This window comes from Megalobrama amblycephala, linkage group LG18, assembly GCF_018812025.1.
Source record: "Megalobrama amblycephala isolate DHTTF-2021 linkage group LG18, ASM1881202v1, whole genome shotgun sequence".
Lineage (NCBI taxonomy): Eukaryota > Metazoa > Chordata > Actinopteri > Cypriniformes > Xenocyprididae > Megalobrama > Megalobrama amblycephala.
Window position 1 is genome coordinate 23,728,416 of NC_063061.1, and position 72,089 is coordinate 23,800,504.

The 72,089-nt window shown below is 37.4% G+C and overlaps 1 protein-coding gene across 5 annotated transcripts; it reads left to right on the plus strand.

Moving 5' to 3' along the window:
- The first annotated feature begins 567 nt into the window (after positions 1-567).
- Positions 568-45,144, plus strand: fgf10a (fibroblast growth factor 10a). 5 transcript variants are annotated; one of them, XM_048166714.1, is made up of 8 exons: positions 568-705; positions 5,426-5,498; positions 14,017-14,114; positions 27,568-27,677; positions 27,875-28,012; positions 28,172-29,408; positions 42,652-42,755; positions 44,210-45,144. In XM_048166714.1, the coding sequence occupies exons 6-8, from the start codon at positions 29,102-29,104 to the stop codon at positions 44,402-44,404; spliced, it is 606 nt and encodes a 201-aa protein (XP_048022671.1). In that variant the 5' UTR covers positions 568-705; positions 5,426-5,498; positions 14,017-14,114; positions 27,568-27,677; positions 27,875-28,012; positions 28,172-29,101; the 3' UTR covers positions 44,405-45,144. The 5 variants fall into 5 exon arrangements, with proteins under 5 accessions (XP_048022671.1, XP_048022672.1, XP_048022673.1 ...); XM_048166716.1 differs by lacking the exon at positions 568-705 and adding an exon at positions 1,380-1,452; XM_048166715.1 differs by lacking the exon at positions 14,017-14,114.
- The last annotated feature ends 26,945 nt before the right edge of the window (positions 45,145-72,089 follow it).

Genomic DNA, 72,089 nt, shown 5'->3' on the forward strand with positions numbered 1-72,089 from the left:
ATTTACAAAATGAACAAAGCTATAATGATGTTTCAAAGCAAAAACTTGATTTGTAAATATCCTACCACATATATAACATTTTTTATTTTTGTTAGTGGATATGCATTGCTAAGGACTTCATTTGGACAACTTTAAAGGCGATTTTCTTAATATTTTGATTTTTTTCCACCCTCAGATTCCAGATTTTCAAATAGTTGTATCTCGGCCAAATATTGTCCTATCCTAACAAACCATACATCAGTGAAAAGCTTACTTTTTCAGCTTTCAGATTATAAATCTCAAAAATTTCAAAATATTAACCCTTATGACTGTTTTTTTGGTCCAGGGTCACAAATAATGATCAATGATGCAAACTTCATCAAATATAAGACAAAATTAAATTCTTCTGTAAAACACCTCCACAGAAGAAAAGCTCAAGTCAGTGCAGTGTTGATCAGTTCAGTTCAATTACTGCGTAAAGCTCTTCAATTATGAAATGAGTTCAATTCAGCTGCAAGCAGCTCTAAGGAAGACATGATTTGTTCTCATTAGCGCAAATCAATAACATCACTGAATATTAAGTGTCTTTTAAACACCAACTAAGCAAGCCAAAGGCACCAGTGGCAAGGAGCCAAAACTCAATCAGGTGACAGATATGGAGAATAAAACCTTGCCAGAAACCAGGAAGCCAGTTCTTCTCTGGCATAATGAACAAAGTCTTCTCATGTGAGTGTGTATGATAACATTTAACATTTTTAAAACATATTTGTAATAAGTAGCCCTCCCACAATATTCTTGTACTGCTCTGATGCACTACATTACGCAGCGATCTGTGAGTTGTTAGGAAGACATTTTTTAAAAAGTTTACATTTAGGCTACATTTTTATGCTGTATTCCAGGTAGGTTTTTGAGCCCTTAAGTCACGACTTCAAATCACGACTTTGTAGCGTTCCAGGAAAGTCACGCCAAACTGCGTAAAAGTGTAAACAAACCAACACGGCGGACCGTACGGGGCTTATGCTCATTAACAATTATTTCTATCGCCAAAGGTGCTTACTTGCTTATTTGAGGGAAACGGAGGAGGAAACGGCGCATAAGGCAAGATAAGCTGTTATACCTTTTATTTTACCGCGCACTTGCATAAACACCGCATCCGTAGGGGCTGCCATTGTTGTTTCGCGGGTATGTGACGTCAGAACCCGTAACTGGGAGTACATCAATCTAATACGAGTTCACGGGTGGGAAGTCACGGCTTTGACTGCTGTTCCAGTGCACTTTCACTGGTAGAAGGTTGAAAAAAACACGGGTTAGGATTTGCCTGGAACGCGGCATTAGTCTGGTCTGCCTCAGCGCTCTTCAATGTCAAAGTGATTGAGATGGCCAATCAAATCAAAGTGGGCGGGGTTTACTGTTAACAAAACCAGAGCGTGAGTTCCAGCACGAAGCGTCAGTTTAACGTTGAAAGAGAGTGAGGTAAGTTGTAAATAGTGAAACATTTAATACATTCATACATAAAACATTCAACTATTTTGTGACAGAAATGTTAAACGACCAACAGTAACATCCAGTGATGCAAACTACTCGACTTTTTTCTCAAATATGTCCGTTTTGAACTGGAAATATGCAGGTACTTGATACATGCAGTAGAGTGCCTCAGGGATGACGCATTTTTGTAGGCAAAACCCGGAAGCGAGTTAGCATTTTAGGACTTCCGGTTCCAACGCCGTCAAGTCTATGGGTTTTTTGAATGGGTTTTTGCTAAATCGCCTGAAATAAGGTCTGTGGTTAACAAAGCCTCTAAATACGTTCACGTTTTAATCTATGAGATAAAACACACCAGTTATAACCCACATGTGATTTTTTAAAACTTTTACTGTGTCTTAAAATCGGCGGTTGCTAACAAATTGCTAAAAGGGACTACTTCCTTTGGCGGGGACTTTAGACGTCATCATTAAAAACGGGACATTTGGACAGCATTTCTCATGAAAATGTGGATGAGTATTCATAAAAGCACAGATCATAATCAGCGAGCATGTTTTTAAATAAAGTTGTTTTTTAAATACAGTTTGAGGACGCTTAGTGGTGACGACGTTGATCCGCAACCATGGTGTGCTGTAGTCCATTTATAGCCTACTGTTAGCCTTTTATATCTGACGACTTTATTTAGGCTTCAAAATATATAAATGTTGTGTTAACTTGTAAAGATTATCTTGTTAGACAAAACGTGTAAGTGTCATAACCCTTTGTTAAACACAGAGCTTATTTTCTGCGATTTTCCAAAAGTCTATGGGAAAAATGCATAGGCTTTCAACCGAGGGAACCAGTGCGCCACTAACTTCCGGGTTGGCCTACAAAAACGCGTCATCCCTGGGGCACTCTATTCTTAACTAAGTGTGACGAGACAAGATACGTTTAACCGCATACAAATAAAAGTGTGCAAATTTTAATGCAAATTAGTGCAAATATTATTTTCAAATAGTTCAAAATGATTATTTCTCAACCGAGAATTAGACCTAGAATTTCCTTCACTGTTCTATTTCTTTATGCTTTATGTTCAAGACATGGTTACGGCCTTCATTTTTATCTTGATTTTCTTCAAAGTTTTGTATATTACACAAAGAGCACACTAAGGACATAAAATGTTTGTCTAGTTATAAAATCTCTTGGAGCATTATTTAGGAACTTCCTGGAGCAGATATTCAGAGATTGATTAAAAATTGTCACTTAGCACCACATCATATAGCTGTCTTTTTACTCCCATGGCTTTTTTTCTCTGTAGCAGCCAAGTCTTGGTCATGTTTTTTCACTGCTACTAATTCAACATCTGAAGGCCTTTTTAGTTTTTATTAATTGAGGACTTCGAGCTCTTGACACTTTGACAGGGATCTGACAATGATTAGAGGAAAAAAAAATTAATGGTGCTTTTTAGCATGCAAGTATTTCAGTAACCTTCTCTGCAGACTAGAGCTCTATTACCTTTAATAATAGACCAAAATAAACATGTTATATAAACATTATAAATTTGTACAGTAAGCTCATTTTTCTTCATCATATTGCACATATCTCACTCAAGCTATTTTTATGGCCAATATAAAAATTATTTACTACTTAACTCAAATTTCAACATGAACGTCACTAAACCGATACACCTTTGCTGTCCTGCCAAATGTCAAGGCATGTTCTTGAGCTAGCAAATTTTGCCTTATTTGAGGGTATTTATTTATTTATTTTGTGAAGTCAAAGTATAAGTAATAAGGCTGGATCCATCACATTGCACCAGGCCCATGTGTTTCTCATGAGTGTGAGTGTGAGTTATTTTGAATCTGGAATCTCAGCTCTTTCAGCTGCAGTTTGCTTTGTCTTGCCTGCCTTTCATCCCTCACTGGAGTGATCCAGAGCAAATATCATTAACAGGTGCAGTAGTATCATTTTTAATCCATTTAGAGGATTGGAATTTAGAAGTTCTCATTTGTAACTTTAATTGCAGGTTGGTGCAAATTGACTCTTCATAGAGAAGGACAGAGAGAAAGAATGATTATGGGAGAATAGCAAGATGCTGGGAATGTGGGAGGGATGCAGGGGTCATTGAAGATGAAATACTGTACAGCAGATACTGAAAAGGAATTGAGCAATTGTTTGGATCATCTGGCAGTCACTGATTCTGAGATTCACTGAAGAATACTCAAAAACTGAAAAGAGCTTTATCAATGAATTAATTAAGTGGTGTGTTCACATGCTTCCAATTTATAAGGAAATCTGTGTGTTGAACACAGCTGTGAAACTTTATAAAAGAGATATATTTTTAAAATCAATGTTGGGACATAGTAGTAATTTCTCACTTGAAAATTGGGAATGTTGTTAATTTATTTTAGTAATTTAAAGGGATAGTTAACCCAAAAATGAAACATATAATATATTTTGAAAAATGTTTGTAACCTAACATGTATGGGTCACCAGTGACTTACGTAGTATTCCCAGATAGGAAGCAATGATCGAAATAATGTTAAATAAATGTTAATGTGTCAATGTTAGCTTCATTGACTCAATATCACTTTTGCACCCGCATCAATCAATGGTAATGGCATTGAATCAATGTTTGCACTCTCAGAAAATGTAACACAACTACAACTGATTTAAAGCAACACAGCCTGAAATCAACTGAAAATAAAAGAAGACAATAAATCTCTCAGGATCTCAGCAGAAGTTCTTTTTGAGAATTAAGAGAGGTTTAGATGTTGATGTTTTATTGAAAATGTTTGGTCACCATTTTGGTGGTCAGTGTTTCCTTTAGTTGGGCAGTTCGACTCTTGGCTTTTTGTGTGAGTTTGTGCTCTTTGTAACGGTGTTTACCAAAACACATAATTTGATGCAAAGAAACCAGAAACAAAATGATCGGGTGATATAGTTTTCATCATCATAAAGCAAAATCATTTACTAATCATACTCCTGACCAAAAGTGTAGGTAACATTCACCAACAATACTTTCTTGCTACAGATCAGACATTTTGAATCTTGACTATTAAAGTGCAAACATTTTTAAATCTTTAGACACACAGACATCAAGAATCAGCATATAAATTTCAACAATGGTGACATACTTCATGCCACAATGCATGCTGGGAGTCATGAGTTGTATACTATGGTGGCTCCAAGCATGCGTTGTGGCATGAAGGATGTCACCATTATTGAGATTTATATGCTGATTCTTGATCAGCATGATGTTGAACCAACATCACATTGTAACACTGATTCAATGCCATTACCATTGATTTTTTTGTTGAAATTTCAACATGTTTTCAACATGATATTGATTCAATGAGGTTAACGTTGACACATTAACATTGATTTAGCATTGTTTGGATCATTGCTTGTTATCTGGGTTTTTTTCCCCCTTACTATGGAAGTCAATGGTGCCAATGTTTGATAACAAACATTCTTCAAAATATATTACTTTGTAATATATATTGCTCTATATATTTATACAGACTTGGAACAACTTGAGGGTGAGTAAATGATGACAGGATTTTAATTTTTGGGTGAACTATCCCTTTAAAACATATTTTATTATATTTTTGGTAAATGCTGATTCGTTTTCTGTTCCACAAACTCAGGAGAACTGCATTGTTCGTTTCATACAATAGGCGACAGTGAAGATTTTATGTTTAATGCTTTTTAAAAATTGTATATTTTAATATTGAATCTTTACATGTTAAATGATTTTAGTTTTTTAATTTTAATGTTAAAAGTCTGTGATTTGAGAATGGTCCAAAGAGCATCTTCAGTAGAAGCAAGAACATCTGACCGTCTGTATAAAGGAGTTCCCATGATCAATGCCACAAGTGTAATTTAACTGGAAACTTTTTAATACCAATCATAATTTCTATGTTGCTTTGAATTATCGTTTCACCAAACATGAAATTGTCTATTCCCACACTGTTCCACACAGGTGTTGCTGAGTGTTCTTGAGCAGCCCTTGATTTTTTTGTAGGAAATCCCACATCCTGCTTCCCATAACAAAGGTAAGAACCCCTGATGTGTTCACAAGAGCACACAATAGATAACACATGCTTTGTAATCCACAACCATTTATTCATGTCACTGCTAATGTATTAAAAGGAATGTTCCTGGTTTAATACAAGTTCACTGACAGTATTTGTGGAGCAATGTTGATTGCCACATTTACAAGGCAAATTTTGAGATAAAAGGAATGAACTCAAAGCTGTCTGTTGCATGAGCACCAACATGTTAAAAGCACATGCGTTAACCACCGTACCACACTTATAAAAACCAGACTGGCAGAAGTGCAATATTTGACACTGCATTATATTTCAACATCACATTTGGCCTGTTGTTATTAGTAATTTCATTGGCAGTCTCTGCACCTTTGATTTATGAGTCCCTCTTTCACACATAAAAATTTTACATTTATTTACTTGGCAGGCACATTCTTACAAAAACAGTTTACAAAAAGTCCTGTTTATTACCTGTTAAATAAACCCAATTCTCACCGTTATAGTTGCTGGCTTTAAATTAATGTATTTAAGACTTTTTTTTCTTTCTTTTTTTAAGTCTTAAATATCCAGTGTGATTAAATATGATACCACACAGGAGATATAAACAGAGGGGATTATCAGGTCCATTGGACCGTTCTCATAATTGAACATGCGAGACACCGCAAAAAACACTCTAACGTCTGAGATCTTGTGCAGCTGAGACCGCAAGCAGAAATGGAGCTTGGATGTGATGTCTGTTGCAGAAACTCAAGAAGAAGAGAAGTAAAAGCAAGATGACTAATCTGTGGGCCTTGGATGTTTTTGTGCAAAGATAAATCAAGTGAAGCAACGTCAAGTCTCGTTAGTAAATGATGAATCAGGTCGAATATTTTGCAAATACAACCCAGAGCGGTTTCCTGGAAAGTCTTGACATCATTTACACAGCTGCTCATGTAAACGGATCATCCTGAGCCTTTATTACACTTGAGAGCCCTGCGGTGGAGTTTCCTACAAGTGGTCAGGCTTTACCTTAGGATCCGTCAGGGAGGTGAAGACCTCCCACTGGTGTCTGGGTAGAAACGGACCAAAGATAGACAGGACTAAATGTAAGGTGGTGTTTTAATGACATTTCTTAATGTTTTTAACTGCTATGTGTGTTTTTGTCATTAGAATTTAGACAAAGTTCGTTTTATTTTACTATTAGACGTCTTAAATTACACTGTGAGGTTTGCCCATTAGATCTTTCTCATTTGCAAAGTCTATTTGCTTAAGTCTAGAGGCATCTAGCATGTTGTCAAGTTGACAAAGAGAACTTTGATTAAAACAAGAATGTTTTTTGAGCGATCCCAGAGCTCATCCATGACTTATACCTTAACCTGACAACATATCTCTCTCAGAAAACTGATACTGATGACTCTTCTAACTCTTCCTGCATATTTCACACCCTTCCACTCCACAGCATTAGAGTCTCATGGTCACGACTGACTCGCACTAGCCACGGAACATTTTGACTGTCAAACATTTAAATACATTCTTAAGGAAGCAGTGAAGTGAACTGGATGACAGTGGGTACTACTGACGTCTCATCGGAGGTTATGGGAGGTGAGATAAGCCGAAGGGAAGAATACGGACTGAACACTTCAAAGCAGAACATGCCCACTATGTCATTGTAAATGGGTATATGGCCAAACTACTGGGGGGAAGAAGATAATGCTTCAAAAGTATTTGAAAGCTGGAGATAAAGATCTCATCAGTGCCCAATAAATAACCTTCTGCAGTGTCTGTTCACAGTAAGATGTCACCGATGTAGCTTGCAGCTTTGAAGCATTAAAACAAGAGAAGGGTATCACAGTTGACTTGGTTCAGATATCCACCCCTGGATTCACAGACAAGGCTTAAGCCTTGTCCCACATTAAAATGAGCTGTTTTAACTGAAAGCATCTTGCACTGACATATCCTAAAATAAGTTAGTGCCATTGTTTTGTCTCAAGATGCACACCAATGTTTTTTTTTTTCCTAAGGCACATTTATAAAAGCTACTTAAAGGTTTAGTTCACCCAAAAATGAAAATTATCCCATGATTTACTCACCCTCAAGCCATCCTAAGGTAGGTGTATATGACTATCGTCTTTCATATGAACACAATCGGAGATATATTTAAAAATAGCCTTGCTCCTCCAAGCTTTATAATGTTTGTGAATAAAGGCCTTCTGAAGTGAAGCGATGGGTTTTTATAAGACAAATATCCGTATTTAAACCTTTATTAACTATAATAACTGGCTTTCAGCTGATGGCCTTCAATCTGCGGCGGAAGAGCAACCTCTGACCTGACACAAGACACAATGACGAATGTGAAAACAAAACACCGGTCACGAATTATAAGTCTAAAACGAGAAATTGTAAAGAGAAATGTCGAAGGATTTTGATATAAGAGAAGAGGAGCTTGAGTTTGTTGCCCAGCCCTATTTGTTTGAACCACAAGAGGCATCTAAGCTTACGATACTTCTACTTCCTGTGTCATACACCGCGTCAGGAGTTACTGATTTTGCGCAAATCGACATGTGCAGTATGCATACAGTCATCCGGCCCCCCATTCACAATCATTACAAAGCTTGGATGTTTTTAAATATATCTTTGATTGTGTTCATCTGAAAGATGATAGTCATATACACCTAGGATCGTTTGGGGGTGAGTAAATCATGGGATGATTTTCATTTTTGTGTGAGCTATCCCTTTAAATGTCTTCACTGAACTAAGGCCTAATCCTGGCTTAATCTAAGCCATGTCTGTGAAACCAGGCCATAATGTCAGTAATTAATGACATTTCTTTGTTTTATTTTGCTTATTAGGGGCCAAGCACCGAAGGTGCGGAGGCACCTATTGTTATTGTTGGCGTTCTTTTTTTTTTTTTTTATTATTATTCTTCTTCTTCTTCTTCTTCTTCCGCTCTTGAAGTCTATGACAGCCCATAGAACCGCTTGCGGGAAAGTTATGAAATTTGGCACACAGTTAGAGGACAGTCTGAGCTATGTCCATAGCAAATTTGGAGTCTCTAACTCAATCCCTCTAGCGCCACCAGCTGTCCAAAGTTGCACTTATGTTTATGTTAATAACTTTTGAACCGTAAGGGCTAGAAACAAAATTCTTTTTTCCTCTGATTCCTTGGGTCAAGACGAATCGAATGCACCCTATGAAAAAAAACATACTTTTTCGAACTCCTCCTAGGCCGTTACTCCGATTTTCACGAAAATTGAACCAGATCATCTTCAGACTATGCCGACAAAAAGTTATGGAATTCAAGTTGATTCCTCAAACCGTTTTCGAAAAACACGCGAACGAATTGTACGTAGTGCTTGCGAAAATAGACATAAGGCTGTATCTCCGCAACGCTTTATCGTATTCAGACCAAACTTGGTACATGTCATCACATGCATGACCTGAGGCAACATGCAGCGTTTCGGCGCAGTGCCACCTAGTGGTGCGGAGATATGAAAATCTTCTGAACTTCCTGTTCAACAGCTGAACTTCCTGTCCGCCATATTGTTTTTCTTTAAAAACCTACTTTTTCGAACTCCTCCTAGACCGTTGCTCCGATTTTCACCAAAATCGAACCGTATCATCTTCAGACCATGCTGACAAAAAGTTATGGATTTCAAGTCGATAAGTCAAACCGTTTTCGTATACCAGAGCAACGAATTTGAGGCATGATGCAAAAATGACTCTTGAAGCTGTATCTCTGCAATGCTTTATCATATTCAGACCAAACTTGGTATGTGTCATCACAAGCATGACCTGAGGCATCATACAATGTTTCAGCACAGCGCCACCTACTGGAGTGGAGATATGAAAAATGGCTGTTTTTGCTTATAACTTCTGATGGGTTTGACCAAAATTCATAAATTTGGTATGGTTCATCAGGACAATGCCCTGAAGGAGCCTGAGAAGTTTCGGACCAGCACCACCTTGTGGTCAAAAGTTATAACAAAATTGACAAAAATGCTAATAACTTTTGATTATATCTACTGATTGTAATGAAACTGGTCTCAATAGATTCCTTGGGTCATGCTGAGAACATAGATATCAAATTTGCCATATTCAGCTGAACTTCCTGTCCGCCATATTGTTTTTCTTTAAAAACCTACTTTTTCAAACTCCTCCTAGACCTTTGCTCCGATTTTCACCAAAATTGAACCGTATCATCTTCAGACCATGCCGACAAAAAGTTATGGATTTCAAGTTGATAAGTCAAACCGTTTTCGTATACCGGAGCAAAGAATTTGAGAGATGATGCAAAAATTACTCTTGAAGCTGTATCTCTACAATGCTTTGACATATTCAGACCAAACTTGGTACGTGTCATCACAAGCATGACCTGAGGCATCATACAGTGTTTCGGCGCAGCGCCACCTACTGGAGTGGAGATATGAAAAATGGCTATTTTTGCTTATAACTTCTGATGGGTTTGACCAAAATTCATTAATTTGGTATGGGTCATCAGGACAATGCCCTGAAGCAGCCTGAGAAGTTTCGGACCAGCGCCACCTCGTGCTCAAAAGTTATAACAAACTTGACAAAAATGCTAATAACTTTTTTTTCTAATTGCTCACTGCTGCTGTTGGTCTGATGCTCACGGCCATGTTGGCTGGCTTCTTGTGCCGTTTTTGTGCTTGGCCCCGTAATTGCTGCTTGCAGCTATATTTTTCTTTGTTTTTTTCTTGAAAAGCTACATTAAAACCTGTTAATTAGTTGTTACTTTAGCAAATATTTCGAAAACTTACATTTGATTTCACGACTATACATGTACTTTAAGTACTAATAACGTTTTCTGTAATTAAGTAATATGTAAGTAATATGTGTATACAAGTGTATAAATATATAAATATAATATATATATATATATATATATATATATATATATATATATATATATATATATATATATATATATATATATATATATATATAATATGTATATATAACGAAAATATACAGTGGGTACGGAAAGTATTCAGACCCCCTTAAATTTTTCACTCTTTGTTAAATTGCAGCCATTTGCTAAAATTATTTAAGTAAATTTTTTTTCCTCATTAATGTACACACAGCACCCCATATTGACAGAAAAACACAGAATTGTTGACATTTTTGCAGATTTATTAAAAAAGAAAAACTGAAATATCACATTGTCCTAAGTATTCAGACCCTTTGCTCAGTATTTAGTAGAAGCACCCTTTTGATCTAATACAGCCATGAGTCTTTTTTTTTGGGGAAAGATGCAACAAGTTTTTCACACCTGGATTTGGGGATCCTCTGCCATTCCTCCTTGCAAATCCTCTCCAGTTCTGTCAGGTTGGATGGTAAACGTTGGTGGACAGCCATTTTTAGGTCTCTCCAGAGATGCTCAATTGGGTTTAAGTCAGGGCTCTGGCTGGGCCTTTCAAGAACAGTCACGGAGTTGTTGTGAAGCCACTCCTTCGTTATTTTAGCTGTGTGCTTAGGGTCATTGTCTTGTTGGAAGGGAAACCTTCGGCCCAGTCTGAGGTCCTGAGCACTCTGGAGAAGGTTTTCATCCAGGATATCCCTGTACTTGGCCGCATTTATCTTTCCCTCGATTGCAACCAGTCGTCCTGTCCCTGCAGCTGAAAAACACCCCCACAGCATGATGCTGCCACCACCATGCTTCACTGTTGGGACTGTATTGGACAGGTGATGAGCAGTGCCTGGTTTTCTCCACACATACCGCTTAGAATTAAGGCCAAAAAGTTCTATCTTGGTCTCATCAGACCAGAGAATCTTATTTCTCACCATCTTGGAGTCCTACAGGCGCTCTTTCATGTGTCTTGCACTGAGGAGAGGCTTCCGTCGGGCCACTCTGCCATAAAGCCTCAACTGGTGGAGGGCTGCAGTGATGGTTGACTTTCTACAACTTTCTCCCATCTCCCGAGTCCCGACTGCATCTCTGGAGCTCAGCCACAGTGATCTTTGGGTTCTTCTTTACCTCTCTCACCAAGGCTCTTCTCCTCTGATAGCTCAGTTTGGCCGGACGGCCAGCTCTAGGAAGGGTTCTGGTCGTCCCAAACATCTTCCATTTAAGGATTATGGAGGCCACTGTGCTCTTAGGAACCTTAAGTGCAGCAGAAATTTTTTGTAACCTTGGCCAGATCTGAGCCTTGCCACAATTCTGTCTCTGAGCTCTTCAGGCAGTTCCTTTGACCTCATGATTCTCATTTGCTCTGACATGCACTGTGAGCTGTAAGGTCTTATATAGACAGGTGTGTGGCTTTCCTAATCAAGTCCGAATCAGTATAATCAAACACAGCTGGACTCAAATGAAGGTGTAGAACCATCTCAAGGATGATCAGAAGAAATGGACAGCACCTGAGTTAAATATATGAGTGTCACAGCAAAGGGAATACTTTCCCAAAAAGACTCATGGCTGTATTAGATCAAAAGGGTGCTTCTACTAAATACTGAGCAAAGGGTCTGAATACTTAGGACAATGTGATATTTCAGTTTTTCTTTTTTAATAAATCTGCAAAAATGTCAACAATTCTGTGTTTTTCTGTCAATATGGGGTGCTGTGTGTACATTAATGAGGAAAAAAATGAACTTAAAAGATTTTAGCAAATGGCTGCATTATAACAAAGAGTGAAAAATTAAAGGGGGTCTGAATACTTTCCATACCCACTGTATATTGTATTTTGGGATGCCTTTATGTGCACATGAACTTTAATGACATCCCATCCTTAATCCGTAGGGTTTAAAAATTGAGTTGGCCCACCCTTTGCAGCTATAACAGCCTCAACTCTTCTGGGAAGGCTTTCCACAAGTTTTAGGAGTGTGTTTATGGGAATTTTTGACCATTCTTCTAGAAGCGCATTTGTGAGGTCAGGCAGTGATGTTGGATGAGAAGGCCTGGCTCACAGTCTCCGCTCTAATTCATCCCAAAGGTGTTCTGTCGGGTCGAGGTCAGGACTCTGTGCAGGCCAGTCAAGTTCCTCCACACCAAACTCACTCATCCATGTCTTTATGGACCTTACTTTGTGTACTGGGGTGCTGTCATGTTGGAACAGGAAGGGGCCATCCCCAAACTGTTACCACAAAGTTGGGAGCATGAAATTGTCCAAAATGTCTTGGTATGATGAAGCATTAAGAGTTCCTTCCACTGGAACTAAGGGGTCAAGCCCAACCCCTGAAAAAACAACCCCACATCATAATCCCCCTCCACCAAACTTTACACTTGGCACAATGCAGTCAGGCAAGTACTGTTCTCTTGGCAACCGCCAAACCCAGACTCGTCCATTAGATTGTCAGACAGAGAAGCTTGATTTGTCACTCCAGAGAACACGTCTCCACTTCTAGAGTCCAGTGACGGTGTACTTTACACCACTGCATCCGACACTTTGCATTGCACTTGGTGATGTAAGGCTTGGATGCAGCTGCTCGGCCATAGAAACCCATTCCATGAAGCTCTCTACACACTGTTCTTGAGCTAATCTGAAGGCCACATGAAGTTTGGAGGTCTGTAGCTATTGACTCTGCAGAAAGTTGCCGACTTCTGCACACTGTGCACTTCAACATACGCTGATTTTACGTGGCCTACCACTTTATGGCTGAGTTGCTGTTGTTCCCAATTGCTTCCAATTTGTTATGATACCACTAACAGTTGACCGTGGAATATTTAGTAGTGAGGAAATTTCATGAATGGACTTATTGCACAGGTGGAGGTGGCAACCTATCACAGTACCACGTTTGAATTCACTGAGCTCCTGAGAGCGACCCATTCTTTCACAAATGTTTGTAGAAGCAGTCTGCATGCCTAGGTGCTTGATTTTATGATTTATTGCTTTTTCACCTGTGGCCATGGAAATGATTGTAACACCTGAATTCAATGATTTGGAGGGGTGTCCCAATAATTTTGGCAATATATTGTATAATAATAGTAAGAAGTGCACTAAAATTATTCTTTTTGTAAATTATAGTTTACAGTGAAAACAGTTAAAGGAAGTCCCTGTGTGATGGAACACATTTAATTGTTATTTAAATAGGGACAAAAATTATATACATCTATCAGTTATGCACATTGTGCTGGTTTGAGTTACATTTAATGTTGTTTAGCTCATGTTTATTAGGTCATTTTAATGTCATGTGTGTTACCCTGATGGTGTTTAGCAATTGTGTGGGTAACACAAACTATTTACATTCATTAGTCATAGGTCAAGGAAAGGCTAGTTTTGAATAACTTAAAGTCATCATGTGGCCTTCTTTTACCACTTATTTGTTTTATGGCTTCTAGGTTATTAACATTATATAGGTTAATTAACTGTAAACTATATCCCATAATGCCTGAAATATGGCCACCCTATTTTTTAGAGTTACTTTCTGGCAATGGCAACCACATCATTCTTACAGTATACTGTATTCTTAATATTGTTCTTAATACAGAGCATAAAAAGTTAATTGACAGTGAAGCAGATAACTACATAGAGTAATGCAAATGTCCACTGGGATTGATAGCTGTTATTTATTGGAATGATCTGTCTTGCAGGCTGCGCTCAGTTGATGTTTTCTGACCGCACATCTAGACTGATGAAATCTAACCTTTATGGCTCTGAAATATTCATGCCGATGCTCAGTGTCTACTCTGTAAGTATGCCATGCTTTATTCATCTTGTTCCTATTTCCTTTAGTGAACAGCCTGTCAGTTCTTAAGATAATCAGGCAGTTCATCACACTTTTCATGCTTTTGGACTATTAGGCATTTTTGTACTTTCAGCTCTGCCCAGGGGTTTGTAAATCATATTACTGTCATCACATTAGACTTAACTGCTGGTAAGTTTTTTTTTCCCCCTCCGGTTACAAAATAATTACTGTCATTTTGAAATGAGTATTTGGTTGGACACCTGACTGTGGCCACAATCACGTGTCCAACCAAATACTTGTTTCAAAATGACAGTAATCTTGGTTTGTTCTTCACTGAGAGGGTTTGAGTTTTCCGGATTCTTGTTTGTATTTTTCACAGCAGGCAGAATAACCTCACTTTTATGGGGACAACATTTTTGTTGCATGAGAAATCAACAACCCATGACATTTAGTTTAATTTGAAGCAACTGTTAGATTCAACATGTCAAACTGTTGCATATTAGGAATAGTTCACCCAAAAATTAGAATTTTGTAATTATTTACACACCCTCATGTTATTCCAAATAAACAGATTGCAGAACAGATTGAAATTTAAGTTGTTCACTGAGAATCGTGGTGGAAGCAAGAAGGAAGAAATTTGATGATGACAGATTTCTTATAAAAAAAGGGTCATTTCACCCAAAAAATATTTTAATTTCATATAATTTCATTTTATTTTAGTTTAATTTTAGTAATTTTGTTACCTTTGTCTTTTTTGTTGCTTTCGTTTTTAATTTGAGTAATTTTAGTACTTCAGCTTTTCCATTTCTAATTTTAATTTGAGTTTTTCACAGACAATGATTTTTAGTTTTGTGATAAACCATGATTCATTTGTTAACATTAGTTAACTACATTAGATAACAATGAACAATAATTCCGCAGTATTTATTCATCTTATTTGATTTAGTAAATTAATGTTGAATTTCAACATTTACTATTACATTAAAATCAAAATTTGTATCTGTTAACATTAGTTAATGCACAGCGAACTAACATGAACAAACAATTAACAACTGTGTGGTCACTCACCAGAGAATCTGTGGTGATTTATCTGCTTGAAGGCCACAGGTCACAGGACCCATAAACCCTAAGCATTGTAAAGTGACAAAATAAATGCATGGTGAGGAGGTGAGGGTCAGGAAAGGGAGTCGCAGAGGAACCTTTCAGTTTGTGGAAATCGTATCTACAGCTTCTATCTTCTGATGCTCTCATGAAGTTCTCATAGAGAGTGGTTCATTTTATTTCTGAGTGGCTGGTTACACTGTAGGCTCTTCTTTTACAGTACCAGGCAGAGAATGTCAACACTGGGGCGGGATGAGATTCAGGGAGCCTCTCTAGAGTAATGTTCACAGTGCTAGAGGAGTAGAGTCCTGTCTGGATGAGTAACAGTCCTGTCTGTCTGAGACAGTCCAGCAGCCCCTCTATCAACAGCCAGAATGCTGTTTTCTTCCAGAAATAGAGGTCTGCACTTCACAGTTTCTGTGTAGGTGAAAGCAGCTGGCACTCTCGCCATTTATAGGTATGAAACTAACTCTGGTTGTGGTTATGATTACTGATTCTTACAAGTGTGCTATAATGTAGTTTGTCATAACATCAGACCTTCTCTGGTTTACTGTCAGTTCCTTTCCCATGGCTTTAGATCATGTACTCCAAGTGGGTGAACATTTATTGTCTATAAAATATGAGTTATTCTCAGCGGGACAGGCTTCTATCTCATTTATTAGCTCAGTGTGTGAAGCCATTTTATATATATATATATATATATATATATATATATATATATATATATATATATATATATATATATATATATATATATATATATATATATATATATACTACATTTTCTTTTGAACTTTCTATTCATCAAAGAATCCTAAAATATTGAGCTGCTGCTTAATATTTTAGTGCTCTTTGATGAACAAAAAGTTCAAAAGAACAGCATATCCTTGTCTCAATTATTAGATTAGTGTGTGAAGCCATGTATAGATAGATAGATAGATAGATAGATAGATAGATAGATACGGAAGAGGATTAGGGATAAGCAATAAGAAAAAAATAAAACCATCTCAAGATTAAAGTTGTTAAATTTCAAGAAAAAAATCGCTAAATTTCGAGAAAAAAGTCGAGATAAAATGTTGAGAATAAAGTCATTAAATTACGAGAAAAAAGTCGTTAAATTACGAGAACAAATTCGTTAAATTATGAGAAAAATGTTAAATTTCGTTAAATTAACGAATTTATTCTCGTAATTTAACGACTTTTTTCTCGTAATTTAATGACTTTATTCTCAACATTTTATCTCGACTTTTTTCTCGAAATTTAACGAGTTTTTTTCTCGTAATTTAACAAGTTTATTCTCAACATTTTATCTCAACCTTTTTCTCGAAATTTAACGAGTTTTTTCTCGTAATTTAACGAGTTTATTCTCAATATTTTATCTAGACTTTTTTCTCAAAATTTAACGAGTTTGTTCTCGTAATTTAACGACTTTTTTCTCGTAATTTAATTACTTTATTCTCAACATTTTATCTCGACTTTTTTCTCGAAATTTAACGAGTTTTTTTCTCGTAATTTAATGAGTTTATTCTCAACATTTTATCTCAACCTTTTTCTCGAAATTTAACGATTTTTTTCTTGTAATTTAACTAGTTTATTCTCAACATTTTATTTCGACTTTTTTCTCGAAATTTAACAAGTTTTTTCTCGAAATTTAACAACTTTAATCTCGAGATGGTTTTATTTTTTTATTATTGCTTGGCCCTAATCCTCTTCCGTAATAGATAGATAGATAGATAGATAGATAGATAGATTGTTACAAAACAAACTTCAATTTCCAGTAAATGCTGTTCTTTTGAACTTTCCATTCATCAAATAATCCTAAATTATTAAGCAGCACAACTTGATTGTTGAGTAGCAATTCAGCATTGAGCATAAGAGACTTCTTTCAGAAACATCTTATTGATCACATTGTTTGAACTGTAGTGTATATGTTATCCAATTGTGCAGCAATACTTTAGACATATTAAAATAGAAAAAGAAAACTAAAGTAGTCTATATCAACCAGACAATATAGCAGGTATGTTTGGGGGATTTTCTGCTATGGGTTGTGATAAAAAAAAAAATCGTAGTCCCAGTTTATCACTATTCTCTACTAATGGTTTTTATGCAGTGATGAATAATGGACTTTTTTCCACGTTTTTTTTATTACAAATATTTTTCATTAATATTTTGCATCTAAAGGCATACTCCGTGATCTAACTTGTTAAAATGCTGATGGAGGGTTTTTGCTATATGTTTTTATTATTCCAGACAAAAGCAAATCTCCTGAATGCACTGTAAAAGAAACACAGCAGGCATGAGAGGAATCCAGAACAATACTTTGAAAATGATGGTGTGACCAAAGCCTGGAGACATGCCCGAGATGATTTCCTTCACTTCTGCTGAATCATTCCGAACTTAAATGATTTTCTTTCTAGAAATGAGAAATTTGGAAGACTTTGAAGGGCTGGTTGCTCTTTTCCATGCAATAGTGTAAAGACAGAATTTTACCTTTTGTGTTTCTTGAAAGAAGTTTGGAACAACATGAGACATGAGCAAATGAGAGAATTTTCATTTTGGAGTAAATTTGTCATTTAATTTCTCTTATTTATGTTTTTATAGCTTGTTATACACTCTAGCTATAAATCTGAAATCTATGTGTAAGAGATTGGCTGTATGAGTCACATAGTGTTGAAATCGTACTGCACTCGTGAGAATCATAAAACTTTACAGCTGCTTTCATCTGTGTTCACATTCTTTAAGAGTCAAGGCATGCTTTGATTCTGGTGACCAGTAAATGCTCATTTCAGACTGTATACCTGGATGACAACATATGACTAAGACGGACCAAACCAAGACATGAGCAAACAGGTTCATTACAGTTCATTAGCAGAATAGTGAGTGTGCTTGTCAAGCATCTCTCTGTGGGTTAGGAAGTTTTTTGGTGAGAACACAGCAGGAGACCTCTTGACTCAAGCTTTTGATTGCAGCTTTGTCACAATCACTCATCAATATCAATAGATGTTTAGCATCCTGAACATCTGATATCAGATGTACTTGCATAATTAGAGTCATGAGGAAGTTATCAGCTTAATGCAAAATTAATGAGTTTATCAACATTATGACTTGGGCTTATTGTTTTTTGGTGGCTTGGCAGGATCAACCCCCTTCCCACATTACAGATGAGGAACTTGCCTTAGTAATTAACACGTGTTGATGTCTCCTTCACGCTCATTATGGTTTCATAGAACTGGTCTGTGTTTCCCCTCTCAGCTCTCAGTCCTGCGTGGCTTGTGTCAGTTGGTTCATTCCATTGAAGAGTGACATGTGGCATACGTATGACCATCAAAGGACATTTGCGCCATATGGAGAACTTGTCCTCTTCTTATCTCGCTCATCACGAGAAGATATATTTAGTGGATGATATGTGTGGTATATGGTCTAAATCAATATCAAAATATAGCTGCAAGCGACAATCATTGAGGTCCAAGCAGATTGGAAAAATGTGAAGCCACATTTCAATGCTGCAACTTCCTTGATTTCAGCTGTTTAGTTTTAAGGATTTTCTTACAATTTTAGCATTTTAGCACTATATTTTTTTACACAAATTGTAGCAAATGTCATGCAAATTTCAGGTGAAGTCTGAAATTTTTTTTTCCAGAAAATTCTAAATTACAGAATTTTGGGGAACACTTTATGGGGCTATATGTAGGCCCTGCCCAAATGGCACCCTAAAACCTCACGGTCTTCCTCTGAGTCTGCACTTTCATGACGTAATGCCGCTTTGACTGCTGGTTAGAAGTCCTCTGTGTAGCTCGCAGACTTGCGGGCTCAGCAGAAGTGTGCATCGAGGCCATACAGCGGCCACAAAGGGGGTGCTCGCGAGTACCCTTCTGACACCTAAAATGATGAATGGGGCACCCTACAGTCTTGTGGACTTAAAGGTGCCCTAGAACTTCTTTTTAAAAGATGTAATATAAGTCTAAGGTGTCCCCTGAATGTGTCTGTGAAGTTTCAGCTCAAAATACCCCATAGATTTTTTTTAATTCATTTTTTTAACTGCCTATTTTGGGGCATCATTAACTATGCACCGATATATATGTTGCGGCCCCTTTAAATCTCGTGCTCCCCCTCCCCCGGAGCTCGCACTTGCCTTGAACAGCATAAACAAAGTTCACACAGCTAATATAACCCCCAAAATGGATCTTTACAAGATGTTCATCATGCATGCTGCTTGCATACATCGGATCATGTAAGTATAGTATTTATTTGGATGTATTACATTTGATTCTGAATGAGTTTGATAGTGCTCCGTGGCTAAAACTAACATTACACACTGTTGGAGAGATTTATAAAGAATGAAGTTGTGTTTATGCATTATACAGACTGCAAGTGTTTAAAAATGAAAATAGCGATGGCTCTCTTGTCTCTGTGAATACAGTAATAAACGATGGTAACTTTAACCACATTTAACAGTACATTAGCAACATGCTAACGAAACATTTAGAAAGACAATTCACAAATATCACTAAAAATATCATGTTATCATGGATCGTGTCAGTTATTATCGCTCCATCTGCCATTTTTCGCTATTGTTCTTGCTTGCTTACCTAATCTGATGATTCAGCTGTGCACATCCAGACGTCCTTTCCTTGTCTAATGGCTTGATCATGGGCTGGCATATGCAAATATTGGGGGCGTACACCCCGACTGTTACGTAACAGTCGGTGTTATGTTGAGATTCGCCTGTTCTTCGGAGGTCTTTTAAACAAATGAGATTTATATAAGAAGGAGGAAACAATGGAGTTTGAAACTCACTGTATGTCATTTCCATGTACTGAACTCTTGTTATTCAACTATGCCAATATAAATGCAATATTTAATTCTAGGGCACCTTTAACAAACACGCGCATGCAGCGGCCATTGTAAGTCCACAAGACCAAAAGTGCACATTAAGTGTGCCATTTGAGACAGGGCTATAGAATTCATAAACCCTTGTTATTAGCGACACCGGTGGCCGTTAAGTAAACCGCAGCCAGCAACTTATTGCTTGTGCTCACACTCATGCACACGTAATACACAAGAGACTGAACGTGATTCAGTACTCACTGAAGATCCTTTTCGTTCTTTGCTTAAAGGTAAAAAAAAAAAAAAAAGGTTGGAAATACCTTTGAAGCATTATATTGATAACGAAACATTTCGACACCATTCTCGCTGCTGAGAGTGACGTTTATGAATAAGTATGCTGCAGACGTTCCTCTCAATAACAAAATCTATGTGGATATGTTTGCACAAGATCTACAATTCACTGGCATCATATCGACAAATGAGGAAATTAAAAGTGCACTGTATGATAGTTTGATTATAAAGTATGTTTGAGACTATAGATCTCTGGCTATATAGCATATGAGACTATAGTTTGAATTAATGCCTTTGTCTTTGCGTGACATGTTGACATTACAGTACAGAATGGCTCTTTCAGCATTATCCTGAACACTGTGAACATAAGCATTCATTTCATGTGTCATAGGAAGGAAGAAAGGTTCTCGGCAGTGTGCGCAAGCTCCACATCCTTTAGATTTAAAAATTACCCTAGTCCTTCACATGAAAATCAGTCTACAGGCTTTCATAGACAACTTAGGAAGTCGGGGAAGGTCTGTTTTTTTAAAGATTTGTTACAAGCTGTTCACAAAAAAGTGATTGCTAAATTTTGTTCTAGAAAAAAAAAGGAAAACTTGTTACCAGATTTCTGAGATACAAGCAAAAATTCTTTAATTATATCAGCACATGCAGCTGTGGCCAATTCTTACAACATTTGATAAATGATTTTAGTGTTACTTATCTATTGCTATTTCATTTATTGATATTGTGAATAAGCTTTTATTTTTAATTTTTCTTAGTTTTTATTTTAATTTCAGTTTGTGTTAGTAATTTTGTTATGTGCTTTTTAATATTTTATTTTTGTTTAGATTTAATTCCAGTTTTAGTAATTTTAGTACTTCACCTTATTTTATTTCAGTTAGTTGCCAAGGCAGCATTTCTTTTGTTTTTTAAGTATAACTTTTTCATTTAATATTTATGTTTTAGTTAACAATAATGACACAGGCACACGTACTCTAAATCAGCATACGCACACGGTCACCAGGCCTCATCAGCATTTAAGAGTAATTGAAAAAGAATGCCATTGTAACGGAATATACAGAGTATTGCGTTTCACTGCGGCCAGAGGGTAAACTGGACACACGTTTTCCCTCTGTTGTGCTCTCTGCATGATTACAATGTTCTAGACTAGAGCATCTTTCTCTTTCTTTTTGCCTCAATGGGCACAAAAACTATTGAGAGATGTGGTCTGTTTACTTCACATCATTGCAGTGTAATTGCTGAACAAGAGGGGGTTGAGAGTTCAAATTGGAGCAACAGATGGAAGGCACACTCTGATATATTAAGGGGAGAAAACATAATATATATGTACACAGCAATATGTGCACTGGACAGGATATGTTCGTTGGACATGTCTGGTATGAAAACAGTGGAATGTCTGATATTTCGTATGTGGTTTTATCAGGTGCTTTTGGAGTGAGGGACTCATGTGATCATAATGTCTTTAGGTCATGTAGTGTAATAGCAACTGTTACTGCTTGAAAATGTCAAGATTAAAATGAAATTGGTAACTTAAAGTGCATTCAATGTAGACATTTAACTGTGTTTCTGGCTAATCAATTGGACCCATTGCCATTTCTAGTGCAGTTATTAACCAGTTAAGCTTTGATAGCTGTAAATTGAGAAAAGATTGTTTGATTATTATACAGAGAGTAACTTTATTATGATGTCTGTTGAAGTGGTTTAATCAAAGCTTTGGGGAATTATTTGTTTTAGGAAATAGAGGGAACCCTCATCATTATTAAACTCATCTGTGTACATTGTTTATATTTTTGACATTTACAGATAGTTAGAATAACAAGCTGAACCGGAAAGAGAACTTCATTGTGAACTTTATTGCATTTACGCCTCAATTGCTTTATTTTCTTAGACGACTGACACCATGATGTGAAAGCAAACTGACCGACAGTGTCTCTTGCAGCTGCTCTGTTCCCTATTAATGGGGACAAATGTCCCCACAATGTAATATAAACCTGAGTTCAGCCAGCCAGCCAGCGGTCCCCACAATGTAAATGGATTTATAAACATACTAAATGATGTTTTTGTGAGAAAGTAAAAGTGTGCACAGTTTCCTGTGATGGTTAGGTTTAGGGGTAGGGGTAGTGTAGGGGGATAGAAAATACAGTTTGTACAGTATAAAATGCATTAGGGCCTATGGAAAGTCCCCACAATTCACAAAAACACAACATGTGTGTGTGTGTGTGTGTGTGTGTGTGTGTGTGTGTGTGTGTGTGTGTGTGTGTGTGTGTGTGTGTGTGTGTGTGTTTTTTTTCTTTTTTTTTCCCTGTTTATCAGGGACAACATGTATATAGCATTGACTCCATGTTCTTCAATCTGTCATTGTGGAGCAGTGCTTACTGATTTACACTAATAATGCTCTGTTGTGATCATTTCGATTTTACTTTTGTTCTTTATAATCTGGTATTATAATTGTATTTAATTTAATTTAAAACAATAGTAGTAGTAATAATAATAACAACAAGTGTGTATATACAGTACAGTCCAAAAGTTTGGAACCACTAAGATTTTTAATGTTTTTAAAAGAAGTTTCGTCTGCTCACCAAGGCTACATTTATTTAATTAAAAATACAGTAAAAAAACAGTAATATTGTGAAATATTATTACAATTTAAAATAACTCTGTACTATTTAAATATATTTGACAAAGTAATTGTGATGCAAAGCTGAATTTTCAGCATCGTTACTCCAGTCTTCAGTGTCACATGATCCTTCAGAAATCATTCTAATATGCTGATTTGCTGCTCAATAAACATTTATGATTATTTTCAATGTTGAAAACAGTTGTGTACTTTTTTTTTCAGGATTCCTTGATGAATAGAAAGTTCAAAAGAACAGCATTTATCTGAAATACAAAGCTTCTGTAGCATTATACACTACCGTTCAAACGTTTGGGGTCAGTAAGAATTTTTATTTTTATTTTTTTGAAAAGAAATTAAATAAATTAATACTTTTATTCAGCAAGGATGCATTAAATCAATCAAAAGTGGCAGTAAAGACATTTATAATGTTACAAATGATTAGATTTCAAATAAACACTGTTCTTTTGAACTTTCTATTCATCAAATAATCCTGAAAAAACATATTGTACACAAATATTTTGTACAATTGTACATATTAAATGTTTCTTGAGCAGCAGATCAGTATATTAGAATGATTTCTGAAGGATCATGTGACACTGAAGACTGGAGTAATGATGCTGAAAATTCAGCTTTGATCACAGGAATAAATTACTTTGTCAAATATATATTCAAATAGAAAACAGTTATTTTAAATTGTAATAATATTTCACAATATTACTGTTTTTTACTGTATTTTTAATTAAATAAATGTAGCCTTGGTGAGCAGACAAAACTTCTTTTAAAAACATTAAAAATCTTAGTGGTTCCAAACTTTTGGACTGCACTGTATATATTCATTATTAATTCTATTATTAATTCTATTATTATTCATTATCATGTTCAACACCTGATTCACAAGATAAACTTAAGTTTTTTTGTGTTTGGTTTAGTACAAGGGGTAGAACATATGTTTCTGTATGTAGTAACGCTCAGTAACCTGAGGCAGTCATTGATAGAGTGATCCTGCACACACTGACTCCAGTTCAAGTGTGACATTCAACCTCCACCTCCTGCTTAGAGAGGGCAAAGGTACTTCTGGTGTCATCCTGTCGATTAGCCGCCAGTGTCATTGCTTGGCTCTACTTTTTGTGACCTCTGAATGACTGTAGTTTGCTCACTGTCATCCTACAACTTCTAACAGAATTTTATAAATATCGGTTGTAACGTTAATACATTGGCTATACATGCTAGAAGCAAAAATCCCTTTGACTATAGAAAAAAATCCCCAAGACTATAAAAAGAAGATAAAGAATCTAAATTCACTTATACACTCTATTGAGTTTATCGGTCTTGGTTGGGTTTGACTGGAGGGAGATTGCTTTGTCCTAAAGGGCCTGGGAATATTTTCAGCTCCAGTCTCCTCCCACTTAAGGCCACCTGGGCCTCATTTCCTCACATCCTCTCCTTACACTTCATATCTTTCACTGAGAGTTAAAACACCTGATAAAACGCCCTGCTGACACCTGACACCTTTATGAGAGCATGACTCCCCCTCCCCCCCAAGAAAGATTATCATTTCAATCTTTATTACCTAATTTAGTTCATATTTGTTTACACTTTTTGGAAGTAATATGTTTTGTATGATCTGATTGAGCTAGTTGAACAAAACTGTTGCCCTGTACTAATCTCAAATGTCACACATTCACTTTTTTCCTCATTTTCTTAAACATTGTATTGTTCAAGATACAATGCACAGTGTTGAGGACCTTACACCCATGAGCTGCCGCTTGAGAGATCCAGATAGATTGTGTTATCATTTATTCATTCCGCTTCGCTTTCCCTGAAACTAGAACTAATCTAACCAATGTATTATTTACCATTAGTGAATACTTACCTGATGCATATTTCAACACCAGGCAGCTGGAGTCTTTGTCTTGGAGGTGCTGATCACTTAGTGCTATTGAATGAGCTTGGAGATTGTGACAGGTCACAGGTTCAAATGCCCAGAGGTCAATGTCACACACATAAGCACAATGACAGTTAAGGGTTTGTCTTGATCCACCCTGTTAGAGTCTTTGCAGCAACTTTAACGGTCACTAACCTGAGTGTTTTTGGCTGGAAATGATACCAGTTCTGAGATGCAGATTAATGTATTATGTAAAACCAAAAGCATAGTGTTAAATCTTACAGAGTCACTAATTAAATCTGCTGCACATCACTGATATGGATACTGATATGGCATAGCATGCAAAAGAAGTCTTGAACTGCTTTTTGTCAGGAAAGTGGGAAACGGTTAGGAAATTAGGGCAAATTACTCTCCCATTGAAGGTCAACAGAGGTGTAGAACAGTTCGCATTGTAGCGTCACTTGTGGAAGATACGAATTGCATGAACTGCATTGCACAAACAGTGAAATTTTGTAGTACATAATGTTTAGAAGCAAGATACTGTATTAGCTTATTGGTACTAAGCTTAGGGGCCCAATGCCATTCCTGCATAGAAATGCAGGAACGGTATTGGAGTTTCCTCTTAAATATTGTGGTTGGCTTGTAAATTAATCATTAAGAAAATCTTGGATTAAATGAGAGCAAGATAAATGTAGGCTTTGAAACTGGCCAGTATATTTACCCATATTTAGCTTTCAACATAGAACTTAGGAACAAACAGTCCTTTGGAAGTTCGCTGCCTGAAACCCTCTCTTTTAGCTTGCACAGTGACACACCTGAGAGAGAGAGCCCAGGCAAAGGTCCTCGCTGCAAGAAAGGTAGAATTTCACCCCCTTTGAAGTAACAGAGAAGGATTCAGGCCCCTCATTAGCCAGATAGAATCTACACTCAGACATGTAAGTTAGCGATTCAAATCTATTGGGACAGATTGAATTCCGTTAAATAGTGCTGTTTTTTAGTTTTCTCAGGCTCTCTTGGCTATCTCTTATGAGGCAGCAAACAATGAGAAACACTGCAGGACATTCAGTGGCAGAGGCTGGCTGGGAAAAATCCTCTGGCTGTCTCATATTCGCTCCTTTCACAAATCCCTCCATAGACAGGTTATCTCCGTGAATGGCAGTCTGTACCCCGGAGTCTCTACTTTAATATGATAATGATTATTTTTAGAGAGGACAAGAAAGGGAAATTTGGTCAGCAGATTTTTTTTTAATGACATTTATATATATTTTTAGTTGGGCAATCAAAATAAGTGAAATATTCATGGGATAAGCGTGAAAATGCACTAAAACAGACAACATGCAAAAGTAATTGTATGAAAAACCTTTTGAACTGTCCTTGCAGTTGTTCTAAATTGTCTTGAAATTTCTAGGATTTATCCAGTGTTACATGCGCATATGTTCTCTCTCTTTTATTTCTGTTAAAAGTTTGCATATGAAAATAGTTGTTAGTCAGTTGTTAACCCTTAAATTGTTTCTATATATTTTATAATTAGGTTAAATCTTGTAAAAAGCGCTGCCAAACTTGATTACTGAACATGATTTCATATATTATTTATAAATGTATGCTATAGGCAATGTGTCCCAAGAGATAAATAACTGTAAAATTGAAAATAAAAGCATTATTCTGAAGATAAAAACATGAAAACATTATTTTGGCGTAGTAGACAATAGCAAATAATGAAAATAATGATGACAGTAATATCCCAGGTTATGCATAACTGTAAAATTGAAAATAAAAGAAGTATTTAAAAAAACAACAACAACAAAAAAACAGAGTAAAACGTTATTTTATGTTATAGAAAATAGCAAATGATGAAGATGATCATTGTGAAAAATAATTGTCAAAAAACAAAAGCATTCAAACCCTTTAACAGGTTAATCAGCAAATATTAGAACTGGTCAAAAGGCACAATGTCGTCCGTGCACTTTTATCTTCCATCGGCTAGTCCAGGGTGGTCCAATATTCCCTAGAAACCAGAAGAACATTCAGTTCCCCTTTTAAAAATCAATTAAGTGTGTCGCAATAATCAGAGTTCTCCGAGTTCCCATTCTTCTGATTGGTTCCTTGTCCCTAGTGTTGGCAGGAAATGTCTGACAGAGGAAGTGTGTGATAACACCAAGGTGTTTGCAGGGAGATGTGAGATTAAGTGCTGAACCAACACTTCTGAGGACCCCGGGCACCGGGTTAGACAAGCAATAGGTAGATGGAGCTCATGAGGGTTACAGGGACAGGAAAGACACCTTCGATTGAAAACAGCTATTCATCCTCAAACATCAGCTTTTAAGAGGATTAGGTTTGGGTTTTCTCCTGTTGTTAAAGTTTGTCTCACTAGAGGGACCCAGTGCCAGTAAAGTTTTGTTTTAACTCCAGACCCAAGAACAAGAACATCACTCCACATCTTTGCCATTTCGATGACAATATGCAGATGAGAACGCGAGAAATAATACTTTGGACTTTGTGCTTTAGAAAATGATGACAATGATTTGCCGAGCAGTGTGTTTTGCAAAACAATATGCCCTACTAAGTAAACCATGAATGAAATTGGCAAAGGTATATCTGCTTCTCTGAGCGCAATGGAAATGTTTGTATCCGAAGAGACATTAAATTGACACCATATCATACTGTTTCATTCAAATGCACTAGGCACAGTTTAGTTGTACTAACACATGTTTCTTTTCCCTCTTCTTTTGCAGCCCTTCCCCCCACCCGTAATGAGTAAACGTCTGCCCCGGTTAGTGGTCGACTTCCTCGCTTCTTTGCGACTCCAACAGATCTTTCGGCGCAAGATAAGTCTGGCATGAAGGTGAAATGATTATGCAACATCAGAATTTCAATTAATAATCTTTTCCTTCAGGACACCCCCTTACAGAAATATCCAGAAACACAATGCCTTAAAGAGCTTCTCACACCTTGTTTAGTTAAAGGACTAACTGCACTACAGGTTGGAATTTAGGACTGAAGATGTGCCCAAATATGATATGAATGATATTTACTTGGCAGAAGTTGAATCTGGCTTGGTTTTTCCACCGAAAAATAGAGAGGGATGACGAACAAGCGGAGATACGGATTCTGTTGGACAATATGAAAAGGAAATTAAACAACACACAAACCAGATTTGAAACAAAGATTGTTTTCAGGGTGAGTTCTGTCCCACGACAGCATTGATGTCTCATTTTGTTGTAGGAAATGCCCTTTAAAAGTAGATTAACGGCTAAGACTTTTATATCGCTGCTATAAACTTCAAGGTACAAACAGTGCAGGTACATTCAATTCTTGTTTTGTTTTTTTCCAACGCAGGACAGAAGACTGATGAGGATGGCGGTAAATGAGAGCAGAAAAGCAGCAATCAGCTCCAGGTGTCTCTGATAAGGCTCGCATGCCACGGGGGGGGGGCTGCAGCAGTTAGCCGGAGGAGACCTGTACGGGCCGACGCATGGGGCTCCCAGCCCAGATGGGAGGGAACGGGGTGGGAGGGGCAGTGAGAGAGAGGGAGACACTGAGAGTGGGTGAGGCAATTGGGAGAAACAGAGTGAGACAGATAGGAGAGGGGCGAGGAAAAATGCCCCTCGTCGCCTCTCATTCTGACGCACACATGCAAGCAAAACATGCACGCGCACACGCTGATCTTCAAAGCCGACTGCTTTCACAGTGTCCCTATTAGCTAAAGATTACATCTGGGGCCCTGAACCAAATAAATAAGGTGAGAGGAGTGTCAGAGCTCAGTCTGCTCCACCTCAGGATCCTCTCAGCACTTCAGTGGTGAGCAGAAAGGAAACACACTCTAAATCAGAGGGACATTGAGAGAGTGAGAGAGCTGGACACAGCAGGGATTACACTTTTTTTCCTACTGTGGATTCCTCTCGTTTCATCAAGAACAGATTCGCTGCCCTGTTGCATTCGGGTCGTTTTGCCGTTCTTCTCCAGAACATTTTTGTTGTCTCTCGCTGTCCTTGTTTTCCCCCGTCTGACAGGGGTTCTTCAGTGGATTGTACGTGGGAGAGCAGGAGGAGGTGAAGCGGTTCCCCACAGAGGTGTTTTGAGTTATGGATGTTGACACATTCCTTCTGGACACAAGGGGAACTGGATCCAGCCTGAGCAGCACAAGCAGACGAGACCGCCACGGACGCTTCACGGGGCTTCACCTCCTGTTATCACCCTTTCTCCCGTCCAGCTCTTCAGCATGTACCTTTCTGTGAGGCTCTTCCCAGTCTTCCGAGCTCCAGGACAATGTGCAAATGGAAAGTGACTAAGGGTGCCTCAGCCTGGTTCCGTCTGTCCTGCCTTTCCCTGCCGCTGCTGCTCCTGCTCCTGTGTTCGGCTCTGCCTGTGGCCTGCCATGACTCCCACAGGGCCGTCCGTGCCCCGAGGGGCGCCAACTCCTCGTCGGCTGCCGTGGTGGGGCGGCATGTGCGCAGCTACAACCACCTCACGGGGGATGTGCGCAGGAGGAAACTCTTCTCCTACCAGAAGTTCTTTCTCAGGATCGATAAGAACGGAAAAGTCAATGGCACCAAAAGCAAGGACGATCCGTACAGTAAGTAACACCCATTTTTCTCCTCTTTCCCTTCACATGTGGGTCCCATAGAAGAAATGGCACTGCTTATTTCCTGCCTCCTTTGATTTCTGAGTCAAACATCCAACACATAATATAAACCTTACTTGATGTTGGTGGGCACGAGCTGCTGTGCGTGGAGTTCGCATGCGCTGCTAAGAGGTAGTCAGCCCTAATGTTGGTCCTTAGGTTTCAGTGCGCAGATTTATTCATAGCAGGTTTCCTGGAACCAATTTGAAAATACCAGGGGAGCACCAGGTAAAACGCTGGAAGTTACTCCCGAACATCATGCGTTACATCAGTTATCTTTATTAGTGCTCCCATAACTCCCTTGTTGCTACAATAAATGGCTTACTTTTATTAATTTAAAACATATGTCAAGTGGTTTTATACTTTTTTCTGTGTTGAAAGTGTCATCACGTTCAATCATAAATAATCTTTAAATAATCCGAAGAATTTCAACTTCATTTTACCGTTCGTGGCACGTCCAGACACCCGGCGAGGAGCTCGAAGCACCTGGCCACCACACTCTGAAAACTCCCTCTGCGCTTTTTCGTTAGTAGGTTGTGCGCACATTGCCACTAATAAAAAAAGCTTTGACATATGGGTCCCATGTGCGTGCTGCTTGGCTTTTTTAGACAAGGGTGTGCTGGAACCCCGCAAGACATGGCTGTGGGTATTTCAATTAGCCGAACTGCCTCTTAAATGTGTTGCACAGAAAGTTTCTTAATAAATCCAAGTCCAAGCTTGAAGAATTTTGGAAAGCTTTCAACTACCATCAAAGAGTTTGTCCAGAAAGCTGGACAGTGTTAGATGTCCAGTGTTGTAGATGTTAAACATAATACATAATTATATATTTTTTAATGCATTTTTAATCTTTTTTTTATTTTTTATTATTATTATTATTATTTTATATATATAAAATATATATATACCATGTTTTATACTAATCCTTATGCCAATGATTTCTGTACAAAAAATCCCGCCACTTGCTTACCACATGTGAAAACTGCACTGTCCTTGTTAGCTCCCACAATGACCCTTAGGCATGAAGCATACTGGTAATAATGTTCAGACCAGATGCGCTGGTCGGGATTCACATCTCGTTTCAGTGCCGATATATCTGAAGTGTGGATATGGCCTGGAATGTCTGCGGGAGGCATAGCAAAGGGGAACCACTTGTTGGTGAATGGATCATTTCTCCAAAACAGATTGGACCTCTGCCATCCCTTTGCTTTCCCTGCACTTTTTTGCGGACGCTATAATTGAATTCGAAGGGCCTCTGGTGCCCACAAGGTAGCAGCAGTGCTCCCTGTGTCCTTCGCTTTAAAACAGCGGCACAGTGCAATGTTAGTGTGCGGCGTTTACAACAGGCGTGTTTGCTTGATTTATTCTGTAATCAGAGACCATTGTTGTTGCCACAAATGCCCGTAAAAAGGGCAGAAATGAGTGGTTTGCTATGTTATGTTTCATCATGCACTTGAAACATCAAAACATCCTCAAATGATTTTACTCCAGTTGGAGCCACTGGCATTTTAAAAGGAACCAGTCCCTTTGTGGTGTAATATTTCTCTCGAGTTAACAAAAAGAATATTCCCATGAACAGCACGGCATGTTACTGTATATAGCCTGACGTCATGTCGACAGTAATCTTTGTGTTTGATGGCCCGGTGTTTAAGTAGACCTGAACTTTATAAAGAGGGAAAAGGCTGTGCACAACATATCTGTGCCTGTCAAACTAGTTTTTAAAAAATATATATTTTATACTTCCACATTCAGTGTTCATGAATAGCACACTTTGCATTCTGCTGAAATGCAGAAAGGTCAGATTTTTTTCTGCATGAGCATAACTTCAGCCATACATTTTAAAATGCATAAAGTATTTTTATGTTATGTTATGTATTTTAGTTTTAATGAGACATTAATATAGTCTATTTACCAGCAATGCACATATAAAATGTCACATCTTGATGTGAAATTTACATTTACACCACCGTAAACACTCGCAGTAAATCAAATGCCCGTATTTTATGAGAGGGCCAATATTTGTTTTGCATATTTGATGTGGAAAAATATTTGCAGAGAGCCTAAGTATGATAGATTGTTACATTTCCCAGATTCAAACTCCCAGTCAGAGAGTCTCTTTGTCCATGTTTGAGGTTCTCAAGTCCAGCCTTCTTTAGTTTTCAAGTCCACAAAAGACCTGTCTATGTGCAGCTTGAAATCCTATCCCACCCATATTGTTTGATTTTCTTTCAGAATCCATCAGCTCAGTATCACTTTTGTCACATTGTGTCTCCCCCAAGACATTTTTGGAAACGGCACCCTGTGCTGGAACTCGGAGCTGTCCTCGGTGTATTGAGCGAGGCTAACAACAAGCTCACTGTGATGCAAAAGCTCTCAAACAGACCGGCCTGAGTTTAATATTTCTTTTCCTGTTTTGTTCTTGTTTGCCCTCTCTTTCCTCTGCGCAATTGTTTTGTGTTTATCACACGGTCCTTGTGCTTAATAAAACGCCGGTATCAACACGAGTGCAAAACCTCTGGTGTTGTAGTTCAGCGGCATAGGCATAGGCATGGATGGCCGGAGGAAATTGTTAATGAGGATCATTAGGCCTTGACAGCATTGATTGAGGGGATGTGTCCGATCAGAGTTCAACTACTGGTTGAATCGCAAGGTCTAAAGTGCAGGGGTCTTTCCAATCATCGTGTCAGCTCTTGGGCAGCAGATCAAACAAGGGTCAGACCAGCGGTCATTATACGCCTCTCACTCCATTTGGGGTCAATTTAATCTAATAGGGCTCAATTAAGAATATAGATTATTGCTGGTCTAATGAGGTGTTTCCAGGCCAAACTCCATTAGCTTTGCTCAGAGTGGTACTCTTGAAGATTTTAAGACTATGTTTTTCTTCATGAGAGAACATTTATATAAATTGCTAGTTTTATTTCAGGTGTTAAGCTGCTTTGTATGCATTTGGCTGAACCTTATCAACTGTATGGTAAACAAACCTCTTACTGGATTAAAATGACTTGTTTGCTAAATGAATGTTAACGTTCCATCAGCTTCTGTCAGTTTACCTCGTATAAAAGCTGTTTTGTCGTTTTAATGAGAGAGAAAGATGAATAAGCATATTCTGTCAAGTGTTTCTCAGAAACTAGAGTGCAGGGACACTGGTCTGCTGGGTAATGTTGCACTGCATTGTTGTTATGACTTCAGAGGGCCTCTCACTGAGGCTGGTAAACGTTAAATGCTTCATCAGGAACCGCAAGCCACGCTCACAGCAAGTCTGCTGGAACAAATTGAAAACAATCAGCTGATGCTAGTTAATAGGGCAAAAATCATAAATCTTAATATTGTAAGATTTATTAGTTTCTCTTATTAGTTTCTATTAAAAAAAACGTACACTAAATGACTGAGCAATTTTATTATTATTATTCATTTTTTTTTATTTATTTCTGTTCTAAATATTTGTTCTATATATCACCATGAGCCTCATTTATAAAACATGTGTACGCAAAAATTTGACTAGAGCGTGTGTACGCTAAAATCCAAGCCAATGTTCAGATTTCTAAAAACGTGGAACTTTTTTGTCATGGAAAAGGGCTTAGCACACATCAGGTTTAAGCTGGCATACGCACTTTTCCTTGTGGCAGAGTGGGAGTACTGCATATATTTGGAAATCTAAAGCAGCAATAATAATAATAAAACTCTGTAAGCGTAATTACATAGCATTAAAGTTAAATCATTTAGCATGCATACCTTGGTCACACACGTGTAAATTATTTGGGCAAATCTATAGGCTATAAAATGGCCTATAACGCAGAAATAGATTTCACATCTGGAAGAGAGGCGTACGCACATTTGATAAATGATCTTAGATCAAATGTAGAACAGTTTCTTTCTAAATAACATTTTATAAATGAGGCCCCTGGATTCAATCTCATATTTATTATTTGCATCTTGCAAATCCCAACAACAAAAAACTAAATTACCCACTTTGGTACTGAACCTTCTTCTTGAGCATCAGGTGAGGTTTGTTCAGCATCTATCTGTCACCATGATCAGAAGTGAATTATCCTCATGTAACAGAGCCCAGCTTGTCTCAAGACACGCACTAGCGACTGACGCTAGAGGTTGTGGTCTTTGGTGTCCTTGCTAGCGCACCTGCTTCCCATAACTCTGGTTTGAATTCTGCTCAGAGTGGGTGCGAGTAGGACCAGTTACATTGGTGCTGTGACCCAGATGGGAGTGAGGTTTAGGGGTGTAATGGAGACCAGCTAATAATGAGCTATGCAGGTAAAACTTAATTCCTCTGGCCTCAAGAGGTCTTACTGATGCTAGAGGCTGTGGTTTTAGCGTCCTTGTTAGCATGACCACACGCCAGTGGTGCTGGTCAAATCCTGCTCTGAGCGGATGTGAGTAGGACCTGTTACACTCGCTTAGTAGGACCAGTTGTTATTACTGATTGGTCATATACTAATTTAAAAGCCTTTTGTTCTGCCATTTCATTCATGCACACAATGGAAATGACTGATTTGGTCATAGTGCTCAACCACTCCAAAACTCATGTTGCAAACAAAACATTTTAACATATGACTGTTAAATGTTCATCATCTGTATATTCAGTCAGCTCTTGCTTTATAGTTCAAATGTAGCTTCCTGAAAATGACTCACTGATGTAAATGAACATATGCAATGTGTGAATTTAAATGACATGTTGCCAGCCCTGACCACATGGATGGCACTCTTCAGAAGTGTGTGTGTGTGTGTGTGTGTGTGTGTGTGTGTGTGTGTGTGTGTGTGTGTGTGTGTGTGTGTGTGTGTGTGTGTGTGTGTGTGTGTGTGTGTGTGTGTGTGTGAGTGCTCTCTGTGGTTACGGTACCCGTTTATAGCTCCCATGGGAAATCCCAACCACACAAGTAATAAAAGTGACTTATGAGGATTGAGCTGATGTGCAAAAGGTTAGTGTTAGTGTTTCATTCTCTTTGACCTAGACGTCCTCATATACTTTCTCCTTTCTGATTCATAAATAACAGAGCTTGTTTTTACAAGACATCTCTACAAGACCCACAGCCCTCAAAAAAATCCAACATTTTGATAGCTTTGATACGTTTACTTATAAGTTGTCTATTGTTTCATTATGTTACTGTACACTACTGAAGTTTGGGGTCAGAAAGATATTGAGAAAAAAGGAAATATTAAGCAACACAACTGATTATTATCAGCATTGATAATAATAAGAAGAAATATTTCTTGAGCACCAAATCAAATCAGCATATTAAAATGTTTTCTGAAGGATCATGTGACACTGATACTGAAGTAATGATGCTGAAAATTCAGCTTTGCATCACAGGAATAAATAAATAAATACTGTACATTTTAAAATATATTAAAATAGAAAACAGTTTTTAAATTGTAATAATATTTTTACATTATCACTATTTTTACTGTATTTTTTTACTATGATATTGAAAATTGATGTGCCATAATTTGTATTTTATAGTTTTACCGTGTAAATTTAGATAAAAGTAAATGTTTTCAACCATCAAAGTACATTTAAGTCCATTAAACCCACAGCACGTGTGTAAATTCTGCAGTAACATCTTCATCTAGTTAATGCATCCATTTTTCCCTGCTGAAAGTTCAACCTGGAGGAGTGGAAGACCAGATGTATGCCTAACCTCTGACCCCATTACCTAAAGCAGAGCACCATTTGTGCCATGGGGTGTGCTGGGGAGAAACACCACTGTCTCCTTTCTGCTATGGTCTGTCTGATTGCCAACAGACAGTGACCAAAAGCACACTTGCCCACAGAACAATGGGATGATGATGATTGTTTACTTTCAGGAATCAGTCAATATACAATACTACTGGTCATTGAGCAATTTATGGTGTAAGACTGAGATGTAACAAGTTTTAAGCCAGGTACAGGGAGTCTTGATAACTGATATATCTACTGTACAAAAACCCATTGTTCTCTTTATATTTATCAAGCCTGAGGGAACAGGAAATGTCTTTCAGTGTCCTATAAATCTGTTAAGTGTTTGACATTCTACAATACTGGACACACGTATAGCTGAGAGCAGGGTGAAGCTTTCCTCAAACAGATCTCACAAGCTCCAAGAGGAATTCCTAAGCGATGTGTGCTTGAACAGATGGCGGCGGTTGGGGCATCAAAGCACTGAAGTGAGACCAGGGACAGTGTGAGCAGAGATGCATCTGGCCAGTCAAAGTCGTGAGCAGGAAGTTTGAGTGGTCTTGCTTTGGTCCTCATTAAGATGGGTGTCTGCTCTGACATCTAGAAAGAGGTCGGAATCTTGGAGACGACCTTCTGTGGCGGTAAACAGTGTTTGGTTATCTTGTGTAACGTGTGTGTTTGAGGATGGTGCATGCATGGTTTCATGTGCTTGTGAGCGCGCAAAGTGTTTCAGTGGTTTCATTGCCCTGGCAATGCAAACATTAAGCAAATCTGTCTGTCATTAAAAATTAGTTGAGCAGTTTACAGGGTGGTTAACAAATGCTCTCCTTACCACTTCATTATAATGATAATGAAAGTGAATGAGGCAAAAGTGACTAAAAAGATCGGATTCAAAATAAATATTTATTTGATTATTTATGATTTTATGACATGATCCAGTTCATTCAGACAGGTTAAGTTTTATGCAGATGCTGACAGAATTTTCATTTTTGTAAAAAAAAGAATTGTTAGTTTAACTTAAAGTTACCTTGTTGCCTTAAGATTTTGAGTTCATTGAAATTAAAAATTCGAGTAAATACAATGAAGGCGATTGGTTTAATAAACAGAAACTCAAAATATTATGTTATCTGAACCACATTAATTATTGAAGTTGATTTGACAAAAGAAAAAATTGAACAAATCATGAAAATAATGTTATATATATATATATAATTCAACTACATATATAATTTCTCTCAGTTTGTATAATCCCAGACCTCTCTTAAATAAATCTCATAGCAACCCATTATATAGGAGCTATATATATATACTGAGTATATGCTGTGTATATGGAGCTCATGCAACTGGAAGAAAGAAAAGAAGAATTGTACTCATTTTTTTGACTTACTCTTCTTTATGTGCTGTTTCAATGAGTCACATTTTAGCAGATTTATAGCAGGAGAACAGCACTACTGTTTTCACTACTGTCCGAGGACCTATTACGTAACATGAAATAGAGCTATTTCTTGTGTATTAAGCTCAGACCAAGACATGCACATTCAAACCTTATGCCCCTGGGAAAAGTAATGTTATCATGTAGTCAAATACACATCATCTGTAGGGCAAGTCACTGGCCCTAAATCATGTGTTCATTTTATGCTTTTCTTTAGGCCAAGCGCAAACTACAAGACTGAAGGTTGCCTGTGCACATTTAAAGATTCACAGGTTCTTCTGCGCATGGTCACATGCAGACTTTCAATTACATTTCTAAAGCAAAATACAACTTGTGACTTCTGCTTCACACTCTCACCTCCCTGTTGCTTGGATTAGGAGGCTGGTCATTATTTTTTGGCACAAGATATGGATCTAGAGTCCTAAAGACAGATATTTAGAGGCAGATGTGCAATTGAGCTGTGTGCTATGAGCTCTCGGGAGAATGGATTGCATAACTGTCTTTACCAGTGAGTTTGCATTACTCTTTATTAGCAAGTTTCAGTAGGAAAATGAGCAATGAAAGCCTGTTTAAAAATGAAAAATCATTTGTTATTCTGAGTCTGTCTGCAGAGTCCACATATGCTTTCTGTAAACCATCTTGTGAACTGCAGAAAGGCTGATTTAGAAACAAAATTCAAAACTAAATTCAAAGTTCATTTTTGTTTTTAAATGACGAAAACATCAGGTTATCTGATTTGTGGCTATTAGCATGAAAAACGTTGCATTTCTCCATTCAATCCAGTGAACTCTGCTTATGAACAAAGAGCAGACTTGATAAAATCCAGCACAGTCTTTTGGCAATTCGTAATTATTTTGTGAATTGGTGGCTAATTTGTTTGAATTTGTACGATCTCATTCGTACGTTTGCATACAATCTGCTTATGGCCCAGGTATGTTTAGGGGTGGGGATAGGAGTTGACATTCATGCTTCCTTTTTCTTTTTCTTTTTTTTTTTTGTACGAATCACACTATACAAATTCATATGAAATTGTCACCTGGTAACGCATTTTCGCGTTAGATCAGGTTGTAAAATCTTCAAAAGGGCTCCATACAAACACATTCGCAGTCCTTCCAGCCTAAGTTCATCCAAAGTCACTCTATTTCAGCAGAACCAGGAGAGTGGGATAATGAGACCGGCCCCCCAGACCAGTCCACTGATCTCCCCGAGCCCAGGAGCCAGGGGCCCGCAGAGCCCAGATCAAAGGTGCAAGTCACTGTCATCAGAAGCCAATGACGGGTCAGCTGCAAAGATGCCTTTTAATGGGGACCCTTTTTCCTTTATGGTCCTTTAGACGGGGGGGTTAATTGAAAAGACGTGTGTGTCAGAGGCGTGGCAGTCCGAGGTTCCCAGGACAATTAAGCACCCTGGTGTAATATATGGCTCGACTTATACGGACTTTGTACCGATGTGCAGAGCTGACATGCATTTGAGGGTTCCCAAGTGCAAGTAATATTATTATTTTGATGTCTGGAAACGATCCAATCTGAACGCTGCTAGGGAAAGGTCCGTCTACCTGATAAAAATTGTTGTTTTCAAACATGTTTGAAGTGGATGGGGGTCTCTTTCACTCTCTCGCTGGCTTAGGTAGTGATGCAGGTTGCACGAGGCTACAAATATGAGGCTGCGGGGTTTTTGTAATTACCACAAGATGCGATAACCTGAGTTCTGTCACCCTGCCAAGAAAACACTGAATGCTGTTGAGCTGGAAGGGGGGTGGCCACCTACAGAGCCTGGGGCAGAAGCCAATTCTACTGAGGGAAGATCACGCTAGGTTACGGGTGGGACTCTCTGGACCACCGTTGGGCCACGGGCAGTGTAATGTCACAGACACATGGCCGGGTACGAGGTGGGGCCGGGCTTGTTAAAATGCAGAGGCTTTTAAGTCTTTGTAATCTGAGCCCTAACGGGGAGTAAAACAAGAATACTTGGAGGATTAGTTTGCACCGCAAAAGAAAATTCTCTCGCATTTTTTTAAGAGAATGTCTTGGCTAGTGCTTTGAATAATGCAGGCGGTGAAATCGTGTTTGTCAGAATACCGGAGCGCCATGATATAGATGTAACAAAACATTGGGTCTGCCAGGAAAACTGTTTAATAGTAATCACGCTGTTATGAGTCAAGGCATTTCTGTCTGTAGAGCAGCGGTTCTCAAACTGTGCCGCGTGACGGATTCCAAGTGGCTGGCGAGTTTACTGGCAGGAATAAAAAAAAATAAATACAATTTAAAAATAATAAATGAATACATAATAATGGCTGGCAAGTTGACTGGTTGATAATAAAATAATAAATAAATAAAATATTTATAAAAACACCAAAATTGATTTAAAATTAATTTTATTTAAAAAAAAAATACAGTATTTTAAATATAATTTAAAAATATAAATTCATGATAAAGGGCTTCAGCTACTTTGATAATGTAACTGATATCAGTTATAGGCTATTTTAAACTAAGGACAATTTGTGTGCCATTTAAAACTGTTGGTAATTGTTTTTAAGTAGTTGAAAATTTCCCTCAGACTTGGGGTGTTAGGTGGTCCACCATCTGATTAAGTTTGCTGTAGAGGTTTTCTGAGTTTTAACTCTAACATGACTGTGCAGACACACTTAATGAGCCAAATAAAACCGTAACAAACTTGTTGCACGCACAGCTGTTGTTCTTGGTAATGTCTTAAAAATGTTGATTAGATTATATGTGCTTGCGAGCTTACTGCACTTCAGACACTGGCCTTAAAACTTCTCTGTACTTTTAGGTCAGATCTCACATTAAATAACTGGTATTTTGGTAGAAATCTGAAATGAAAGAGGGGCAGATCTTAAATGTTTATGATGTGAAAGAAGAAAGCATGCAGTGAGACCTGTTGCTTAGATGCCTCAGAGATGTTTTGATTTTGTAAATCCAGCCCTTTGTTGCAGACCTGCATTTCAGCTTCAATGCAGACAGGGGAAACACTCTTGGGACAAGTGAGGCAGACGTAAAAAAAAAAAATAAAAAAAAAATAGCAGCATGTTTTGGTTTGACAAACCACATCAAATAGACGAAAGCAAACAGGTGCTTTCTGCCAGAAGATTCTGGCTTTATTTTGACAGTGCACGCTTTAAAGCACAGCCACCAAATTTACTGTAGACATGACATGTTGTTTTGCACACATGACATCACTCACATAGGGATGTCTGTGTCTGCATGTGTCTGTATAATAGATGTTTTTTATATATTTGGGATTTCTTGTCAAAATGTAATTGCGCTTGTGTCATTTTGGGCAGCCGTTCCATTGCTTTTGTCTGCTCTATTGGTCTTTGATCATGGATTATTCCCCCTTAATCCTACCAAGTCTGTGATCCCATCTCTGAGCCCCCTCCTTTTATTCTGTGGCTCTTGTTCATGAACCTGAGGCGAGGGAGGAGAGCTGATGGGAGATGAGGTCTCCTTACATCTTCTCTTGGTGACTGCAACCTGAGCCCATGTGGAAGAACTGCCTTCAGATCCACTTAATCCTCCTGTTGTAGCAGCGCTTGTGTCCCTGATCCACAGGTGTGGATTCAATCCTTCTGCGTCACAAAACTCTGATGTCAATGTTAGGCATTTACACACCATCTAAGAAAGTAGATATGCAATATATTGACTTTTTGCTGTACTAGGCCATCTGACTGACATATAAAGCAACCAACCACCGTTTTTTGCAGGTTTAGGTCAGTGTTGTTATTGTTAAATAAAACCTAAATTAAAACTATTAACAATTGTCTTGTTAACTGAAATAAAGCTGAAATAAAATATAAATATTAGATCAAAAGCTAAGCAAAATACAATAAAAATAAATTAAAGCTATATATCAGTGGCATGCACACTCAGTTACAAAATAACTGTAAAAAAAACTAATCAAATTTACACAGTAAAATACCATTTTCTATTGAAACGGTAATATACGGTAAAAACAATGCATTCTGGGTAATATTATTTGTCATTTTCCAGAAAGTAACCTATAGGCTACTTTCTCGAAAATGACAAATTTACCCAGAATGCATTGTTTTTACTGTGTATTACTTCTGTATATTACAATGAATTATGTATATTACAATGCATTCTGGGTAATGTTATTTGTCATTTTCGAGAAAGTAGTGTTTAGGCCTCTTTTCTTAAAATGACAAATATTACCCAGAATGCATTGTTTTTATGGTATATTACTGTTTCAATTTTTGTATATTACTGTTTCTGTTTTTAGTTATTTTTATGTTCTGAAATAAGGAGGCAAAGTCCTCAGTTTTTTTAAATGTTTTTTAATAAATCAAATGTAAATTCATGTCCCAGTTACACTTAATGTTGTCACATTTTCCTGGTTAAACATTACATCAAAAAAAGGGGGGAAAAAAAGAGAAAAAATTAAATCAAATACAATTCTATTTTGTATTTTTACATTAACAATGCAATTAATGTTCTATTTAAACCAAGTATAAATCATAAGTAATTTTTACATTTATTCCAAAATAATAACTAAAGGCAGTAACAATTTAAACAATATGAACTGATATTCAGCTGTTCTTTTCAACTGTCATCAGTCATGCTCGGTAAAAACTGTCACGGACACAAAAATGAACCTTTAATTTCACCAAGCCAATTGCTCACTAAAATACCCTCAGTCATCAGGCCATTTCAAATTTGATTTTGACATGAAATAAAGTGGGTGATATCTAAGTGGCTGAGCTGTTTACTTACTTTTTTATTATATAGACTGATTCGCGAAAGCACAAAAACAAGAGGTGAGATTTATCGTGTGAACCAATCATAGCCAATCATGACCAATCACATTCAATCATAGTGCGATGGAGGCATTGCCTCCTGTCACATGACTTTCCTCCATTCATTCTTAATTACCCCCCACCAAACCCACCACATGCTTTAGGGGGTCTATTAAAGGTCAGTGGGCCCAGGAAAGACTAAACCAGTGTTATTTGTAAACATTTTAAGGAACACTTAATACTAAAGCAAATAACGTCCAATAAAGGTTGGATTTTATGTACTTAATGACATTTTCTGATTTTCCATGACCTAATCTAAAGTGAGAACTATTTATGGTTAATAAGTTGTTAACAAAGCATTATCTAACTCTTTATATATGAGCTAAGTAAACAATAATAATTTTGTTAATTACACTGACAATGAATGAAGAACTCACTATTTGTATATAGCCCATTAATATATTAACAATAGAGACTGCAATATATAAACTGTGCATTAACTATAAACTAATAGTTTGCAAATGATTTGTAAATACGTTATTACTGTATACTTGTTATCATAATGTTTTACATTACTAGAATAAATATATTTATTCTCTGGTTTTATGCTTATTACTTATTTACTTGCTTTTGAGGCTTGGTTTTATGGTTTTGATGTCTTGTTGAATAGTTGCAGATAAAAGCCCTGAGCTCACTCTGTAAGCAGCGAGGTAAACTGAACTGCTCGTGTTCGTCAAAGGCCAGAAGCTACAGGCAAAAGCTCTTTTAACCCCATACACAAACAACATAGGATCATATAGCCCTGTTTGCTACTAGGACATGCTTTAGTCTGGGACTAATCCCATCTAAAGCGTGATGGCTTTATGGGTTTACATAATTGCCTTTTAAAAAGAAAAGCCGTAATGGTTACCACAACTTGAATCACTAATGGCTGCAAACCTTTGCCAGTATGCCTTTCAGCTCTGAAAACAATAACAACAAAGACAGCAAAATATGACTTTTCAGCTTATAAATGAGTACTTTTGAAGATAAGTACTCCTTTTTGCCTGGGAAGATGGAGAATGTCTGATTCTAGCACTGGGGTTAGGTTCGGGGAGGTCATTTTTGTAATGCCTTTATCTATTTACAGGTTGATATTTCTTACCTGTTCTATCAAAGCACAAATGTGCCTTTCTATGTTATTATGCAATTACATGTTTCATATGATACCAGCGGTGCACCTTGTTTAATGCAAAATAAGTATTCGCATAATTTCAAAACTCTAAAAACTGCAGTGCTTTTATGTGGACATTATGTAAATGATATGTTTACCTTTGTTTTGTAGGTACACTCGAAATCAAGTCTGTGGATGTGGGCATCGTTGCCATCAAGGGGATTCAAAGCAATTACTACCTTGCAATTAACAAGAAAGGGGTGGTCTACGGGGCGGTGAGCATCATTTTCTCTTCATTTCTCTTTTAATTATGGTTAATGACTGGACTCTCTAACAAATAATGATAACGTCTCACGATCCCGTCCAAACCGAAGTCGTCCTTCTTATCGGGAATTTTTAAACAACATTCAGAATTTCTAAACTATTTATAGAAATTCAGCTCTTTACAAGCTTCCAGAAAGATCCGTCAGCCCTCGGGTCCCTCTCAGAGGCTTTGATGTCAGAGAGCCTGCTCTATTTCTCATGTCTTGAGGCACTTAAAAAGCCCGGGGTTGTTTTAAAGGACAGTTCCACTCCATTGCCTGTAAATAATCCCCCAGCAAAAGTCGGCTTGAGCAAAAGAGTTCTGTTATCTTTGAAAAAGTAAGCTGAGAAGGCCCTCTTCCTTACACTTTAGTCTCTCCTCCAATACTGCTCCATGCATGCGTTCTCCTCCATTCACAATCCAGCCATACAATCCCCTGCTCCTTCTTTGTTCTGAGTTCTCTCCAGCCCCATCACCTTTCATTCTTCCGCTCTCGTCAATGGCAAATGTTACCTGAAACAGGCAAAAATAGTGCCATAGTTTTCCCAAAAGTGAAATCAACTGAGAGGAAGGGGAAAGTCCTAAAATGTAATCGCCTACGCCTTAGGTCTGTTGTCCTCGCTGCAGAAATATCAATCAATACAGTGATGCGTGCTACCGTTTATTCTATTTATGATCTGAAAAAGAATAAAATGTGGAATGATGATGCAACCATGAATAAAGGTGAAATTGGTTTCATTCTGAAACAAATAATACAATTAGTTTAAAAAAAAAAAAAAGTATTATATATAAAAATGAAAATCACCCAAAAATGAAAATTCAGTCATTTTTTACTCCTTTGAAGATGACCTTTGTTCATCTTCAGAACACAAATTAAGATATTTGTGATAAAATCTGATGGCTCAGTGAGGCCTGCATTGACAGAAAGCTACTAAAGACATATTGTGACTACAGTGCTTCAACCTTAATGTTATGAAGGGACGAGAATACTTTTTGTGCGCCAAAATAACGACTTTATTCAACAATATCTAGTGATTGGCGATTTCAAAACACTGCTTCATGAAGCTTTACGAATCTTTTGTTTCAAATCACTGGTTCGGATCGCCGAAATCACGTGATTTCAGTAAGCGAGGCTTCGTTAAGTCATAAGTGTTTCGAAATTTCAATAGTTGACATGACTTTGGCAGTTTGATACACGCTCTGAACCACTGATTCGAAACAAAAGATTGCCTTTGAATATTGATAAATATTGATGATGATGTTAAGATGAGCGAAGGTCAAAATGGTGACAGTTTATCTTAACATTCTTGATCATAATATATAAGGATTATATATATATATATATAATTCCATTCAGATTTTAAATAAATCAAACAATATAAATAAAGACAATATCTAGAACTCATACACATCTTCTTCTTTCAGAGGGATTTCGGCATTGACTGCAAGCTGATAGAGCGGATAGAGGAGAACAGGTACAACACGTACGCCTCGGCAGAGTGGAGGAACAAGATGAAGCCCATGTTCGTGGGCTTGAGCGCCAACGGGAAGCCGATGAGAGCCAAAAAGACCCGGAGAAAAAACACAGCCACACACTTTCTCCCCATTCCTATCGTGTAGCTACAACCCCCACTAAAGGGAACATTTAACTGCACTGAGGAAAGACTTGGACTTTTTCGACAGTATAAAAGGGAACCGTTTGGAGAAGAAGGCACTATGTAAAGGAACTAAGAGAACTCCTTTTCACTGAGTCAGACTGTTATCACATTTTTTTTCTTTAAGTTATTGGCACCAGGGAAAATATGGGACATTTTTTATGCCAAACCCTTTTCTAGCGAAGGAAAGGTTGGACCAAAACCGACGGAGAGGAATCGAACATTTGCAACCTCCCAGAATGAACTGAAGAGACCTTTCACAGAGTGTATTGCTTGTGTGTATTTGTGTGTGTGACCTTTGGATGCAGTTATTTATGCTGTACTAACTCATACGAAACACTCTAACAGACTCTCAAACTCTGTGACTCAGTGGACTGAAAGTTATGCAAACACTTACTGGAAGCACTTGCTCAAGGTGCAAGACTGAGAGGCCGAGACGGAGACCCCGCATCCTACCATCTGAATTTAGTCAAGCTAGCACCATAGCGTAAAGAACTCTAATATTATTAACATGCAAAAGCCACTGTATTTGATATCTCCATTCTTTACCTGACAGCTTTGGAATAAATTATTTATTTTATGTAATATTTAAAGAAAAACAAAGACAAAAAAATAATGGAATGGACATTTTTTTATCATTTATGCTCCTCTTTTAAAAAGCTATTCTATCGGTTACACATGAATAAATAAATATATTTCTCTTTACCTAGCAGATGTTGCATTCATAATGCTTAGAAAAGCTCATTTTCTTCTTTTATTCACTTCTCAGATGACAAATACATCTGTAAAACAAAATGAATTTGCTGCATTTTTTTTTTTTTAAGAGAAGGGCTGATATGGTTGATACATTTTTTTTTTCACCTTTAAAAACTATTGGCCTTAGTGATTTTCTTAGTCCCATAATTGAAACCACACCTCATTGTTTCCAAAAAACAAACAAAAAATCCCAGTTATAATTATGAGCTCATCTCCAAAAGCATTGGAGAATTCAAAAAACATACACTGCCACAAATATTGTCCAAGTATCAGTCATGGAAGGGACTTTGAGTTTCTTTTAAAGCCAAGTTCACTTGTGCCCAAACAGTTTGAATTGAAAACATTCATACTTGTTTATATATTTCAGCTGTTATCGCAAACCACTTATAAATCAATATCCACCCTCAATGCCCTTTTGCCTCATTTTCAACTTTAAGTACAACTTTCAGTCATCAAACTGTGCTTTACTAGCCAGCACTTCAAAAGAGTCAATGTGAAGGGCATGTGGTGTGTATGTAAATATTGGCAGTAGTTTATGGGCTGATTCTGATTATCTCTACCGAAGGCCTAACGCTTTCTCTCCCTCTCAAACCTTCGGAGCAGTTCCAGCAATTAGCAAGTTAAAACTGAGAAGTTGCTTTTAAATCTCACCTTTTTTCATCCCCTCTTGCGTTTCTGCGTTCACGTTGGAACGGTGACGTTGACTCATGGACTTTCCCCAGGCAGTTCCTATTATTTGAAGTCAGAGTATTGATGTATTTGTTTAGAACCTCTTTTGGGTGGTTCGTAAACATCTTTTCATGTACAATTACATCAAAATAGATTCAAGGCTAAGGCTTGGAACTGGAAACTGGTTTCATTTTTTTAAATCATATGACATTCTTTTTGTTAACATACTTTATTTTTTAGTACGGTACTTCGTACTAGTTATTCAGCGGCACTGCAGATGAATTTACAGTATAGCGCGAGACCATTTAGTCGATATTCCGTTCTTTTTTTAGTAAATTTGAAACAGCGGCGCATGCAGTTTGTTTCCAGATTGAGTCATTCGAATGAGTTGGTTCTTTTTAATGAATCGGGAACATAACCAGGAACGTAACCGATGTAGTCCGCTTGACTTGAACGAGTGACTCGGTTGGTTTTAGAGCTATGAGAAAATTCAGTGTGGTTATTGACTGCTTGCTCATATATCAACGTGTAGCTTCACATTATGCGTTTTGTCAATATTGTCTTATAAAAATAAATGAAAGATAGGCTTCTGTAAACACGTTTTTGCTTGTTCAGTATTATTCAATATGAGTCCAACTATTTGAAGTCATTTATGTGGCCTCTAAAAAAGACTGTGAAAGCTTACCTAATTTTAAAATTTTGGTATTGAAATTAATTCATCATTTGCCACTGGATCTGTGTTTCTTTTTTCCAAATATTTATTCCTTAAAAGACATATTTACCATTCCCATTATTTTTGTAAATAGTGAACGATCAACAAAGTATAGATTAATGTGAAAAAAGGCCTCATTTTGTGCTCATAAAGATTTTCCTGATAACTACCAAGCCAACAAACAAATTCCATTAAGACCTCAATAAAGATATAAACAAGGAATATAAATACAAATACCTGTTGTATAAGTCTGTAATCCCCCGTTGGCTCATGAAAGAGCCACAGAGTCATTTGGCTCTCGCAGGGAGAAACCGATTCAGATGCATCATACATATTCAGTGTGCAGCGCTGAAGGAATTCCCATTTGTTGGTTTTAGCTGAAATATATATTGTGACCTTCACAGCTTCACAACTTCACTCTTTCCCCAAAGGAATCTGTGGCTTGTTGACCAAACCACAGGAGCAGCTGTGAATATTTCATTCCAGAAAGGTTGCTTGGAGAGCGGCAATAGACAGGGCTGATTTTAACAGCCCCGAGGGTAGCGGCACCGCTGCGTATTTTTGGATCTAGATGTGGTGACATTGAGCCAAGCCCAAGGAGTTCCAGTAACAGAGGTGCTCTCCTATCATTAGTGATCAACAGGTCTCTGAAACACGCTAACCTTATGTCAGCTAACGCAAAAAGTAAAAGTGCTAAATATAGTGGCTTTTCAGACTGCACTTACAGCACGTGTTAAACACAAGGCCAGTTCAGACTGAGATTTGGATCTGTTATGATCTCTCGAGGTTTCCAATTTCTGTTCAGCAGGTGTGTCAAACATTTGCCTTGGCTTTGGCTGAGATGAAGCGTGTGTTTATCAATTCAGCTCGAGTGAGTGAGAGAAACAGAGAGGCCGAGAGCCTGCCAACTCCAGACAACTCCGACCCTTCAGGAGAACAGAGAACTGAATTTACAAATTAATACGAAGCCTTATTCTGCATTTGAACGTAAGTTAATGCAACCAAAGCGGGGGTGTATTTTTCTTGCTTTTTTCATCTGCGCTGGGATAAGACTGACATTATTTGTCAGATGTGATTTGAAAACATGAAAGTGTGCAATTGAGATGGCAAGATCTTTCACAGACGGGTTTTTCTTGCCCAATCTAAAGCGTGTGTGATGTTCATGTGGGGTTGTAACTTGGGTTTGGCAAACATGCTGCTAATAAAGTTGGTGTTTATTCGGTCCGCCAACCACATTAATGCCTTTTATCCAATAACTTTGTTTTCTAGAACAGCAAATGAGCTTGATTAAAGACAACTGCGATCTGTTTTAAGGGTCTGCTTCAGGCTTGAAAAACATGAGGTTTTATAGTGGTTGAGGCTCAGTGGTTGTAAGTACACATTGACCATTTCCCCATAAAAAGGTTTTTTTCCCCCCCATATTTTTCTTTCAGTATAATTGCATTGTTCTAAAGCATAAAATTCAATAACAAATCTTGTGTTTCATTTTCATCCCTTCTAAAGTTTTGTGGCCTACAGAGAATTGAGCAGAACTTTTCATTGACCCGTGAATCTGGAGTCATCATCAAACTTTGCCACTGTATGATCAACAGTCTCTTCAGAACCACGGACAGCTCTGGTTTAGTCTTTATGGAAAGTTGGGCTGATTTGAATTGACAGCTACAGTATGTACAGTAGACCAAAGACTAGACATTCAAGGATTGCTGACCAAAAATTCCTAAATAGATTTTATGTAACCAGTCGTCCTTAAAAGTTAGTCAGCACATTCTGATTCAAAGGGTTACATCAAGAACAGTTGCATAACAGAATTTTCAGCTTTTCGATTCAATTCAACTCACATTTATTTGAATAACACTTTTCATAATACATATCGTTTTAAAGCAGCTTTACAGAAAATGTGTGATTATGTTACAGTCAAAGTAATATCCATATTCAGGATCCATACGTAGGTACCAGTGGCGTGCAGTGGTGTTCTGAAATGAGGAGGCACATTTTTTATTTATTTATGAATCAATGTAAATTCATGCATTACTCTTAACTTTGACACATCTTCCTTGTTAAATGAACATTACTTTACATTACATCAAAAAAGAAACCAAATACAATTCTATTTTGTAATTTTACATTAACAATGAAATGTTCTATTTATCAAAACGAAGTCAGTCTCATCAAGTTAGTGTTTTAAGCATTTCTATATTTCATTCCAAAATAATAACTAAAGGCAATAATAATTTAAACAATATATTTTATTTGTGTATTGATGTTTTTCTTTTTAATAGTCAACTTAGGCTATTTTGGATCATCAGTCATGCTCCGTAAACACCTGTCTGTCACAGACACGAATATGTATTTTAATTTCAAAAAGCTAATTGCACTAAAAAAAAACCACAATCATCATGTTTTCAGTCCATTTCAAGTTTGATTTTGACGTGACATTAAGCAGTGATATCTAACTAGGTGATCTGTTTACTTACTTTTCAATTAGTCTTCCCATTGACGCCATCATTTGTTCAGTCAAACTGACGTGCAGAATGCGCATGTAAACAAGAGGCGAGATTTATCGCACAAACCAATCATAACCAAATACATCCAATCATAGCGCAATGGAGACATTGCCTCCTCTCACGTGACTTTCCCCCATTCATTCTCAACTACCCCCCACAAAACCCACCGCACGCTGGGGGTCTAATGGTTTTCTATGGGTTTCTATGAGAGCAAAGGGAGGCATGACTCCTGATGTAACTTTACCCGCGGGTGTCGCTGTTGGACAGTGTTCCTTAAGAAATACGAGTGACTTGTGCTCTTTTTAATGTCATAATTTGTAATATTTGTGTTGTTTTATATGTAATATGGATTATTTTCTCATCCTATTTTTTTTGAGGAGGCACTGCCTCCCTTGCCTCCTCGGAGGAAACGCTCATGGCAGGTACGCATGCGCGGTACGCTCCAGAAAACATGAAGGGAAGCGCTTTTGAGTACCATCATTTTTGAGGACCGGTTCACAGGGACACGTTTACTTATTGGAGTAGGATTTTTCTCCATCTCGGTAAGATAGCAATCATGATGATAAGTGTGTTCTTTAATTATTAGGTGTACGACGGATCGCAGTTAATCCGTGACCCGTACGAACCCGTACGGTTCGGCACGCATGTGATTCACGGATTAACTGCTAAATTTAACCATCATAGAGTGAAAATTTATCCTTTTGTCTCGCCAATTAACACATTCAAACGATTTTAAAAGCGGAAGATGAGGCGAAAATCAGGACTCGCGAGTTGTTATCTGTGCGCACAGCCTCACACCCCCGAAACGCGCACATGCAGAGAGAGAGAGAGAGAGAGAGAGAGAGAGAGAGAGAGAGGGGCGCGTTTCAGACAGACGCGTTTATTTGCGCTTAACGGACACATGCACACAAAATTATGTCAAAATACCTGTCTTGGCAAGTATTCTCAAAGTCCCTTTAAGACAAGTCATTTCACTCGGCGGCCATCTTTGAAGCGCCACTCGGGTATCCTGGGCATCATGCAATCTCTTTGAATGGGGAAACATCAAATTCTCCAAAACTGTTCGCCAACCTTACGATTAAATTTCATATTTGAAATCACCAATGAAATCTAACAACAACCGGCTCATAAATTTAGTTTCTAAACGCTCAAATCATGACAAAAAAAAACTTTTTCAGGCTGGATCAAGCTAATGCGCATCTCTTTGGAGGCGCGCGTCTGACTGTTTCTATAGAAACCGGTGATTCTAATGGCCGCTGAAGTGACGCGATGACTTTACCAGTCTGCGATTGGCTCTTATTTAGAAGGCGGGACTTATTCCGCCATATTGCGCGTTACACTTTCTCCCATTCAAAACAATACGAGTGACACATCTTGTGTTATTCTATAGTCTTTGATACTTATCTGCTTATTTTAAATTTAGTCCGAGTGCTTTCTGTCCCTTCATTGAAAATGTATGTACGGTAGACTGTCCATGGCCAGAAAGGTAATGAAAACATCATCAAAGTAGTCCATGTGACATCAGTGGGTTAGTTAGAAGTTTTTGAAGCATCGAAAATACATTTTGGTCCAAAAATAACAAAAACTATGACTTTATTCAGCATTGTCTTCTCTTCTGAGTCTGTTGTCAATCCGGGTTCACGACTCCGCAGCGACGCTGCTGACATGTTATCCAGTGCGCCCGAGCTTCGTTTACAGTCTGAGGGAGACGCACGCTGTATTCAAGCTATTCTACATTGTTTGTATTTTGGTATTGCTATATTTTTTTAAATGGTGCGTAGGTGTGCATGTCGCGGATGTCCTAATCGCCAAAAACAATGGCGTAAAAGTGTCACATGAACTACTTTGATGATGTTTTTATTACCTTTCTGGACATGCATTTTCAATGGAGGGACAGAAACCTCTCGGACTAAATCTAAAATATCTTAAACTGTGTTCCGAAGATGAACGGAGGTCTTACGGGTTTGGAACGACATGAGGGTGAGTCATTAATGACATAATTTTCATTTTTGGGTGAACTAACCCTTTAATGTTAGTAAATTAAAAAAAAAAAAAAAAAAATCATTATCATCATCTACCATGTTCGAGAGAAAAGAAGATAGTGAGGAGAGCAGTCAGGAAGAAAGTGATGAGGACAGCTTTTAGGATAAGTGTGAGTACCAAGCAATATCTCCAGGTGCTCCCTTGAGAACCAGACCAAAAATCTTATGTGCACCCCTGTCAATATTGCAGAAATGTACAATATAGATCATGCACTTAGCTAACATCATTTAGGCTATGTCTTTGCCTCACTGATTAGCAATTAAACCCCTATACACTAGGATAGAGAATACTTTACCAAATGAAGCATTTGTGTCAGTCTTGACAAAGTTACCAAATCAAGGCCTTCACAGTAAACGGCCTCACTGATGCAGATGAACTGAATTACAGAAACTGTATGGGAATAGTTTGGCTGTCTGTATGATTTTGATAATTATGGCAAGTTCTTCACCCGCTGGATGAAATTATGTCAGGATCATGAGAAATAATGCATTAAATGTGTGAGGTGAGAGAATTCGTAGAAACCCTGAGCCCACCTTCACAATCTGAAGGCATCCAAAAAAACATGCAATTGGATCAAACATGTCAAGAAGTGTTTAACCGAACAGACAGAAGGAACACAAACATATCTGTGGAGTTTTGACACAAACGCTTTCTTTTTTTTTTAGTTTGTCCAAGGAAAGTGAAGATATAACACATTTTCCTTGCAATTTGCTCGGTTTGATTGGGTTTTGCTGAAAAAGGAACTTGATACCTTTAGGTTGCGTAGCTATTTGCCGTATCCAAACTTTTTTCAGCGCCCCGTCCACAGCATTCCATCCGCATGCATTATTTTGTTTTCCTGTGGGTAATATCTGGGTGGGCTGGCGTGTTGTCACACATGGTGTGTGTGTCTGTGATGAGAAACCTCAGGGATTCTGCCTGCAAGCTTTGGAGGACTCTCAGCGGTGAGAGGTCTGGGAGCTCTCGTCTTCAAGGCCGCATTGCGTCATTACCTAACGCTAGCGCTGGACATCTGGCCTTGACATGAAACTTCCCCTTTATCACCTGCTTATTGGACAGAAAAAACAAGTCTGGTTCCTCTCAAAAGGACACATGTCTTACCTTACTTCTTACTGTGTGGAAGACTTTTTGTATTTGTTGTTTTTATAAAATGAGAGACTGACGACTTTTGGAGCGTTTTAACACCTGTCCTCCCCTATGATCGACTATTCATGCCGTTAGTGGAAGGATTTCAAAGGAATCAACAAGAGTGGATGTTGAAAGAAAGTTTGTGGTGTGCAAAATGAACATTTTTAGGGGATAGAGGATATTTGGAGTTGTTAGGAATACCACAAGTGATGAAAAAAGAATGGAAAAGAATATGAATTCCTTACTTTTGTTGGATCAGTCACTCATCTTTGGTATTTGGGGGCAAGCATATTGTCTTTAGACCGCAAAATCTGAGACATCACCAATACTTTTTATGGGGAATTTCAGTGATAAAGTGTGTTTAAGCTCGTGTTTCACAGGACAAACGGAACCCCGGTTATACTGTTACAATAAAACTTCTGTCACCGTGACTTTTATTCGCAAATCCTGATGTTCTATCAGTCTGCCTACTGAGGCGGATATTGAACAGAGCTTCATGTAATTTGAACTTAACCCTGGAGTCTTTCCAGAGCTGTATGAATAAGACCTGACCTCCCTCAGACTACACACCAAATGCTAATAATCATGGTTTCGAAATGTCACAGTCAATTTAGCGGGTTAATGTGTGATAGTTCAACAATATCAGTTGGACTCGTACAGTCCCGTATAGTGTGACAGCGCAATATCCCAATCCTGCAAAATGAAATATCATTTTAATGATTGTGTCTGGCATACTCTCTGATGCGTTCACTGAAAAATAAAGCAGGCCCTCCAAACTGGGCGTTTCACTTGATTTCCTTGGAATTGCAGCTCGGATAAAGCATGGCAAGTACAGGGTTAATATTTCATTTTCATTTTAGGTGGCGTGACTGCCAAACGCCTAAAAATCTGCACCATATGTTGAATGTCCAACAGTTGAGGCTGAACCTATTGAAATTATGAAAACTGTGAAGAAAAATGAAAAAAGTGGTTTTTGCTAGTATTTGGCAACATCTTTTAAGGGCTGAGAAATGATGAAGTCCATTAATGCCGCTGGAACACTATGTGAATTTTTCATCTATGCCTGATGTGTGGGAAGATCAAACATGCGCTCAGAAAAGCATTCATATCCCATTCAAAATAAGATTTAAATAGTGCAGATCAGTCTCTCTTATATATATATAAAAATATAAATTTCAAAGACGAAAAATAAAACAGCAGGTGCTGCCTTGCGATTTCATATGACTATACACAAATTTCACATTCTGTAACATATGTATACATAAAGTCTGAGCTCTGTTTTGAGGAATGGTTGTACATTACATAAGTATGTGATGCTTTTAATATAATATTATGGTATTTTTTTTTCTGCCGACTTCGGCGTGACATTTTATAACTAACAAAGCAATCACACAACCAGCTGCACATCCAAAAAAAATACAACATGTGTCAGGCTTCTTCAGCCTCTTGTCCTGAGACACGTTAGTGGTAAAATTATCCAGAAAGTACACATTTTAAAAGCCTCTTCAGAAAATGTAAAACACATGCTTCCCACATATGCAAGCAATAAACATCCTCTGGCCCTTTGTCCCCAATTTCAGCCATCACAATTCTAGATAATTGCTATAAGGAGTGCCCAAAACATTTTTATTGAATTTAGTGTTATACTTTATTTTTTCCCTTTTTTTCAAGGTCAATAAAAAAAGAATCAATAGGTTAATCCCAGTTCTGGGGACTAAAAAAAAAAAAGGTTGATTCTACTTAACTGCATTTTTCAGTAGTGTGCCTTTAGCTGTTTTTTAACACAACAAGCTGCTTTTTCCAAGTACTGGCGAAGTGTAAAAAAGCCCTAAATCTTTTTTGTTTTCATCACATTGTATTGCACACACGGCTTTAAAGCCTTGCGAGCTGATGTTCGATGTTGAGCTCTGTTCGTTCAGACAGTTTGTCAATAAACCAGCTCATTCATTCATTTACATAATTTGTATATGATACTGATAATATACTAAAAGTCATTGCCACTTTAAATAGGTTTAATGCATTTACTTAATGTAGTAGAATGTTGTGTAACTTTTTTTCTTAAGAATACCTTCAAGCTTTATTTGTTTAAGTACTTTACAGTACAAGTAGTTTGTACGCTTTTAAAATACACTAAAAAATGTTGGGTTAAAAACAACCCAAGTTGGGTTGAAAATGGACAAACTCAATGACTGGGTAGTTTTAACCTAGCAGTTGGGTTAAATGTTTGTTTTATTTTTCCCAACTATTGTTTCAAAATTTACTATAAGGCTGGCTTAAAATAAACCTAAAATAGTTTGGAAATTAAAAATCAGACACATAATTACTAGAGGCAACACTAATAATCAAAAAGGTGAACATTTATTAATAAGCAATTTAATAAATGTTTATTGTTTAATTATTACTCATTGAACATATTAATAAATGCAAATTTCCAACATACATTGGGTTCCTTTTAAGCAAGCAATACCGTAATTTTTAAACAATAGTTGAGTTAAATAAAACTACCCAGCAGGTTGGGCAAATATTTATCCCAACGGCTGGGTTAAAACAACCCATTTGCTGGCTTAAAGGAACACTCCACTTTTTTTGAAAATAGGCTCATTTTCCAACTCCCCTAGAGTTAAACAGTTGAGTTTTACCGTTTTTGAATCCATTCAGCCGATCTCCGGTTCTGGCGGTACCACTTTTAGCATAGCTTAGCATAGTTCATTGAATCTGATTAGACCGTTAGCATCTCGCTTAAAAATGACCAAAGAGTTTCGATATTTCTCCTATTTAAAACTTCGACTCCGTCGGTCTTAGTACACGATTTAACTACAGAAGAGTCAAGAGATCGGCTGAATGGATTCAAAAACGGTAAAACTCAACTGTTTAACTCTAGGAGAGTTGGAAAATGAGCCTATTTTCAAAAAAAGTGGAGTGTTCCTTTAAAATAACTCAATTGCTTGGTTTGTCCATTTTCAACCAAACTTGGGTTGTTTTTAACCCAGCATTTTTTAGAGTGTAAAAAAGACAAATTGAGAATTGGTTTTCAAATTTTTTGTTCAGTAATATTCAGTATTATTTTAACCATAGTATGTATACTATACTAAATAAAAGAGGCACACTTTTGTAGAGCACACTACAAGTGTACCATAATTGAGACATACACTACATAACATTACAGAGTTTCACTTTGTATTTGTCATATACAGTAGGTTTATGGACTCCTACTGCAGAAAAATCAACTAAATTAGAACTAGTTCCACAAAGGCCTTGTTTCCCTTGTATAAAGAGTTCCTAACCGCAGTGTCACTCCCTCATTTGTGCACTAGCAGTAGCATTTGTTTTGTGTGGTCATTCTGTGGGAACTATATTTCAAGTGGAAAGTATTGATCTCTTTATGAGCAACTGCAAGCTATTACTCCTCCTTGTCTAGAAGCTTAAAAGGGTGTGCCGAATGACACGGCTTGCTATTATTGTTTCAACATTTTGATGCACAGCAATGAACGCTGTAAAATCAACCCCAAAAAAAATCAGCGAGGTGGGAGAAAGGACAGTTTGATGAAAGGGATGTTTCATAAAGGCCTCCTAAAGAGTGGCCTGCAACATGGGTTTGTTTTGAAAGAAAACAAGTGACATGAGACCGCTAAGCCTGCTCAGGTCTCTCTCGTTGGGTTCAATTTCCTTATCTCTTCTCCTCTGGTTTCTTTCCAATATCCTTCTTCCATTTTTTTTATGGTGCCTCTCATGCAGGATGCAAGTCATTGCAACAAGCACTTTAAAAACTAACATACTGTCTGGCCAAAGTAACAAATCCCATATGTCTCAGAATTGTAATCTTTTTCTTTATTCTTTTAGATTGATCAGTGCAATGTGTTGTCCTGTACTTTTAAGCTTAAATATTTTAGACCCTCCAGCTGTCCATACTGTACAGTTTAGGCCAATCACATCCATCATGTGTCTTTCATTAAACATATACCATAACAAATGTTCTGCCATATTTTGACACAGGTGACATCAAATGTGCCGCATACAGAACTAATCATGCACAACTTGTATCTCAATCACAAATGTAGTGTTTTGCATTATTACCTGTAGGCCTTCATTATAATAAAGTAAGTCTCTTTCCTGCCCTGATATGCGATATATTTATCAAAACTTTAAATCAGATTGCCCACTTTAATGTCGGATCATAAAATTGGCCCTGAACTCACTAGACTGCCAAGATCTGTGTTTGTTGACTTAATGTACCAGGAAGTGGATTTTATCTGTCTCTTTTTTTGTCAACCAGACAAGCGCACAATAAATGTCACATAAAAAAACAGATTTTTCATATAACAAATAAAAATGTACACTATAATATAACAAGGAATACTATTATGGTCTAAATTTTGTTTGTGAGTCCTGTATAAATACACTTCTGGCACATAATAAAACCAGGAAAAACTGTGACGTTATTGCATGCTATCTATTTTAGCCAATAATCACTTCTCCACAGCAAAAATAGCACTTTTGATGTAACAAATGCCCGTAAGCCAAGCATAGTGCTTCAATTCTCAAAAAGAAAGAGTCTCATGGTGCGGTTACATTTATGGCAGCGGCTTTTTGCACTAAGTGCACTAATAGATGCTATTTACACTAAGTGAAAATAGCATATTCTATTTACACTAAGTGACAATAGTAGCATTTTCTTAGCGATTTGCTATTTACACTAGGTGAAAATAGCAAAAGATTCTATTTACACCATGTAAAAGTATCAGTTCTTTGCAATAAGTGTAAATAGTAATTAGATGCTATATATAGGCTAATTTATATTGGTAGATACTATTTGCACCTCAGTATTTTTGTACATTAACATAATGCTATAATATCATAGAGTGTAAATGATTATATTTATTAAAATTATTAAATGGATGCTGTCTTATTCCTTCCCCTAATCCTACCCAATAAACACTTAATATTATTAAACACTCATTCACAGATTATTTCCACTTTTAGAATATTATTTTCATTTTTATTGAAAATAAATCCAAGCTCGCCAAAAGGCGTATTCGTACCAGTGTCGATCGCGTTAAAAGCCACATCTGCCTTACTTGCTACTGCTGCCCCACTGAAGACGTTGAATTTCGCGCGTCTTTTTTAAAATGGCCCAACCGGACGCTGGTGGGCGGAGCTAGTGTTAATAGCGTTTGCCAACAAGGGACGCTATTTGCACTTAGTGTAAATAGACACGCCGTATATTTATGGTTGTTTAGCAAATTTTTGCGGAGAAAATCCAGTCATTTAAATAGGAATTAGGAATTTTGTGTAAAGGTAAAAGTTTTCCCCACGTTGATTTCGCAACGTTTTCAGTTGATGGTGAGAAAAAGCAACGCAAAAGCGTGTGTTACTTTTTACATAAGAAAGCAGCCATTAGTTTCTGTTTATAATGGGTTACTCAATATTGTACTTGAAAATGTAACATTCCCCAGCACTATTGTCAACAAACTACCACAAACTTCTATGGCAGGCGGCCTCCCCTCCCTCATCTCTTCCCCTTTTCTTGTGAAATGTGGACCTGCGAGCTCTGTTGGTCTGTCTTTTCTCACCTCCACTCATTTGGGCCTTGATAAGAGCTCTCCAGCTGGGGCTCAGCAGGGCTGCGACGCTTCATCACACAATGTCTTAGTGCGCTGTTCTCATTTACACACGCTCCTATTGGCCCACGGCATCACGCTTGGTTTTTACAAGAAAGGCACTTTTAACCATATGTACACAATACAAATTAAGTTTACCTTGGCCAGCAAGGCTTAAAAGCCAGTGTCCTCAACCCTGCTTTAAAAGAGCTAAATAACTGCGGAGGGTCTGACATCAAACAAGAGAGGAAACCAGGGGGAACGGGAAAGGGGGAACGTCTGACCAGACTCTGAGCCTTCAGTACGAAGGGAACAGAAGCTGGGTGCCATGTCATTTAATTAGCGAGAACATCTACTCTGTAGTTTTCTTGTGAGTTTCAGTCACGGAAGAATTACATCTCCAGGATGTTTGTCATGGTGTTGTTTGCAACTATGGCCTACAGGTTGAAATTAAAAGGACATCATTTGTTTATGTTTGACCATTTAAGGGGCAGAATTACCTTGACGCTTCAAATAAACTAACTAGGGACACGGTTGTTGTTGTTGTTGTTGAAGTAGGTTTGTTCTTTCTTTTTAGTTTTGATGTTTTTTTGAAAGTCAGTGATTCAATTAGAATGCTGAAACCACCTCTGCAGTTGTAAATACTGTATATTTAGATGGAAATATTTGGTTGTTGCATCAAATTTCATGCAGGCGAGTCTCGCCATTAGGCTTAAGACGGTGCTAAACATATTCTAAATCCCTAACTGCATCTTAGGTAAACACAACGTAACAAATACATTCAATCGAACCAGTTTAATTTACCAATTTAAATATATTCACACATGGCACATGGAAACAGTATTGTGCAAGGAACTGTGTGAAAATACATTTTTATTAATCAATAATCTGTGCCTGCAATTTGTGTAAAAAAAGTTGTTTTACTGCAACTAGTGGTCATTTCAGCTGGAAATTGCATTGAGTTGAATGTATAGGTAAATTTTTAGAGGCTAGGTTGAAAAAAATGGTTTGGCAGCCCACAGACTAACTGATTCTGAAAAGATGCCAATTTGCACATCACCAACACAAACGCAAATGAGTCCTAACCATTCTTAACAAGGTTCAGTGTAATTTTCTCCACAGGAAAACACTGATATCTCTAATATATACACTTGAGGGCATCAGCGGTAATGACATCTTGCCCCAGACAAAGATGTATTGTCTAGCAAATAGGCTGTATAAAGACTGGCATGTGGCAAATGGGGTTAGTTTCCATCAGTTTTCCCATCTGCCCCGGCTGTAACCTGGGGGGGGGAGCTTAAGGGGGGGCTGGTTAAGGCATTTACCCATTTACCGCTGACCCAAAAGTACTACTTACAGTCCCCCATAGGTCCTCAGGCGGTGAGTTATCCGAACTGCAGCAACTCCGGATCTCTTCTTCCCTAAATTCCCTGGTATTCTGTAAAATAATAATAATAATAATAATAATAATAATAATAATAATATAATATAATGAGAAAGAAAGAAATGAAAACAGCCAATAACAATAACAATCTAATTCCACACAATTACTGCAATATTCATGTGCTGAGAGAAGAGTATTATATAATGCATGGATTAGCTAGTAACTATTATTAATGATAAGTTACAGTAAATTATGTAAGTTTTTAAAACATTTTGATGACTCAAGTTTTAGGGAAAAATCTGTTTTGGGGTGAACGATTCATGAGTCATCAAGTCATCATCAAGTTGTTTCAACGATAATATGTGAAGAAAAATATTTTTCACCACATTCACTAAAAAAAATGTAGAACTCCATTAAAAATATTCTACAGATGTTGTGGAAAAGCCTGGCAAGAGTGACATCCAGATGACAATGAAATCCTGGGTGTCCGCTTAGCGCATGAATGACAGACCACCAAACCACTGCCTTCATTAGATGTTTTATCAGCGGCCTAAAGGCTTATTTCTTGATGAGTCTCCCAGACCAGGACTTGTAGAAGATAAAGTCAGGATGTGCCTTTAGTGCCAGATCATAAATGCCAGCACAGTGGTGCTTCTGGTCTGTATCCATTCCCTAGGTAAACCCACAATGCCACAAGAATCCACATGGCTGGAAGAGTTTAACTAGAAACTGACAGAGTAAAAGGGGAAGTCAACATTGAGCTGAGCTGAACTGTGAACTGGCTGGGGAGGTGTGGAACTCAGCCATAATGTCCCAGGTCAGGCTAAGTGTGTTTTCAGAGGAGGGTTTGTTAATAGGAAGTGTCATTTACAAGCGGGAATATGCCAAGTAAACCTATGCTTGTACTTGTGTCCTTTTATGAAAACTGAATTTTATTTATATTAAAAAGAAACATCTGCATGTCATTTGCAAACGTGTTAATGCCACTTTATTTATAAAGCAAAATTATTATATAATAAAAGACAGAGTGGTTACTGAATCAACAACCAACGTATCAAACTGCAAGTTGTCATTTATCATAATATATTATTTATGATTTCTTCATTACTATACATAGCAAATAATGGTCAAGTGAAAACAAACTAATGTAGGAAACACTGCGCTGTATATAAAATAGATAAGTATAAAATATATGAATAAAACAGAATTTGATTTGATGTCTCCAAGCTTGTAAAAAATTCTTGGAATTTTTCCAGGCTCACATTATTTCCAACCCTGGCTTTCATCCTAAGAAAGATTCTTAAATTCTCCCCCAGAAACACCCAAGGGGTCAAGTATGTTGGATTAAACCATCTTTTCAGGTGCTGGCTCTGGTTCTCACATTAGCAGCCTTACATGTCTACAATATTACCAACTGGATGCCTTTTATGCATACCTTTTTGACATCTTTGTGAGACTGAAATTCAAGTCAGCGAGGGGGGAAAAATGTTAAATTGGCTATGTGAAAACTATGCGAAAAGAAGAACTCTGCAGTCTAACCGCAGAGAAACAAAAACACCTCTTTAAAAGTGGCATGAGCTTGTGATAGAACAAGGGTCACCGTTCCTCGGTTGTTCTTTCACTCGATCTCGCCCCTTTCCCTGGAGAGGACCGTTTCTCAAGGCAAACCTGTTTGTAGTTACAGGGTTTGTTGTGCTCCTCTGTTTTGTAGGTCAACATGTCCTCCCCCCCATTAATTGGTGGCTCAGTGTATCACGCAAGGAGAGTCACAGCTGCTTCGCATTATACAGGGAGAAATGCTGGTGGAAGCTGGTCATCTCTGCTCGGAGCAGGTTCCCTATAATGTACCTCTAATGTAGATTGACTTACCGATCCCCATCATGGGCTCCTCTAACTGAAAACCACTATACTTCACCAACTGTGACCAAAGTACAGGTTTTATTTCTATACAAGCAAACAAACACCCTCTATTTTATATACACAATGAGGTTGGGCACAGTTTTGTGCGCTACCTCAGTCGCATGAGCGCGTGGGACTCCAGTGCAGACGCATCGGGATGTGGGACAGGTTAACGCTGCAGTATAGCTGGCCTCACATGATAAGTGATTTACACGCATTTTCCCTTTAATGCCAGGTGCTTTAGGCATAAGAAAGGCTAGTACATAAACAACACTATTACTGCACTGACAGATGTGCATTAGTACAAAACATGTGCATTTTGATTATTAATAAAATCAGCAACTCCTAGTCCTAATGAGAAACTGTGGTACTTAAGCAGCATCAGGAGAAAGAGAAGAATGATTGCGAATATGATATTCATTTTTTTAATTGTTCAGTAAACTAGAAGTTATTGAGTAACTACTTTTTAGAAATATTTACGCTAGTGTACTTTGTCTGCTTTGCTCCACCAACATTAATAGTTCCAAACAGTCACAGCAGAACCGTAGGCTACATCTTCATGCATTTAATTAATGAATGATTCATTGACTCACTCATAAAGACAGTCACATGTTTCTTTCTTGAATAAATTAGCGTTATTAAATCGGTTAATTGAATGATTTAGTGACTCGCTCATCGATTACGTTCTGAATGAATCAGCACTTTTGAATGATTTGGTTGGGTGAATAATTCAATGACTCAACGACAGTGGCTACATCGAAATCGCATACTGTCTGAGTAGCTAGGTACTTCTTTTGAATAAGCAATAACTTCACAATCAATTTATGTTCTATATAGAATAAATGTGTGTACAGTAATATAAATGTAATCCAGACGTACTAGATTTGTCAAGTTGTCATTGTCATTGTCATGTGACCTACACCTACCAACCTAAGCTTCAGTATCTTACCGATAGTAGTAGGTCATCCGGGTACTTTTTGCCTATTGGTTTTTTTTTTATACAGTAAACTCAGACATACTACTGTTTTTCACCTACTATACTATAAAAATGCATACAGTAGTATGCATTTTTGAATGCAGCCAATCACTTGCATTCTTTCTGAAAGAATCAGTGTTTTGAAAGATTCAGCAAATTAATTATTCAATGATTTGTGATCATTTGTCATTAATGACGACTTAATGAAGACACTAAAAATCCACACCAATAGTGCACTGACTAACATAGACAAGCAGTATGCTGCTTCATCAATCCGATTCAAAGACTGTAACTGTTGTACAACTGAAATTTACAGCATGTAAGGCCAAGTTTAGGGAAAAAATAAGAGGTCTTGTTTAATGTTTTCTTATGCTTTCTCTTAGTAACAGATTGCTGAAGTAACACACACATTGTTAATATGGCAGGTGAGAATTTACTACTCGCCTTAAGGGACGGGCTGTTTGCGGTATCCAAATGGTGTGATTCAGTTTAAGATCACACGCACATTAAAATCATTAAACAATATTATGCAGTAATAGCCACACAATACGTCTTCAAAAAAGTACTCAGCCATCATAGGCCACCTAACACGTACATGTGTAGATCAGTATGTTCGCCTGGTACCGTGGCCCTATAACAAGCAACAGAATTGAATGAGAATCCGACAGATCCTACATCATGCAAGCATCTCCTTTTTGTTGTTTTTGTTTCTTGAAATAGCTTGTGATTAACCTCACCCTCTCACAGCCTCCTGATCTTCTACTTGTCCTGGGCCTCATATTGAGATTTAGCAAACAGAGAATTAGTAAACCCCCTCCTTACTAGTTCTGTGCTTAACCCCGGCCACCTACACTGCCATAGGGTGACTCTGGGAGGACCTCGTTTTCTAAAAGGAAAAAGAGCAAAACTATCAATTCAAGACACATGTTAGGGAGCATAGCCTTTTCCCTTTTAAATAGAATAACCAATTACAAATGCAGGAGTGGAAAATGTGAGGTGAAAAGGGCCAAGGAAAATGATTTGTTTTGTTTTGTTATTGAAATGTATTGCTAGTGCCAAGTATCTTATCAGAAAAGGAGCCCACAGAATGAAGTTACATCAACTACCAGTAGAGGCTAACTGGACCATGCTATCAAAGCCAAACTGGTTCTACAAAAAAGTAACAATTTGGGCACATAAACAAAAAGAAAATCATATATTATTAACAGTATCACAATGAAACTAACCAAAGTAGCATTTGGGGTCAAGTTATTTTTGTTTTTGTTTTTTCAAAATTTATTGAAATTTAGCAAGGATGCATTAAATTGATCAAAAGTAACAGTAAAGACTTCTATTATTAAAGATTTATATTTCAAATGAAATAAATGTCATTCTTTTGAACTTTCTATTAATCAAAGAATCCTAAAAAAAAATAAATGTATCATTTTCACACACACACACACACACACACACACACACACACACACACACACATTAATAATAAGTAATGTTTCTTGAGCAGAAAATCAGCATATTAGAATGATATTTGAAGGGTCATGTGACACTGAAGACTGGAGTAATGAAGCTGAAAATGAAGTTGTGTCATCAAAGGAATAAATTACATTTTAAAATATATTTAAACAGAAACTAGTTTGATTCTGAAATTGTAATAACATTTCACAATATTACTGTTTTTACTGTAGTTTTGATCAAATAAATGAAACCTTGGTGAGCCTAAGAGACTATTCAAGAGAATATTCAATTTTGAGAATGAAGTACATTTACGATATTCCTTTTATTTTTATTTAAGGATGGTTTACTTTCAGTGGCACAAAGAGTGAAGGATACATACACAAATACTGGAATCTTTGATAACCTTACAGACTAACTTTTGTCAAATCTAAAATGAATAGATTTTGTGCCAGAGTCATGGTAGCTTTGCTTTTTGCCTGAGTTGCTGATTTTGAGGAGGAATGAGAAAAATGGCCTCCCACAAAGCTGAATTTACCCGTTTCACCACAAATTAGTAGCATAACCAACAGAGAAGAAAATTCAGCGCTAAATCAACATCTCCACAAAAAGGGCCAAAAACACAAAGAAGGAGAAAAACAATCAAATTCTTCTCAAAGAACGAGTAGCAAAAACAATCCAAGTGAGTGATATGTTGACTATAAGGTACTTTTCACACAATGGGCTTTTATAATTGTCTAAACATTACTAGAAATAGAAAGCAGTTGGGATCTGTCCGGCAAGACAACATATCAATGTTGCACCTAGAAAAACTAATAATAATAATAATAAAATGTAAAAAAAAAAAAAAAAAAAAAAAAGATTAAGCATTTAGTGCCAATATCATGGTGTTAAACCACAAAAAAAAATAGTTTTAGTACACCTTTTCCATTCCTTTCTCCCACATAATCTTGTAATTTCATACAGGTATTCAAATGTGGGGTGGAATAGAAAAGTTGCATGAGCCAATGTCAACCACATACAATGGAATTCTCACAATGCTGCTTCCATTCCAGTAACCTCAGGGGCACAACTGACAGAAATCAGCCGAGAAGAGGAGACGTGACCGCTCTATGAGCACTTACAAACACATCGAGAGGTTCAGACGAGAAGATATTGTGGGCAATGAGTTGTGGCCTTTTCCCGCCAAGCGAAGGGGGGTATGGCGTGGTGGTCCAGCTTTCCTCTCATTAGGATTCCTAATTATGGTGACTTGTAGGAGTAGGGCACTCTCCAAACGGCCAGTAACTGGTTATTAGAATATTATTACAAACATGAGAGGTTGGCCCTGGGCGGCTGATTGCCTGCTCACGTGGGAGGTGTAATTTGGCTGGAATGTTCAAAGCAGGGGGGACTTGGAATTGGTTGCCTAGTAATGAGAGCACCATGGCACATTCAGTAATTACCTGGACCAAAGGAAAATGAAGCAGGAGCTCAGATTATATCCCAAATTTGTTTTGATTTCTGTCTCCAATAAGGCGGGGAGAAATTAGCCAAATCCTTAGCCTTAATTTATCCCTCTGTTCGCTTTGGTCCTCTAAAATTGGCCACTGCCTCCCACCTGGAACCAGGTTGTAACCTGCTCCCTCAGCGCAGTCTATAAAAAAATAAAAATAAAAAGATTTGAAAATTAAATCAAAATGACAAGGGACAAGAGGAATGGGAGTTTAAAACAAAAAAAACAAAAAACGAATTCTTCTGTAATTTTTCTTTTATTAACCAAATATGTAACATTGGCGTGTGGTGGCCATCTGCACTGAATATAATATAATATAATATAATATAATATAATATAATATAATATAATATAATATAATATAATATAATATAATATAATATAATATAATATAATATAATATAATATAATATAATATAATATAATATAATATAATATAATATAATATAATATAATATACAGGTGCATCTCAATAAATTAGAATGTCGTGGAAAAGTTCATTTATTTCAGTAATTCAACTCATTTAAAAAAAGGATATTTTAAACAGAACTGTCAGGCTTCTGAAAAGTATGTTCATTTCTATGCACTCAATACTTTGTTGGGCCTCCTTTTGCATGAATGCGGCGTGGCATGGAGGGAATCAGCCTGTGGCACTGCTCAGGTGTAATGGAAGCCCAGGTTGCTTTGATAGCGGCTTTCAGGTCATCTGCATTGTTGGGTCTGGTGTCTCTCATCTTCCTCTTGACAATGCCCCATAGATTCTCTATGGGGTTCAGGTCAGGCGAGTTTGCTGGCCAATCAAGCACAGTAACACCATAATCATTGAACATAATCTTCCTCCAGACTCTGGGACCTTGATTTCCAAATGAAATGTAAAATTTACTTTGGACCACTGTGCAACAGTCCAGTTCTTTTTCTCCTTAGCCCAGGTAAGATGCTTCTGATGTTGTCTTTGGTTCAGAAGTGGCTTGGTACGTGGAATGTGACAGTTGTAGCCCATTTCCTGAAGACGTCTGTGTGTGGTGGCTCTTGATGCACTGACTCCAGCTTCAGTCCACTCCTTTTGAAGCTCTCCTAAGTTTTTAAAGGTGCCCTAGATTCAAAATTTGAATTTACCTCGGCATAGTTGAATAACAAGAGTTCAGTACATGGAAAAGACATACATTGAGTTTCAAACTCCATTGCTTTCTCTTTCTTATGTAAATCTCATTTATTTAAAAGACTTCCGGAAAACATGTGGATCTCAACATAACACCGACTGTTACGTAACAGTCGGGGTGTACGCCCCAATATTTGCATATGCCAGCCCATGTTCCCAACATTATGAAAGGCATTAGACAAGGGCAGCCAGTAACATCTGGATCTGCACAGGTGAATCAACAGACTAGGTAAGCAAGAACAACAGCGAAAATGGCAGATGGAGCAATAATAACTGACATGATGCATGATAGCATGATATTTTTAGTGATATTTGTAAATTGTCTTTCTAAATGTTTTGTTAACATGTTGCTAATGTACTGTTAAATGAGGTTAAAGTTACCATCGTTTCTTACTGAATTCACGGAGACAAGAGTCGTCGCTATTTTCATTTTTAAACACTTGCAGTCTGTATAATTCATAAACACAACTTCATTCTTTATAAATCTCTCCAACAGTGTAACATTAGCCATTAGCCATGGAGCATAGCCTCAAACTCATAGAGAATCAAATATAAACATCAAAATAAATACTTTACTCACATAATTCGAAGCATGCAAACAGCATGCATGACGAACATCTTGTAAAGATCCATTTGAGGGTTATATTAGCTGTGTGAACTTTGTAAATGTGCTGTAATATAATTGAGAGCTCGTGTGGCAGGGAGCACGCGGATTAAAGGGGCGGCGCGCTGAAAAAAATCAGTGCATAGTTAATTATGCCCCAAAATAGGCAGTTAAAAAAAATTAATTTAAAAAAATCTATGGGGTATTTTGAGCTGAAACTTCACAGACACATTCAGGGGACACCTTAGACTTATATTACATCTTGTGAAAAAGCATTCTTGGGCACCTTTAAATCAGCTTTGCCTGACAATCTTCTCAAGCCTGCGGTCATTCCTTTCACTTGTACACCTTTTCCTACCACACTTTTTCCTTCCAGTCAACTTTCCATGAATATGCTTTGGCACATCACTCTGCGAACAGCTCTTTCAGCAGTGACCCTCTGTGGCTACCCTCATTGTAGAGGGTCTTGATGATCGTCTTCTAGACAACTGTCAAGTCAGCAGACTTCCCCATGACTGCTTTTGGGATTACTGACCTACACCCAGTATTTATACCCTGAGAATGGTAATTTAATAGAAGTTGAAATTAAATATGAGATACTGATTTTTTTTATTTTGATGAGCAGCAAGCTGTAATCATCAAAATGAAAACAAAAAAGTCTGGAAATATTTTACTTTATGTCTAATAAATCTAGAATATATTTAAGTTTTACTTTTTGAATTAAATTACAGAAAAAAAAAAACCTTTTTCATGATATTCTAATTTATTGAGATGCACCTGTAATAATATTCTAGTTTAATTTGATGTTCATACTGTCTTGGTTTATGCATTATACAAGTTGCATGTGCAACTATCAACAAGCAACCATAATATGATTTTATATTATCATTTGTTTGTTTTATGTGTTAATTTGTGTTTTTTATTTTTACATTCAAAATAATAATTATAATAATACAGTAAAAATCATATTTGGTGTGACAATTAACGGTGAACATTTAACTTAAATTTCCAATTAGCGATCAAATGATTCTTTTTAAAATAAAATTCGGGTTTGTATCAAAGTAGTCAGTCAGTGAATCATTCAGATTGATTGATGGATGGATGGATGGATGGATGGATGGATGGAACGATCAGTAGATACAATGACAGATACATGGATGGATGGATGGATGTACAACCACATCAGCACATAAAAACACAAACACTGAATCACAGTGCCAAGATATTAAAATATGTGCAGAAAACAGACAGATTCAAGGCTTCTAGATTCTAATCTGACTTTAATTTGCTGTTGTTTGTACATTTGTGGAACGTGTAAATGATGAAGAGAGCAGGTGGCCCCAATCATCTGGTCAGCAGCTGTCTTTCTGACATACGTATTATACCTTGACCAGGCACCAGAACACAAACACACGCTTAGGCACACATATGGCACAGAGCACAGGCTGAAATTGACAGCTGCTTTCTCGGTCCCACTGTAAAAGATCGGCAAAGGAGCACCGACTACGAGATTCCTGTCCTCTGAGTTTTAGTTTAAAAAAAAGAAAAGGGCCAAAAAGGGATTCTCCCTGTTTTTCTGCATTACTGGAATCCCACTCGCTGCCATTTCTGACAATGCATTGAGCAATTGTTTGACTTACATGTGCTGCAGTTAAATTAATAACAGCTGAAACAAACAATGATAATTTCTTTTGTGCTGAGCAATAAAAACAAACAGTGCCGCGAGTCTTTTGAATTCATCCTTAGATAACTGTAAAATAAGACCAGTAAATACAATTGAAAGCTCTTACCTCACTGGCAGGCCCGTTGCTTGAATTCTTAAATTTTTTATGGATGGGCCCCCACCCATACAGTCTGTAATGTAAAGTTTAGAGGGCTGGAATAATGCCAAAAGATCCTGCACAACAAGTTCTGGAACTGGCATAAAGCAGCATACATGATCATTCGTGCACTAAATTCAGAAAGAAAAACAGCAATGACATCACTGGGACACCTGATCATTTGCTTTCAAAGTTTGATATTGTTTTCTAGACTTTTCTACCCATCATCCATCATAATTAATAGTGGGAAAGTACAGAAAGTTTTACAAAAGCTTGTTAAGCACCCATGGAAAAAAAGCGAAAATGAATGGCAAGTATTGGCCGATTAGGACAATGCTGTTGTGTACAATAGTAGTAGTAGTACATATTTACATGCCATGTCAGGGGCTAAGGCTATTTTTATGACAAGAACTGAGTAGCAAAATATAATAAAACTTATAATTAAGTATATTTTGTATGTCAAACAATTTGTCTCATTTGCTTCTATTTATATTTCGTCTAAGGACTTGCACTCAGTTAAGATTCCTGAACTACGAAAGAACAAACTCTGAGGAATAAAACTTTCCTAATGTGCAAGACGGGAAGGAAAGGAAAAAAAACATTTGTTTGTTAACAGCTAAGATAACGGCTGTTACATGAGAATCTCATTGCTGTCATCATCTGAACGTTTCAGATATTGTGACAGTGTTTCCCATTCGTTACGTCTTTAGTGTTTTTACGGGAAAAGGGGGCGTCTATAAAATGCAGTATTAATCTTCTTGTGATGTCACTTCTCAGCCTTGTGCTTCTTGTGCACATTTTCCTGTTTTCACTGCTCTTGGGTCTCAGTCTGTTCCCTTTTTTGTTTCGGCCCTTTAAATTTAACTTCACATAAATTCATTCACAGTTCAAATTGCCACTTGTTTGGGTGAGGCAGAACTGGCAGTGCCCTCTCACCACACTAAGTCACACATCACTGAATAAACCAACATTTAGACTACAAAGTGCCACCAAAACAAACTTTTGCATTCGAAAATGGGCCTAGTCTCAAGCGCACCACACGATGAGTTGTTACTGAACATTTCTGGTTTAAGCAGTTTGTTTTATTTTTCACTTCTGCCACTATAGACCTGTCTTTTCATCCGTAGCAATCCCTTTTAAATAGATCTGAGGTAAAATTTCAGTACAATTCCAGAAGAGTAAATGTGTCTGAAAATGATATGCACTCTTAAATCTCTTTGATTTAACTGCAGACACCATACAATGGGAACATTGCTGGTCAAATACAATAATAACAAGCAATGTCTTAGGCTTATGTCAAAACCAGATAGGATGGACAAACTTTACAACCTTGAGGATTTCACATTTATTTTTGTTAGAAAGAAACCAACTCCATTATCAAGCCAAAAGACTGTGATTGAAATCATATTCTCATCTTACCTGCTATCACTACGGTAAACCTATAATAACAAAACCTACGATTTTAAATTTGGATCTTATCATACTGATTTCTACAGTTTTATCAAACACATGAAAAGCTTGACAGCAAAACAAACAAGCTAATACCAAGAACATCACATAATACTCACTGATGTCTGTGTTGTTGTTTTCCCACCAAATTGATGTCACTTCCTGGAGGATGATGTCTTTGAGGAACTGGCTTTTGTAAAAGGGATATTGCAAAAGACGGGATGAAAAGTGATATTGAGGACGTTGGGGCGGACTATAAACTGATTTCCGACTAAAACAATATTTCCAAGAAAACATGGTTTAAAACACACACTGATTAAAGAAAGGGGGAAAAAATGAATATGTCTGGAATATTTCTTAATAAATTGCTGTTTTTCATGTTAGAAGTTGAGGACGTGGCAAAAACAGCAACACCCAGTTAAATCAAAATAGTGAAATTATTTACAATTCACTCCTTTTTCCAATTAATGGTGGTATTGTGATAAAAGAAAACTAATTATTATAGTTCCCATCTAAATAAATTGTGAGTTTAATGTTTTATTCAATATATTATACACAAGGTATACATATAGGCATGCCTAGTATGCATGGTCAGTTAAAACAGTCATTATTGGGGATACCAAAATCATAACTTCAGCACCTCAGTGAGTTGATGTTCAACATCAGCAGTGCGGTTGAGCTGGTCTGCATTCACTCTCTGTATCGACATAACCGCTCACAAACTAAGAGAGCAATGATCTCACTGCAGCCCTTCCTGTGTAATACACCAATACCATCCATCACAGGGATAAACACCCATTAATACGCCATATCACTGGGCCTGTGAAATGTTGTATGAGTGACAAAGTTTGGACAAACTAAGTTTATTGAGTTCATTGACAAAAAAATTTGTTGTGCAATTTCTAGCAGTTTAAATGTGTCTTTATTTTTTCACAGTTTTTTATGAGTTAAGGAAAGCTACAGGTTTATAACAAAACTGATAGACCATTTCCATTACTATTCAAATTGAGACTTTGTACTGAAAATCTGATTTACCACTAAATGTTAGGGTTAAGGTCACATATTACATTATTGGTAGATCATCTTGAGCTTGTAGGTCAGATCCATTTGCCTAACAACAAGGCAAACACTGTGAGTTCATTTTCACTACAATCGATAACTGAGACAAAAGATTGTGTCAGTTGCATTTGTATGAAACGAGAGCGAGTTATACAAGAGACATGAAATTAGCACTGGTTTCTGTTACCTGCATTGCCACTGGCTATGGTGAATATTAGAGAACATCAGACAACAGAACTGACCAATCAAAACTGAATATTCCATTCTAAATCATTGTGGTTCTTTTTCCATCATTTTTTGTCTCTCTTACAAAATAAAGGCACAACGGTAGCTTTTTAGCTTCAGACTGTGATTTCATCCAATCGGAGAATATGCATCTGATAGGAACAAGGCATGTTTCTGCGTGAGTTTTTTTTTTTTTTTTGGGAACGATCTGAAAGTAGTGTGTGATCCTCAGTCGTATAGTGTACAATGCCTAGTTGTGTATGATGCCTAATGTGTTTCAGCCTTAAGTGAACCAGGACCACCAATGGTGCCCCCTCAGAAAAAATAATAAATAAATAGGTGCAGGACACCAGCAAGTTAACTGTTGACCTGATGTGGTCTATACATCAGTGCATGGCTTATTAGAGACTCTCCATCCATTCTCTCATGCTGGAGCGCTGTAAACATCACTGATGGGATGATCCAGTGTGATTGTGCTGAAGCTCTTCATGCTGTCTTCCTCAGAGCCTTTTAACAGCCTCAATGCTTTTCATTTTATATCTTCCAAAACCTTTGATATCATATTATATGATTAATCTACCCATATAACAAGCAGCATAGATAAAAACATAAACTAAGCATGATCTAGCGGCTAACGTGGACTTGTTATGCGTTTTATACTCTTTCTTCCCCCACACAAGTAGTAATCTATTGCTGAAATGTTAACTCAATTTGTCAGTGTT

What these genes read in the sequence shown, in the direction of transcription:
- fgf10a (XM_048166714.1), top strand. Translation starts at nt 29,102, where the DNA reads ATGTGCAAATGGAAAGTGACTAAGGGTGCCTCAGCCTGGTTCCGTCTG. An exon ending in AAGCAAGGACGATCCGTACA is followed by an intron (nt 29,409 to 42,651) that starts GTAAGTAACACC and finishes TTTGTTTTGTAG; the next exon opens with GTACACTCGAAATCAAGTCT. An exon ending in AAGGGGTGGTCTACGGGGCG is followed by an intron (nt 42,756 to 44,209) that starts GTGAGCATCATT and finishes TTCTTCTTTCAG; the next exon opens with AGGGATTTCGGCATTGACTG.